Raw genomic sequence first — 72,089 nt, 5'->3', positions numbered from 1 at the left:
TGTCTTGTGATGTGGAATTACAATTTCATTCCTAATTTAATTCAAGGACAAAATTAAATCGGGATTTTCTTGTTGCATTTTGAACACTCCCTCTCAACAAGAAAGGGATTATAAGATACCCAATCCTACCTCTATGGAACTCAAATTTTCCTCTTGATAATGCCTTAGTCAAGATGTTTGCATCTTGTTCCTCTGTAGGAATGTACTATAGCAACATGATTCTCCTATGCACATAATCTCATAGAGGGTGATACCGGATGTTGATATGCTTCGACCGATCATGAAAAACTGGATTCTCAGATATTTTTATACAACTCTAATTGTCACAGTAAATCACTGTAGGATCCATTTGTTGACCAAATAACCCAATAAGGATCTTCCTCATCCAGATAGCCTCACAAGCTTCTTGACTAGAAGCCATGTACTCTGCTTCTACTGAACTGAGTGCAACTGATCTCTGCTTCCTGTTGTACCAAGAAATTGTTGTTGACCCAATACTGAAGATTCCCCCTGATGTGTTCTTCCTGTCAGATGGACTCCCTGCCCAATCTGCATCTGTGAAGCCTTGCAGCTTCACTCCCTCTATCCATTTGTACCAAAGACCAAATTGAGTGGTGCCTCTGAGGTATCTCAACACATGTTTAGCTGCCTTCCAATAGAGTTTGGTTGGCTTAACCATTGCTTGACTAAGTTGGTTAACTGTAAAACATATGTTCAGTCGTGTGTTCACCAAATACATAAGTGAACCCACAAGCTGCTTGTAAATAGTAGCCTCCACTACTTCACCTGAAGTAGCATCTTCCTTCCTCCAATTTCCTTCTAAAGGAACATCCATGGGTTTGTTGCTCTCCATGTGGAACTTCTTTAATATCTCGTTGGCATACTTTCCCTAAGATACAAACAGTTCCTCATCTCCTTTCCATACTTCCATACCAAAAAAATAATGCATGAGCCCAAGGTCCTTCATCTTAAATTCTCTTGCAAGATCCTCTTTGCAATATTTGACCAACTTCTCATCACCTATTAGAATTAAATCATCGAAATATAATACTATAATCAGTAATTTACCTTCAACCACAATATGGTAAATGTTTTCATCTGCTTCACTTTTGATGAAGCCCAACCTGGTGAAATAGATGTCAATCTTGGTGTCCCAAGCACGAGGTGCTTGTTTCAATTCATACAGTGCTCACTTGCGTCTGCGCACATGCGACTCTCTGCAGAAGGTCTCAAATCCTTCTGGCTACTTAATGTACACCTCTTACTCAATCTCTTCATTGAGGAATGTTATCTTCACATCCATCTGATGTATATTCCATCCCATCTGCGTTGAAAATACTAGAATAGATCTGATTTAAGAGTACCTTGCTACTGGAGCAAAGGTCTCCGCATAATCAATTCCCTCCACATAAGAGAACCCTCTAGCCACTCTCGACACTCCCATCTGTTGCTTGCTTTACCTTGTAAAGACATATGGAACTCATCACTGACTTGTCTGATGGTCTTGGGACCACTTCCCAAACTCTATTTTTGATAATGGAGTCATACTCCTCTACCATGGTATCAACCCATACTGGTTGTTGCACTGCTTCCTCGAATGAGGATGGCTCAATCTCTACACACTTTCTCATCAGAGCCATGTAGTCAGTGTACCGATCTGGTGACCTCCTCTACCTACGTTGTGATGTGGGTGCTCCCACATTCTCTCTCTCATTATGCATCAATCTGTCAGCTTCTTTGGTGTGCTTCCTTCCATCTCTGGAAGTCTCTACATGAGTGGGTATTTCCACTCTTTTCTCCTCTGCATGTGGCTACTCCACATCATCCTGAGGTTCTTCCTTTGGAGCTAAAATATCCTCCTATGCATGTAACTGAAGCTCCCTCTCAAGGGAACATCGCGTGGCCTTATCTTCATCGAACTTCACATCTCTACAAACAATTTTCATCCTGTGAGATGGAAGGTACACCCGATAGTTGTGAGGTATATCAGTGTAACAAACAAATATGCCCAACTCAGTAGTCAGTTCTAGATTTTTCCTTGCATCCTTGGTAACATGATAGTAAATTGATGAACCAAATATCCTGAAGTGTGCCACATATGGTTTCTTACCTGAAAAAAGTCTCTTCTGGTATACTCATCTTGAGAATCCAATGAGGAATCTTGTTCTACACATATACAATTGTGTTGCATGCTTCATTCCACAAGTAAAATGGTAAGTCCTGATCATGTAACATCACACATGCATCTCCCACAATAATTATGTTCTTCCTTTCATCCACCCCATTTTTTTGTGGGTTATGGGGTGCTATTAACTCCCATCGAATGTCTTCTGATGCACAAAATTTCTTGAATTCATTCAACACGTATTCTTCGTCATTATCACTCCTAAGAGCCTTCACTTTCTTGCCAGTGTGTTTCTAAATAAGTACTTTAAATTCACAAGATTTAGAGAATGTTTTATCTTTCTTCTACATGAAGAAAATCCAGCACTTACATGAGAAATCATCTACAAATATTACATAATACATGTGCTTGGTCGAAGGTTGTCGAGAACAATCCACACACATCTGAGTGAACTCTTTCAACAATCACTTGCACTCGACTGCCCTTATCATGAAAGGTAGCTTTGGTCTACTTACCTAATGTACACCCTTTGCTTATATCTCTCTGCTCTAGTGCACCCTTGGGAAGTCTTGAAGAAATCTATTGCATGATCTTCAAATCTCCATGGTGAAGATGGCCCAATATTCTATGCCATAATTCATCGATGTCTCAGCTCTACTCCTTCTCTGCTTTTGTGCTCAATGCTGCACAATCTTCTACCTCCATTTTGTAGAGTTTCTTCACCTGAACCTTGATCCGCTTCACTTATTGTGAGGCTATGTGATGAAGGAACGTATTTACTTTTCTAAATATCACATCGTAGCCATAGTCCTCCAACATAGAACCTAAAACTAAATTCTTCTTTAGGCCCGGAACATACATGACATCTTTTAATGTGAGAGGAGAACCATACTCCCTCTGAAAAGTAACAGTACTGATGTCGGTTGCGCTATACCTTCCATCATCTTCCATCTCGATGTGCATCTGGAGGTCCTTCTCCTCCAAGTCACTGAAATTTTTATGTTGTCGGTCATATGGAATGAGGCTCCACTATCCAGATACCACCCATCATCGATGTTATAATGTAATCAATAAGGGTGAAATCCAACTCGAATTGTGAAGAAAGAGCTTCACCTATCGTTCCTCCTAAGGGATTCTTTTCATCCTTCTTGTGCAGACACTTCATGGCATAGTGTCCCAACTCATGATAGTGAAAACATTTAATCTTCGACAAGTCCTTCTTATCGCCCTGACTGGAATCTCCTTTAGATTGGAATTTCTTTATGTTCCCTTTCTTTGTCTTTCCAGCTAAGGCACAGTTCTCCTCATCTTCATGCTTGGATGATTTTCCATCTTTGGTGCTCCACATTATCTCTTCTTGCACCAAGTCGAATCACAAATTCTCCCACTTTGGTAGATTCTCCCTCCCATTTACCGAATCCTGGTAGTTGTTCCAACTCTTGAGAAGGCCTAGAAGTGCCAAGTTAACCAGATAATCTTTAGAAATTGTAATATCCACTCCCAAGCTCATCCCAACATTGGGTGAATATGCCCAAGTATCATGGTATTGTGTCACCCTTCTCCATCTTGATCTTTCGAAGCTTGTCCTTCAGTGCCATCTTCCTGTGGTCACTGTTGTTCTAAAACAAGTCGATCAAGGCTTTCCACATTGCATATGGTGTATCATTCTCGTGGATATTCGAGACAAAATGATTTGAAACTCCTCCTAGAGTGATCCTTCTTGCCTTTGCAACACATTTCCTCCACTCTACCAGATCTTGAGAATTTGTTGTTGGAGGCTTAGGAATATTTGTGTCTGTGAATTCCTTCAGCGCGTTGTCTTCCAACACTGCCTCCATCCTGTCCTTCCAAGAAATATAGTTCGAACTACCCTCAAGGGCATATTCGAGTCTCAATCCGCAGCAATACTCGAAGGCTAATCAAATCCATTAGAAGAAATCATAGTATGGAATTTCTTTGGATTTTATTTATTTAAATTTAGCAGTTTCATGAGAGTTTATTTTTTTGATTTCTAATATACAATTTAATTTATTTATTTATTGGGTTTGATTGGTGTGTAGAAGGAGATCAGTTGGAGAAGTTCATATCTGAGGCATTTTTGGAGCAATGGAAAGAGACCAACAAAGATAAAAATGGGGAATTTGCAGCTCTAATTCAAGATCTAGAAAACTACTCTCAATAGCTCTCCATTTTGGAGATTCTTGTAATTATTAAATATCATATTTGAGAATGAGGGGGTTCCTCTTCTCTGCAACTAGATGCTATGAAATCACTATTGTATAGGAGATTAGAGTTGTAGGTGAGGGGAAAACATCAAATCTCAGGTGTTAAGGGAAAATTCTATGATTTTTCTTGTTGTGCATTTGCACTTTTGTAGTTTATTGTGAGTTGAATTACGAAGAGACAAAACATTTTGAGTTCTAAAAGAGAAGAATTTTTTGCACCATTGTAAGAAATTTCTTCAAGGAGTTGAAGCTTCTCATGGACTGCAAAATTGTAATGAAGTTACGGTATGCGTTTAATAAATTTTCATTCCAATGCACTCTTGTTTGGATGATAAGTTAATCTGCCATTGCCAAAATTTCTCTAATTGATTTTAATTTCTATTCTAAATAATGTATTACATTTTGGTTGAGCTCTATTGTCGTGTCTATTTGTTTTATACTACTGAAGTTAAGAGCTATCTTTGAGGAGCTGAATAGAATCAGAATTAATATGAATTCATTGAAATAGAAATATATTGAGAATTAACTATTTATTGTTTAAATACATTCATGTTTTGTTTTCTCTTTCATTAATTAAATGAAATTATTATTTTAATTGGTGAAAATTATATAATGAATTCAATCATACATATAGTCCTATTCCTCTGGTTAGTTAGTACAACTGCTCTCGAATTGAGAGAAGGTTATCCTTTTCCAATTCGAGATAGGATTAGCTTTTTGCTTGCATATTAGAGTAGATCTGCATTTAGATTTGAGTGTTCATTCTAGAAGTTCCCTTACTCAAGGGAATAATTTAGGTGTGCCTTAACTGAGCCTTAATTCGGCTTAAGGATTTGCTTCCTTGCATTGGCACAACAAGAAGGCAGATCTGATTTTTATTTTTCTATTGGTGAGTAATAGATAAACCACAAGCTAACAGGGAAAGCGAAGGGGCAACTTGACCCAATTGAACTAGTTGGAGCCATTATACAAATGGATAGGATTCTTAATTGGGACTCTGACTGGGTGGCCTTCCCTGAGAGATTTTGTGTTATAAATTTTTATCTTATTTCGATGGCTCCTTTTAAGTGACCACTTTGTAGTTACTTTATTGGACTTTTGCCTACTTCAACTCCAATTCAAGTAGTAAAACTCTTGTCAAATATGAATTTCAATGGTAAGAAAAATGTCTTTGCTTATGAACACATTCTTCAATTTATTTTAAATTGTAATAGTTTTGATAGTGATGAAGGTGTCATGTGCAGGATGTTTACTCTCACTTTGACAAGAATGGAAAAAAACTGGTGTAAATCTCTACCATTTGCCTCCATTCGCATGTGGGACGAGTTTGTAATAACTTTCCTACATGCTTTCTAGGATTACGACTGCAAAAAGATATGCGATCAGCTTGAAACTCTCTGCCAATTTGAAGGTGAGTCTTTCGATGAATTTCTCATTAGATTCAGATTAATTTCTTTTCAATTTCAGTCTAAATATTTGCTTCCTAAGTTTCAATTAACAGAATGGTTCAAAAAACTAGTTTCCTTCCCTTGCATTCTTAATCCGTATGAGACAATTTCAAGTTTTGATGAATCTTCTTAGACTTCTATTAACATGATTGAAAATTTTGATATGGATGTGCATCCCAATCATGATGAAGTTGCCTCGGCCATCTATGACAAATTCTTACGTTTAATGCATACTTCTTATACATTAATAATGATTTTGTGCCCTCCCACATGTTAATGAATCACAATCACAAAGCTTGGTAGATTTTGGTAATCAAGTGCGAGAAGATACCAACAACAACAAAGAAATAGTTGCCATAGAATCTAAAAATCAGCATGAAATGAAATCAAAAATTCAGCAAGTACAAGCAGAAATTGAAGATTCCAACAATATGCAATTTGCTATAGAAATATCTGAATTTTATCATGATCAAATACAAAATTCAGGGAGGCCAAACAATAGTCTTCAAGAAAGCATAATTAGCCAAGTGAATGACCAAGAGTCTAAAATTTGCAAAGGAAAAAACACATAAGAGTCTGCAAATAGACATATTTTCAGGTTCATTGCCTCTAACTCTCATTTCTCTCTTTATCCTTATATTTTTTTTCATAGCAATTCATCTTCATTCTGCATTAATGTTATTCCAAAAAGTAGAAAGACTGATATTAATGAATTTCCAATTAGTTTTTGTCAAGATAGAGAGCCATTCAACGATCGTTCTTTTAATATTGATGAAAATGTGCTCAACTCTCCTTCTTGAGAATGAAGAGAATTCTAGTGAATGTCATAAAGTCATTTTTTATTATTACTTTGACATTGAGGATGTTGATTTATCTTAATCCCCATTAAATCCTCATGATCAAAGTCAAATCATATTTGAAAATGAAAAAAACTCCAATTTAGAAAGTGTTTCAATTAATTTTCATTTTCAAACAATTAAATATCTTTGTGGTTTCAGCATTCAAGAATCCATCCCAATATTTTATGATTAAGTTCTAGGTCCTATTCATGGTCCATAATCTTTCCCTGTTTCACAAGTTGATGTCGATGACCATTCTAATTGTACTACATTGGCTATTTCCTATGAGAATAAAGTTGTTTCAAATCAGTCCCAATTGTGTTGTAACTTTAATTGTAACAATAGTATGAATAATAATTTTATTTTATTTTATTTTTTCTTTCATTTATTTTGGTTGATTTCAGATTTGTTTTCTATTTGCATTTTTCAGTTTTTAGATGTCATTTGTTGGCATATTGAGCAATTAGATATCCAATATTTGCAATGTTCATTACTTGAATGTGAAAATGAATCACAAACTTTAGATTATGACCATAAGAGCTTTTGATCTTCCAATTACATTTGATGGTCATATCTTATCAGCTTAGTAATCCTTCTAGAGTGCATTTTCAACATAAATCATTTCTTTTGAGTGCATTGATCCAATATTACCAACCTCTTAATTTAACCAATGATCTTATGATAAATTCATCAAGCTTCCATCCAAATTTTATTGATACATTTAAAAGCTGTTTGGAAGATTCAGTTCTACTAAAGATCCCTAATGACTTATTTAATGATTGTTCAACCTCTCCCCCATTTGATTTCCTCCTATCTCTAATGAATACTCATCCATATTTTTATGACCCCATATAAATTTGGTTGGAGGGAACTTTATAAGAGAGAATACTTGTAAATAAGCCGTTTTTTGTAAGTATGTTAGTATTAAGCGTACATATTGCATTCAGATTTATTTATGTTGATTTAATTATTATAGTTGCATTTTTGTTATTGATGTGTGACCTGAACATACATGCAAGAAATAAAATGTTTGAATAGTTACATTGGAAGTATGACTATACTTAGTCATGTTTCCTTTCATTGAATTAGGGGTAGTATTAGTTTAGTTAGTCTATTGTTTTCTGATTATTTCTTCTTTAATAATACAGGTATAAGAATAAAGTGAGCAGCTAAATTTTTCTTATTTATAAACATGTTTAGGGAAGTATTTGCTTTCTCATCAGAATTTGTTTACTTTGTATTGGTGCTTCTCTTCATATTTCCTTTCTTTGCAAATTTGTAAGATGAGCCAATAATCATATGCTACTTCTTGTTGACGTGACTTAAATGAAATGCTTGGCTCCTTATTCAAATTTTCCATGGGTCTAAAACTTCTATCTCTCTAAAGATAAAATTAAAGAAGGTACATAAGCAAAGGAAAATAGCACAAAAGATCTTGCAACAAGTAGTAAAAGTGCTCCTATCCATCTCTTCCCATTCTGAATCTTACATTTGTCGAGTTGAGTTGAACCATTGCATTGCACTCGTTCATCTTGCTTCCACTTAAGTCACATTTCTTCCTCCTAAAATGTTATAGAGCCTCTAACTGGTAAATTTTGGAATCCCAGTCTTTTGTTTTTCATTTAATTTTTAAGATAATAAACATTCCGAGATTTTTAACCCCGAGACTTTGAATTTTCATTCTTATCGGACTCTCAAGTTCGTCTTATATCCGAAGTATTTTAAAATATGCTCCGATATTTCCAACCCAAGATCCATGTGACCATTTTCTTGATCATCACGCCCAATTTCTTTGTTTGCTCAATAAAACGTTTAGTAAAGAAAATGGCCCTCACTTCACTGTCTTCATTTGGACCTCACTATTTTAGAGTCTCATAAGTAAATTTAAATGAAAAAATATCATCTAAAATTTCTGATACGAAATTTATTCCTCCTTATGCCTATTCATTGAATCTCAAAATCATTTTCTCGTAACTTTATTTTGAAAAAACTTACGAGATTTCTCTTTTGAGATTTCCATTTTCCTCTATATTGAGCTTGTTTAATCTCGAACTAGTGAGATATTAGAACTAATGTAATCTCTTTGACCTATGGTCAATTCATCTATTATCAGAGAGTTTTACCCATCATTATGCTCGCATGGAGTCCTCTTTGATTATTTCTATATATTTACGTTGACTTCCATGTTATCATTGTGTTCGAGATCTTGGATGAATTTTTATTTATAATTTGAATAAACTTCCTAGGATTTATCCCTCTGGATGACTAAGTGACTTTAGATATATACATTCATCATGGTGTGTGCACATGGATCTTATCGTTGTGCCTTCATTGGACATACATCTTCACATGTATAGTTGGGCCTCTTTTTACTCTTCACAACAATCTTCCTGGCTAACGAAAAGCTCATCACTTATGGCTTACTTGGATTTTTGTCTTTGTATCACTATTGGATGCTCATATCATCATCCCGATCATCTTTTAGTGTGCATCCTCATTTTCTTTTCAAGGAACTCTTGATCAACCACTATGGTAATGTAGCCAACTGGTAAGGAAATTCAGAACATGCAAAGGTAATGGATCATGCTCAATTTATGTTTGAATTCTCTTATGGTTTTCTTATTTTTGATATATCGCTCCATATTTAGCATACAAGATTTAAGTCCTCTCCATATACACATAAGTGTTACATAAGTTGGGACTTGGTCTTGATTTTTGAAATTTTATGTAAACCTTGGAATTGATATGAAATATGAAATACAAAGAGAACAATTGATCATGTGCTAAAAAAAATAGCTCAAAATTCAAAGCTTGGTTTGGAACCTCAACGACTGTGTAGTGCTCCTCATCCTGAATCTGGCACAACTCTTTTCGCATGAAACAGACACCATATGCTCCTAGAATTATGTTTTGATCGTTTTCTCAAACAGGTAATTTTTTGCAAAATGTGACAGCCCAGTCAGCAATCTGTACCATTGATGTTGCACTGACTATGCAGGTCTATATTGCAGGTTGACTGGTCAACATCCTCTGACGAATCACATTGTGCCAACTGGCACATTCTCATTGGGTGTAATTTGGCATATTTTTATTAGGTGGTTGGTGGCCAACCACGAGTTGACACATGGCCCAGCGAGAGGCCGCCACATGGTAGCAAGAGGGCCACCAAAATTTTGGGTCAAAGTTTGAGCAGCAGCAACGGTGGTCGAACCCGTGACCACCAAGGCACAAGTTAGATCTCCTACCAACACACCATCACATTAGAACTTAACCATTATAGTTCGCGAGTTTTATTTGAATATGATGAGCATGCCACTTAGGGAAAGGGCTAGCCCATGGGGGCCATCCCTTGGGCACACGCCAACCATGCGGCCACTACTAGAACAGAGCGGGGGCTCGGCCAGCTGGGGTGGGCCATCAGCCTTAGCCCCGGGCACGTGGCCCCCATGTGCCCAAATTTTTTAGATATAAATCGTTAGAGGACATTTAAAGCGTCTGATAATTTCACCCAAAAATCGACGAAATTGTCACTCTGTTAGTGCGTTTTGGGTAAAATTTGTAGGATGGTGCCGAATTTTGGAGAATTTGCGGTGTGATTAGTAAAAAAACTTGGAAAGGTCATAACTACTTCAGGTTTTTACCAAATCAGGAGCAGAAAGAGGCTACACAAGCATTTTTGGGCATTCTGGAGCCATTAGAACAGGTTTCAGAGATTTCTAAGCATTATAAACTGATGTATTCACACTTTTGAGCATGATAGAGAGGGTCAAGCAATTGGAAGCTGGACCAAGGAGATGTAGCCCGAGAGGGGTGAACTCCTTCATCATGTGTTGTTGTGATACTATTTATGGTGATGTTTATGTTTGTTATATGTTGTTGTTAAGTCATTTGTTTATGTTAATTTGCACATAAAATTTACATAAAGCACTCAAAAACTCATGTTTAAACTTGCAATTAACCTCATGAATCCTTAATCACATTTAACATAATCTGAAAAGGAATTGAGTATAGCAAACTAACTTTCCCAGTCCGATCAAGTTTTGTATCAGAGCTCTTGGATTTCTTTGTGCTAGAAGGATTCAACTGTTTGTAAGTGAATGTCATGCTTACAAGGTTGAAGCTCAAGAGAGGAGAAGGGAAGCAGGTTGAAAGCCCTGAAGTTGTGTTATAGACATTTTTGGGCCCTACAACCCGAAGCATGAAATGTCCATAAACCAAGGGCTCCTAAGTCCCTAAAAGTGTTGTTCTAACCCATAAAGGAACAAGGTCAACAGATTACAGCTTCTCCCAGAAGTTCTCCATGAGAAACTGCTCAGAATTGGTCAAAACAGGATCATTGCAGCTGCTCCACTGGCTAAGTGCATTGCATCTCACCCAAACACACTGTGAGGGTGCGTTGCATTTCAAAAGTCCCTTCTGTGGGGTGTGATGGGCGAGAAATGACAAATGGAAGTGTCATTCCGCGAGGTGGAGAGGCAATGGAAGCTTCCAGAATCTTCTCCTGTGACACTTGCCTCACTGAATTGGACCAAGGATGAGTAAGAGGCCATCAGTCTCCAAGTGGAAGCAACAACTATCAAAGAGAAGACACTAATCAAATCACAAGCTGACTCATCCCCCTTGCAGATATCTATATATGGATCCCTCATCCCAGAGATCCAGAGGCTGGAATTTTGCATATTGTAAGGAATTGTTGTGGGTTTCTTGAGACAAACATCAAATTGTTGGGTGATCTAAGCTTTGTTTGAGGTGAAGAGGGGCTTCTTTGCTGGGAGGTTGATGCTAGGTCAGAACAACTGGTTGTAACTCCTCTTGGCTCTTTTCTTGTTTATCAATAAAAGCTATTTGAGTTTTCCTCCACGCTTTTGTATCATTGATGCTTGTTACATTTGTATGGTCAATTTACATCTGATCCTAGATTGTTTATGGTTATAGATCCATGTCTTTGTATAGTGCTATGGTTCTGTGATCTTACAGGTACTTTGTGAAGCTGGGCGTGCAAGGGAGCAGGTAGCTGAGGACTATCAAAGAAGAGAGGGATCGAATCAATAGATTAGCGCAAGACAGAGGTTGGTCTTTCTGTTCCTCTCTATCTATAATTCATAAAGGAAAAACAAAAGTAACTTTTCTCTGTTTGTTTCTAAGGCAGCTGTCACACCTTAGTGGGATAGAGCAGTTCTATATAGACACTTTTCCCTGTAACAGGTTGGGTCAAGGAGAAGGAATGCAAGGTTGCCACAATCTCCACCACTAGTTCTTCCTCAAGTTGTAGTTGAGACTTCATTGAGAATGTATCATGAAGGAGAGCCTACAAACATGATAGAGAATGAGAAGGTCTTTAGGAAGGCTCTCTTTGATATGACAGAAATGATGAAGGTCCTCTATGAAGATAGGAATATCAGATTGCAAGGTGAAAGCTCCAAGCCTCCCAAAGGAGAAGATTCTTCAGGAGGAGGAGGTAATGGAAATGGAGGTAGACCTCCACCCTCTCCACCATCTTCTTCATCTTCTTCTTCACAGGAATCTTCACCCTCTTCCACTAATACAACCCTTACTCATACTCATCAACATACCTCAAAAGGAACTAGTAAATCACCCCTGTTAAAACTTGATGTTAAATTTGAACTGCCCATGTACAATGGTGAAGTGAATGCTGAGAAGCTTGATAATTGGGTTCGTCAGTTGCAGGTATATTTCAGAATTCAAAACCTTAAATAGGATGACATAATGTTTCAGTTAGATTCCTCGAGGCTGGAGGGTGCAGCACTAGTATGGAGGGAATCAAAGACACAAGAAGAGATAAAAAAACACGATAAGATCTCAATTTCTTTTTCTGATTTCATTGTTGCAATTAAAAGACAGTTTTGCCCTCTAGCATATATGCGGAAATCCATCATGAATTGGCAGAACTTTAGACAACTTAAAGGTCAAAATGTGCAAGATTACACCCAAGAATTTAGAAAAGGGTCTCTAATGTTAAGTGTATATTTGCAATCACAAGACACATTGTTGAAGTATATAGGGGGTGTAAACAATTACCTTAGGCATATTGTCCTTATGTTTAATCCCAATAATCTAGATGAGGTGTGTGCAAGCCACTCATCTTGAGACAAGAGGGAAAAATATTCCAGAATAGGGTAGTAAAAATCCATTAAATGGTAAAGAAAAAGAAAAGGGTTTCAAAGGAAAGAAAAGTACATCCATTAAAAAGGAAGGGGAGAAAACAATTGTTATGCAACCAGCTCACAAAATAGAAGAAAAGATAGATCAACGACTTCAGAATCAGCCTCTTCGAGGGGGAAACCTCCTTTTCATTACATAAATGAACAATTATTGGATGATTCAAATGACAATATCTCATTTCTATATATAGGGGTCTAAGGGGTCACAATATAATTAGAGTCGACATAAAAATAATAATGTAAGGACACAACAATAACAATATGGGGCACAATAATAACAATATGGGGACTACATGGGGCACAACAATACAATAAGGGGGTACACTAACAATAACAATGAGGGAATACACTAGTATTATAGGGACCTAACATGTCCCTCTCCTTCAAAAAGATGGTGTCCTCAACGTTTGAGTAGTTTTGGATGCTTCTGTATAAAATTCTCATCCTCCCGTGTGGAATCTTCAGCGGGTAAGTTCTTCCACTTGATGAGATACTCTGAAATTGATCGATTTCATAGATGTTGAGTTCTTGTTTCTATGACTGCTTCAAGTTCCAATATTATTTTTCCTTCCTCATCAAGTTAGCACAATATTGTTTGAATTGGAAGCTTATCACCTATAGCCTTCTTTAAGCATGAAACATGGAAAAATGGGTGCACTCAGGAAGATGTAGGAAGCTCCAATTTGTATGCCATAGTACCAATATTTTGCAACACCTTGTAAGGACCATAATACTTTGGTGATAATTTATCATCCTTCTTAGCTTGCTTGAGGGAAATTTGTTTATATGGTTTTAGCTGTAAAAATAACCAATTGCCTACATCAAAATTTCTTTCACTACGATGTTGATCTGCCTGTTGTTTCATTATATTTTGTGTCGAAGTGAGCTTATCCTTTAAGGTTTGGAGAACTTGTTGTTGATGCTTGATGTGATCTTCCACTGCTTGAACCTTAGAATTTTCTCTTAAACATGATGCGATAGATGGTGGATGATATCCATAAAGTGCCATAAATGGGATCTTTTTTGCTGCAGTATGGAAGGAAGTGTTATACCACCAATTCGCCAGAGGTAACCACTTGACCCATTGTGTCTATTTATCATATACAAAGCAACGAAGATATCCTTCCAAACATTTGTTCACAATATCAATTTTGCCATCAGATTGAGGATGATAAGATGAGATATGAGCTAATTGAGTACCCAAACAAGAAAATAATTTTGTCCAAAAATTTCCAGTGAAATTTGGATCTCTGTCGCTTACAATACTCTTTGGGTTTCCATGTAGCTTTTGAATTGTTTACATAAATGCAGTAGCAATTGTACTGGCTCTGAATGGATGTGATAATGCACAAAAGTGTGCATACTTGGTAAGTCTATCAACCACCACCATGATGATGTTCTTTCCTTCAGACTTGGGTAACCCGATGATAAAATCCATTGAAACATCCTCCCAACGTTGACTTGGAATGGATAAAGGTTGTAACAGAACTAGAGTCCTAATTGTCTCAACTTTATTTTGTTAGAAAACTAGACATTCTGCCACAAAATTTTGAATATCATATTTAAGGCCATCCCAAAAAAAAACTTTCTTAACCCTATGGTAAGTTTTTAAAATTCCTGAGTGCCCTCCTAAGGGAGAGGTGTGCAATTCCAAAAGAATATTTTGTCTGAGTTGGGAATTCTTATGGAGGTATAAGCGATCTTTGTACCATAATGAATCATTTTTCCAGCTAAATGTATCAGATGTATTGGGATCTTGCTGCAACTTTTGAATGATTTCCCACGCTTCTTCGTCATTCTTGCATTCGTCCCTTGCTTCAGTTATCCAATCTAGTTGGATAATAGAAATGGCACAAAGAAATGCTTCTACATCCTCATCCTTTCTTGAGAGTGCATCTGCAACAACATTTTCCTTCCCTTTTTTGTAGATGATTTCAAAGTCATAACCCAACATCTTTGTGACCCATTTTTGTTGTTGTTCAGAAGATAATATTTTTTCTAAAAATTTATTAAGACTATCATGATCTGTTTCTACCTTGAAGTGTCTTCCTATTAGGTAAGGTTTTCATTTCTTAAGTGCATGTAGTATTGCCAACATTTCCTTCTCATAAATAGCTTTGTGTAAATACTTTCCTTTAATTGGACTACTTTCAAAAGTAATGGATCTTCCTTCTTGCATTAAGACAACACCAATTCCATTTCCTGAGGCATCACACTCCATAATAAATGTTTTTGTGAAGTTTGGCGTAGCTAAGACTAGTGCTTGGCACATTTCCTCTTTAAGATGTTCAAAGGCCTTAGTTGCTTCTGGAGTCCAAGAAAATGCATCTTTCTTCAATAATGTTGTTAGAGGTGCAGCAATTCTCCCATAATTCTTAACAAACTTGCGATAATACCTTGTCAACCCGAGAAATCCTTAGAGATATTTTATGGATGTGGGGATTTTCCATTCTTTAATGGCTTTAATTTTGTTAGGATCTACCTTAACACCTTGATGAGATATAATATGACCCATATATTCCGCCTCCTATACTCCAAAGAAACATTTGGTTGTTTTTGCATATAATTGTTTCTCCTATAATAGTTTGAGCACCGTGTCAACATGTTGAACATGATCCTTCCAAGACTTGTTGTAGATTAGTATATCATCAAAAAATACTAACACAAATTTTCTAAGGAAGGGTTTGAAAATGGAATTCATCAAACCTTGTAATGTAGAAGGTGCATTGGTAAGGCCAAAAGGCATGACCAAAAATTCATAATGACCTTCATGAGTTCTAAATGATGTTTTCAGAATGTCTTCGGTCTTCATTCTTATTTGATGATATCCTAAACGAAGATCCAACTTGGTGAAGTAAATTGCTCCATGTAATTTATTTAATAATTCATTAATGACAGGAATGGGAAATTTATCTTTAATAGTAAGCTTGTTGAGCTCCCTATAATCCTGACACATGCGCCATGATTGATCCTTCTTATGCACCAATACTACTGGGGCAGAGAAAGAACTTTGACTAGGTTGAATTATACCAGCCTCTAGCATTTCTGCAACCATTTGTTCAATTTCACTCTTTTGGGCATAGGGATATTTGTAAGGCTTGATATTTGGAGGAACTCTTTCTGGAATCAAATGAATAGCATGATCATGATCATGAATAGGTGGGAGGCCTTTCAGAGTCTCAAACACCTTGGAATGATTGTCCAAAACTTTTTGGAGATCTAGAGAAATAGATGATTTCATTGTTTGAACCTCTAGTGAACATAATTGTGCAATTACGCCCCGTTTTTCTTTCTTTAGAAGCTTGGTCATGCTATTAGAGTTGATTATATTTCCTAGTTTCCCTGTGATACCTCTTAATTCAACATCCTTTCCTTCCAAAAAAAAAATCAAGAAAAGTTCTTGAAAATTAAAAGTTATTGTACCCAAAGATTGTAACCATTGGACTCCTAGTACAACATCAGCACCCCCCATTGGAATGGAAAGCATTGAACTATTCAATACGTATTCTCCCATGGATAGCTTGATATTATGGCACTTTCTAGAGAAATTTATGGTTCCTCCATTTGCAATCATCACTTGACACTCTGGTGCTGGATATAGGAAGCAATTCAATTCCTTGGCTATCTTACAATGAATAAAATTATGGGTACTACCTAAATCAATCAAAACTATGACCTTTTTCTTCTTGATATGCCCTTCTATCTTGAGAGTTTGAGTGGTAATTCTCGCCAATGCATTACAAGATATGGTCAGATTCATTTCTTCTTTCTCTAAGGTTGGTTCCTGTCGTATATCCTCCTCCTTTGATGTTTCTTGTTCCTTTTCTTCCTCCTCTTCACAATCTATGTAGAATAATTTCTTCTCAGCACACTTATGACCTTTAATGTATTTTTTATCACAATTGTAACAAAGCCCTTTTGCTCTTTTTTCCTCCAATTTTTTTGGTGTCAACCTTGTAGGTTTTGGAGGACTAGGACCAGCAACACTTCCATATTTATAGTTATGAGTGGTAGACTTCCTTTTTTCCATAATTTTTCTTTCAACTTTTCTTGCCACCATGAATGCCTTCTCAAATGAATCAAGTTCCCAAATGCGAACCTCATGTTGGATGTTATATTTTAAATTCCCTATGAATACATCAATCCTATGCTCCTCTAGAATATCAACTACCCTAATATTCAATTTTTGGAAGTCTTCAATGTGCTCCAACATTGAACCCTTTTGTTTAAGATTTATCAATTGGGTAAAGAAGGTGTTGCTCTTTGTATCTTCATAATGTGCTATCATTTCCTCCATAAAAATTGACTAGGTGACAAGTGATTTACAAGAAAAAATGCATCTATGCCATACAAATTGATTGGGTTCTAAATATAAAGATGCAATGCGTACCTTTTGTGAGGGTTGCACTTCATGTAGATCAAAATATTGCTTCATCTGTACAATCCAATTTACTGGATCCTTTCCATCAAACTCCCTCATATCTGTTTTTGCAATGTGGTGGTTCTTAAACCCCACATCAGATTCTCTAAAATAGTGATTGATATTTCTTTTTTCTTCATCATGATTTTCATGGATTGCCTTGTCACCAATCTTACGCCTTTCTTCTAGCAACTTTGCCAAACCTTCTTTCAATCCTTCTATCTTGACATTCATCATTGCTTCCATGTATGATTTTAAACCATCATTCAAAACTACCATGTCCCTTTTTATACCATCTATCTTAACATTCATCATGGCTTCCAATTCATTTTTTGTTACCTTTTTCGAGAGCGAAATTTGTTGCATTTGGTCTTGCAATTTTGATATATCATGTTGCATTTCTTCCTCTTCTTCATGTTTCATAGTGGAGCTTGCAGGTTTCTTACTAGGTGTTTCCATTTTCTTTCTTTGGGGCATCAATTAATGATAATTATGCTTCACTATGCCCTTTGAATCACTTCAAACTAATTTTTCAAACCAAACTTATGAAATTTTTTAAAAAGACTACACACTTTTTTGTTTTGCTTCGTAGGAGCTCAATATTGAATCCATTGTATATTTGTAATTTCAGATCTCCAAGGTATGAAATTTCTTCCTATGGTAGCCATATGAGTCCGCTTTCCAACCCCATAGGTCTGATTAAGATTGGAGTCTTCAAGAAAGAGTTAGGCCAAATGTCCCACAATGACCTAATTATAGACTGGTTCAGTAGAGCGAACTTGTACGAAGTTCCACGTGTTAATGTTTCAACCATAGGACTTGAAAATGATGCACAGAAAACTATTGTCCATCCTATTTCTATACCTTCTTACGAAATTTAAATCTGATACTCAGAGAGAAAGTTATGATTATTTTCCCAAGGTCACTTGTTTGGGATGTAATTTGGGATCCTGAAAAAAACCCTAACTTCCTTGGATCATATATTTGAAAATATAGCGATACAAGATCTGAAATTTAGATCCAAGGTTCATACATATTTAGGCTCAAATGGGTTTTTTTTTCCACTTCTGAAACTTTGTAGAACAAAAGTTATAGGGAAAATACCATGATGAGATGTTTGGAGCAGCAAAACCCTAGAATCCAAAGCTCTGATACCAAATGTTATGCAACCAGCTCACAAAATAGAAGAAAAGATAGATCAACGACTTCAGAATCAACCTCTTTGAGGGGGAAACCTTATTTTTTGTACATAAATGAAAAATTCTTGGATGATTCAAATGACAAGACCTCCTTTCTATATATAGGGGTCTAAGGGGTCACAATATTATCAAAGCCGACATAAAAATAATAATGTAAGGGCACACAAATAACAATATGGGGACTACATTGGACATAACAATACAATAATGGGGTACATTGACAATAACAATGAGGGAATACACTAGTATTATAAGGACCTAATAACAATATGTGAATTGTTCCAAATAAGGTCACGATGAAGCTCATTGTTGTAAGCTTCATCCCGAGGTGAAACCAAAGAAATTCAACAACAAAGAAAAAGAAAAGACAACTGCAATCGTTCAAGAGGATTTGGGATCCGATTCAGGTTATGAAACTAAAATTACAGATATGGGTATAAAAGGAAAATAATCCATTGCTAGCACTAGTATATCAAATTATCACACTAGCACTCCAAATGAAGAAACAAGGGTTGAATTATTCCATGTGAGGGTAATCTCAAAAAATACAAAATTCAACACACTATTTGATAGTCGGTCTCAAGCCAACTTGATATCTGATGACTTAGTGAAGAAACTTAATCTTGAAACCATTTTACATCCCATGCCATATCCATTGGGTTGGATATGCAAGGACACAAACTTATAGGTTACAAGAAAATGTATTCTCTGGTTGCAATCACAACAAACTTTATTGACGAAGTTGAATTAGATGTTGTACCGCTTGATATTTCAGGAATTGTTTTGGGTAGTCCTTACCTATATGATAGAAAATAAATCTTCTATCATAATGAAAACAAGTACCAGTGGTTCAAAGATGGTGTGGAGTATGTTATGAGAGCTCATTGCAAGAAACTAAATCTTTCATTAGTTAATGCAAGGAAAATGAAAAGAATAGTGAATTCAAGCAAGAATTTAGTGCTTCTTGTGATCAAACCCAATGTTGATGTTGATTATGAAGTGTTTGATGGTTGTAATTAAAAATTGAAAATTGATTTGGTTGATGTAGTTAACCATGATGATGAGGTGTTTCTGAAAGCAAATGGATTTCCTCCCAGGAGGAGAATCCAACATGAAATACCATTGCAGCAAAAGTGTCTTCTAACATTGACATGCATCGGATGTCAAGAAGGGAAAGTGCAGAAATAACAAAGCAAATCCAAGGGTTGTTGAACAAAAAGATCATTCGACCATCTCCTTCACCATGTGGTGCACCTATTGTTTTGGTTCCCAAGAAGAATGGAGAGCATTTCATTAAATGGGACTCAAGAAGTGGCTATCATCAAAGTAGAGTTGTTGAAGGAAACATATGGAAGATGACATTCAAACCAAGAAAGGTTTGTTTGAATGGATTGTTGTGTTTTTTGGTCTTTGCCATGCTCCTACTACTTTCATGCATATGAAGAAAGATGTATTGAAGCCATTTCTAGACATGATAGTCTACTTAGATGACATTTTCATTTTCATAAAATTTCATTATGAACATGTCATGTATGAGACAAAAGTACTTGATGTCATAAGTCAAAAACATTTGTTATTGAAGATGTCAAAGTATGAATTGAGTAAAACTTCTTTGATGTACTTGGGCCATAATATTGGAGATGGTGAGCTAAAATTAGACCTCTCCAAGATTGATGCCATTATGGATTGGTCGGTCAGTGCTCAAGATAGTCATGTGGATAAGAGGTTTTTTGGGAGCGGCACAATGTTGGAGGAAAAAAATTGTTAAATTTTCTTCTATTATAGCTCATTTGCATTCTTTGGCATTTGTGCAAAAGGTCTTCCAGTGGGGAGGCAAACAACAAAATGCCTTTGATGCATTGAAGGAAAAGATCAATTCAACTCCAATAATTGCACTCCCAGACTTGAGACAGTCATTTGAGATCCAAAATAATGCTAGTGACTACGCCATGGGTGCAGTCCTCATGCAACATGGTAAGCCTATCTGTTTTCATTTGGAAACTTTCAATGGTGCAGTGATTAATTATCCTACATATGACAAGGAATTGTATGCATTGGTGCAAAGTGTGAAAAAGTGGAAACACTACTTGATGGGTAAGGAAACAATCATTCACACTGATCATCAACCATTGAAATACTTGCAATCTCAATCTAGCTTGCAGCAATCAAGGCACTTTCGATGGATGGGTTTTCTTAAACAATTTTACTTGGTAATAAGGTATAAGAAAGGTATCTACAATAAAGTTGTTGATATGCTTTCTAAGCCTATTATTAGTGTAACTACTTTACTCAAGCATAATTTTGTTTTGCATGAAAGTTATATTGAGCAATATGCATTAGACAATGACTTTCAGGATGTTTATGAAATCTTGAGTCAAGGTAACCAAGTAGAGCAATTGGATTATCATTTGCATGATAACTTGTTGTACCATCTTGGTAAGCTTTGTATTCCATAGGGAGAAAGAGTCAACATCATAAGAGAGGCACATACTTATCTTATTGTTGGTCATTTCGGTGTAAGTAAGACGGTGGCACATCTACAGAGGTATTGTTATTGGCCTTGTATGCTTGAAAGCATGTCATGATTTATTAAAGGATGTTCATTATGTGCAGTCAGTAAGCCTAGCAATAGGAAGTTAGGATTGTACACACCACTTCTGGTTCCTTCACGACTGTGGGAGAGTGTTTCTATGGATTTTGTAGGAGGTCTTCCATTGTCAAAAAGAGGTCATGATTATTTGTATGTAGTTGTGGATAGGTTCAGAAAAATGTGTATTTTGATGCCATGTAAAAAGAAAATTACAACTGAAAAAACTGCTTAGTTATTCTTTCAGAATGTATGGGTGCATTTTGGATTGCCCACATCCATTATTAGTGATCGAGATTCTTGCTTTGTTGGGAATTTTTGGTCAAGCTTGTGGGGATTCATGGACACCAAATTGAAAAAGAGTACAACATTTCATCCACAAACAGATGGTCAAATAGAGGTGGTGTTAGCTCCGCTACCGTTTGCAGCATTTGAGGGATTAAATCAGAATTAAACAGTGATAGTCTGTGTTGCAGTGGGTCGGTAGTTGTTTATTTTTTCATTTCCTGCATGTGCCTTGTTCCCTTTACTCCGTTACTTTCGTTTCCTCATTCCTCGTAAATCTCCATTGTTTTCCTTAAACCCCTTTTACCCCTGTTTTGCATCAAAACCCTCATAATCCGTTTATAACCCTGCCTAAATCCCTTATTTTATTTACCCCGAGCATTTTTGCTTTTTAAACATTATTAAAACCCATAACCCTAAGTTTTAATAAGCCCGGGCCCGCCCCCGCCTGTCGCATCAAACTTCAAACAAGAGCGCTTAATCTCGACCATCTGATGATCCTACCCGTTGATCCAACGTTGTACGCAAATCCCACTCCGTCAACCTGCGCGTTATATAATCCCTGGGGAAGTGGTATTTCACCAGCCATGTGTCTTCAAGTTGTTGGATCGCATGTCCGTGTACGTAAACCGTCGTAGCCCAAAGGTGGTGCGGGAAAACTACTTCCCGCCATCGTACCCTCTCCCCGCCCATTAACCCACGGTCAACTTCATCTCCCGTCAGCCGTCGGATCTCCCCAATCATGATCTGATGGCCCACATTCACCCGTTCGCCCGATCTCCCTATGATCAAATCCCACAGTCCATTTTTTCTAAATCTAACGGCTCATATTCAAATTGTGTTTTGGTACCTTCCCGTTGCCCTCTGTCAGCATATCTTGATCATCCATGCAATCCATCCGACGGCCAGTGTTCCTCCTCGGCCTTTCATCCATGTTTGATGTATATTACTGTGTTTTTAGCCAATTTTGGGCGCGCGGAGAAGCAAGTTATGAGCCAGCTACCTGCATTTAATCATCAGCTACCATAGTCAAGGAACAGCATGGTCAAGGACAGAAAGGACACCCTCGAGCAGTTCAACCAAGCAGCAGTTATGGAAGTTTATCCAGTCAACATTCCACCTGTTCAAGGAGTACACCAAAGTACCAGTAAATGTCATTTGTCCATTAAAACATTCAGATTGAATCAGAAGACCCATATCAAATTGTAAATGTGGTTGGTGATCCATTAAGACACCTCCACGCATACCCTAGCAGAGGTTTTTTGTAAACTGATTCTATATATACCCAGAAAAACGATGTAATTAGTTTGATGAGTGTGAGGTGAGTGTTAGTGTGTTGTAAGCTTCAACTTCTGGAGACTGTAACTACTTTGAGACCTGCAGCTTCTGGTCTTCATTTCCAACTAATACAAGCTTCTTTTGCTGTCATTTGCTCACTTTTCACTTCTTCTATGTTCCAGGCTGTGCCTGTTTTGCATTAATTCATGAGCTGTGAATGTTTAGTATCAGAGGGGTTGTCATCCCACCTCTATGTTAGAACTTAGTTGTTCATTGAAATTGCTTGCAGGTTTCTGTTGTTTTAATGCATAGAGAGCTGTCATCATGTCTGTGTATTAGATAATAGTTTTACAAACCTCCTTTCTGGTTGCAGCTAGCCATCACAGGGTCCTGTGTATCTGCTGGTGCAGTCAGTCTTCTCCATCATCACATTTTGTTTAAACTGTGAGTAATTGGTGGTTAAAAGCCTTGTAGTCTGGGGGTGTTCACCCATGTCTAGGGTCAATCATAGTAGGAGTGGTTATCTGGCTTGAATATGCAGCATTTCTTTCATTCATCCACCATTTATCCAACATTTTGTTGAGTTTGTAATGTTCCTGAGCATCACTGATATACAACCTAGGTGAGTTTCTTGGGGTGATAACAGGTGGTGAACAGGACAACAATAAATCTTCTTCGTGGGTATTGCAGCAAGCATCCTAAGTTGTGGGATGAACATTTTCACTACATTCAGCATGCTTACAACCGGGCCAAGCACTTTTCAACTCAAACATCGTCATTTGAGGCATTTTTGGGATACTTGCCTAAGTCTCTTTTGTATTTCATATTTGGAAAGGATGTTGTTATTGATGGTCATAGTGACATAGACAAAGCAAGAAGGTTCATTGAACAAATCCAATTGGTACACCAAAGAGTTCAAGAACAGCTGGAAAAGAGTCATGGCAAGTACAAAGCAAGGCACGACAAACATCGTGTAGATCACAAGTTCCAAGTTGGTGATGAAATTTGGCTTCACATTGAAAAGAGAGGCTCCAAAGAGCAGGTAAAAAACTGAAACCAATTCGATATGGTACATTCAGCATTATGGAAAAGATTAGTAACAATGCCTTCAGGTTGGATTTTCCTTCATATATGCAAATTTATGATGTTGTCAATGTTGAGAACTTAAGGTTGTATGAGCCTCCTTTGATAGAAGATCAAGGAGAAAATGTCCAAATTCCTTCCACTGAGGATTTTTCTCCTGAATACCTTGATGAACTACAACAAGACACCATTCTTGATAGAAGAACAAGGTATTGAAAACGAGGGAGTGTAGACTACTTCGAGTGGGGCTCAAAGGAACAAATCCTTCAAAAGCCAAATGGATCAATATTGGTAAGGTGGGGGAACTGTAACCTCACCTATTGGACAAGTGAAACTGATCTTTTGGGGTCCAAAAGGCTTCCAGTGGGGAGGAATGATTAGGTGCTAAAAAAAATCAGCTCAAAATTCAAAGTTGTCGTATCAGTGTGGAACCTAAATGACCATGTAGTTCTCATCATCCTGAATCTGGCGCAACTCGTTTCGCGCCAAATAAACACCATATGCTCCCAGAATCATGTTTTGTTCATTTTCCCAAACATGTGATTTTTTACAAAATGTGACAGCCCAGTCAGTAGTTCGTACTACTGCCGTGGTGCTGACTGTGCAGGTTGAATGGTCAACATCCTTCGGCGAATCACATTGTGCCAAGTGGCACGTTCTCATTGGGTGTATTTTTATTGGGTGGTTTGTGGCCAACCACGGGCTAACACATGGCCCAGCCAGAGGCCGCCATGTGGCAGCTTGGGGGCCACCAAAATTTTGGGTCGAAGTTTGGAAAGAAGCAACCGGGGTCGAACTCGCGACCACCAAGGCAAAAGTCAGACCTCCTACAAACACACCACCACATTAGAACTTAACCATTATAGTTTGTGGTTTTATTTGAATATGATGAGCGCACCATTCAGGGAAAGGGCCAGCACTTGGGCACACACCAACCATGGGACCACTACCGGAGGGGAACGGGGGCCCGGTTGGCGGGGGCAGGCCATTAGCCTTAGCCCCAGGCACGTGACCATCATGCACCCAAATTTTTTGGATATAAGGCATTAGAGGACATTTAAAGCATCCGACAATTTCGCCCGAAAATTGGCGAAATTATCACTTTGTTAGCACGTTTTGGGAAAAATTTGTAGGATGGTACCAGATTTTGGGGAATTTGTGGTGCGATTAGCAAAAAACTTGGAAAGGCCATAAATTCGTCAGTTTTTTACCAAATCAGGAGCAAAAAGAGGCTACATAGGCATTTTTGCGCATTCTTGAGCCATTGGAACAGGTTTCAGAGCTTTCTGAGCATTGTAAACTAATATATTCACACTTTTGAGAATAATAGAGAAATCCAAGCCATTGGAAGCTGGACCAAAGAGACGTAGCCTAGGAGGGGTGAACTCCTTCATCATGTGTTGTTGTGATACTGTTTATGGTGATGTTTATTTATGTTATATATTGTTATTCAGTTATTTGTTTATGTTAATTCGCACATAGAATTTACATAAAAGCACTCAAAAACTCATGTTTAAACTTGAAATTAACCTCATGAATCCTTAAGCACATTTAACATAATCTGAAAAGGAATTTAGGATAGCAAACTAACTTTCCCAATCAGATCAACAATTGTCATTGCAATTCATAGAGAAACACGTTTTCATTTTCATTTTTTATGAATTTTATTTACTTTAGATTCCTTGAACATGAATTATTTCTTTTCTTAGCTTTATTGCTTTCTTTAGTTTAGATTTAATAAGTGATGAGTTTGGGCCAATGAAAACTTCAAAGAGTACAACTTCTTAATGCTTTTAATTCCAAATCAAAAGAAGAGGTTATCTTTTGTTGAATAAAATGGATGTCTTAAGGTAAAATTAAACTAAATTCTTCAATGGTAAGTTTCATATGCCCACTGTCATCCTTTTCCATTTCTTTACATTTTTGTTTCAGCTTTATTTTTAGTTTTGTTGATATAAACCTCTGTTTTGCAAGTCTCCAATAATCGTTTCACACCCATCAACTCAGATTTTAGCATTCATTCTCCTCTGTTTTGTTTGCTTGAGAGTTTTGGAAGAACATAAATGATGTTCATCAAATCAGCGAAATTCGGGACTTCTTGAACCTCTATTTTGTTTCACAAGCATTACTTTGATTAGAAAAGTTGTTAAGATGTTCTTATGAAACCAGAAAATTTGCAATTGGTAGAAGCTTCTCATTTGGCTTATTTTACCTCGTGACTGTTATTCACTTTACGGTTTGAGAGTCTAATTGTTTATAACTCTGCAAGATAAAATTCATTATAATCTCAACATAAGATGAACACACATGCTTGTCATTTTTTACTCTTTTGTTGAGACATTTTTATTGCTAGTCTTGTTGGGGTTGTCTTTTCAATGGCCTTTTCCTTCATTTTTTTCCTTTCCTTATTTGACATTTTTGGATTATGTTGATTTTTTCTTTCTATTTAGTTTGGATTTTTATTTCCTTTCGTTGTCGGTTATGGATTCATTTCGCTCTTATTACCAAGATTTATTTGGAAGGGTTTTTATATACCCAACATTGTGTTGAAAATGCAACAAAATGATGGAGCTTAGTGGAAAGGAGTCGCCTTCACTAAGTGGGCCCGCAGGCTATTTTTGGCGCAAAGTCTATTTTTAGACTATGTCTATTTTTAGACATATGGATCATGGTCTATGAGTTGCAGGATGTTGTTTATGGATGATTGGTCATGTTGGGAAAAATAGATGGACTTCTATTTTTGGTTCACGGCGGAGTGATCAGAGTCTATTTTTAGACTGCCAAGCTAAAAATAGAAACGGTCAAATATTATTAGCCCTTAGTAATATTTGGACTCTAAACATTATCTTATTCTCTTGGAGCACTTCAGTTCGAGCTACGGATGTGGCACATGCAGCTGACAAAAGGAATCACGTGGTTTCTTATGTGTTAGTTGAGCTATTGCATGGAGGACTTCAATTAGAACTCATGCATGTGGAGTTAATTGTGGAGTTGATGGAGTTGTGTTCAGTTTGACTTGGTTGAACTAGTTGTATTTTAGTCTAACTAAAGAATACACTAGTGATGAGTTGTGTGAATTAAATATTAATTAATTCACTAATTATTAACTCATAAAGAAACTAAAGAATACATCAGTTAACTCAGTGCATGGACAGTTCAACAGAGACAGGTGTTAGAGGTAAGTGAAAGGGTGAGTTGTGACTATCAGTTGTGCATGAGATTTTGCACATGCATGGGATTGAGTTATGCCAATGAGGACTGCGCAGTGTGGGCCAATATCAAGGCAATTGTAGCTTGTGCTCACGTGATTCTCTTGCAGGATTGTGCAGTGGAGGCAGGCAAAGCAACGGAGGAGATTTGAACCTGTGACTTGTTCAGATCTGAGCTAGTTTTGTGTGTAGCAGGTGGAGATAGTACTGAGTACTTGTGAGGAGTATTGTACTATGTATTGTTACATGTTCTCAATCATTATAATATACAAATAGTGTGGGGTTTTCAGCTATATGCTTTCCCCGGGTTATATACTGTGTTAATGTGTGCATGCGATTGATGTTTCATTGTTTTTTGATGCTGCTAAATTGATGATCAACATAGAGGAGGTTATGTATTATGCATGTATTCCGCAATAGTGTATAATCGGGATAATCTCTGTGAATAAGTGTTTATTATTCAAAATTTCTACATGGTATCAGAGGGGGATTGATCATCAGATCTATTATTCAGAAAGTGTTTACATTTTATCTCTTCAGGCAGAGTCTGTAATCGGGCCAGGTAGCTTCTGGATTCATCCTTCTTTTGGAAGGTGAAATATCCGATGAATGCCCATGCAGTCGATCTCTGTACAAGAAATACTTTGTTCTCACGAATTTTAGATCAGAAGCGATTGAGTTTTGAGCTGGTGGAATGGCGCTCAAGGATAAACTCAGAAACATCAAAGCTGAGAATGGAGATGCCACAGATTGTCCGCAGAAGAAGAAAAATAAGCAAGCTATTGGATCTGCAGCGGGAGAGGCCTTAGCCTCGCAGTTTGAGCTGGACTTTTTGCTGATCGCATGCTTGGTATCAAGTGTGATGGGATCGGTATGGTTCTTGGACAGTGGTGCGTCTTTTCACATGACTGGAGATTGAGATTTGTTTTCTGATCTGGAGGAGAAAGATCTTGGAGTGCACATCGAGATGGGCGATGATGGTAGATACAGTGCGACCAGTATCGGTACCATTTCCTTTGAGAGGGAGTCTGGTAAACCCTTCATATTGAAGGAAGTGATGCATGTTCCAGGATTGAAGAAGAATCTTATCTCTGTGGTGATGTTAGAAGACAAGGGATATGATGTTGTCTTCAGCGAGGGAAAGGCTTTCCTGCGCAGCAAGACAACTGGAGAAACCCGGAAGATAGGGGTTCGAGTCAGGAACCTTTATCAGTTGCATGTAGATGCATGCAAAGCCTTGAGCAGCAAGGCAACTGATGGAGACTTGGTGGTTGAGAGGGAGGTTATATTACCTGTCAACATGCAGAGCCAGAAGAAGTCTCAGACAATTGTGGAGGAGCCACGATTGGTGTAGCAGCTTCAGGAGGTTGTGGAGCAGCCACAACAAGGGAAGCTAAGAGGAGATCGAGTAGAGACGTCTACTCATGCAGAGACCTCCAGTAGGGGGAAACTTCGAGCCAGGTGGGCAGAGGGATCACATGCAGCCATACCTCCAGGTAGGAGGTGGGGTGATGTGGATTGATCGTCCCAAGGAGGAGGGGCAGGATCCTTGAGGTACCCAACCTCTTGGATGAGACCTTACTACGAGAGCCCCGATGTGGAGTAGCAGGAACTGACTGATTGGGTAGAGACAGATTCGGATGAAGCGGCAGAGAGAGTGATAGTGTAGGGAATCCCAGGACAGCGCATAGCTAGCAGGCTGCAGCAATGCGAGAGGCACAAGTGTTTTGCACAGTGCTAGGTGGCACAGAGAAGTGTGCAATGGTGCGAGATGCATGGAGATGTTGCAGTAGCGCAGATGTCAGAGAGGGAGCACTTGTCAGCAGCAAGTAGAGCTTCAGCATCAGAGTATGTTCCTAGCCCAACAGAGTGGTCAGTTGGGAGTGTTTTTGTTCCAAGTGTTGTTGGAGCAAGTGGACCAGGAAAATGTGTTGCATGCAGAACATTCTAGAGTTGCAGGATAGGGGTTGCAGATAATTTTTGTAAATTAATTAGTTTTAATTATAAATATTATTTTTATTAATTATTATTTTTTCACTAACTATTTTACAAAACCACCCAATACAAACACATTAGATATGTTTTAAAACTTTATAATAAAAATATATTAAACTATACATAACAATCTCGGATCAAAATTTTAATTCGTTACGAGATTTTGACTTCCCAATATTTTCCTTTCTTGTGGCTATAGATTTTGTGGTCATAACTTATTATAATAAGTAATTGTAATTTTTATAAAAAAAGAGAGTCCCACTCCACGTGGCCCCCCTCTCCTCCCCATTTCTCCCCATTTCGGGCTTCTTCAATCTCATAATTTTTTCTTAATATATGCCTAAAACCCTTATACCTCTGACTTCTCAAATCCTCATACTACACCTCAACTCTCCTGTCCTCTCGTAACTCCATTTTAATTCTTCCCCAAAATCCTTATTCGTCTAATGCTCGAACTCCTTATCCCTCCCACCTTATGCGTCCACCTTATCCCATATATAATATCGGGACTGTTAGAAGGAGCTCCCAAAAGCCACTTAAAAGTTAATTTGTAATTAAATTTTTAATATATTTTAATAATATTTATTTAATTAATTTAAAAAAAAATTTAAATAAATTTTAATTAAATAAATTTGTAAATGATTGATTTTAATTATATAGTTAATTAATAATTTAGTTTAGATTATAAATTTTAATTAAAATTGTTTAATTTTGACCTACTCATGCATTTTTCTAAAATTCTAGAAGTTTTGACATTTCAACTTTTGAAAGGTATATCTCAAGATTTATTTGACCAAATGAGGCCCAAAATGGCTCGTTAGAAAGCTAAGACGGAGGAGAATAATCTGGGAATGATACTTTTATCATATTTAATCATTTAATGACCCAAATTTTAATAGAAGATAAAGTGACAAATTTGCAACAACAATTGGTTTTTCCTATTTTGATTTGGCAAGTTTCATTGGTTTAGGAAAATTGTTATCCCTGATTAATTCCCCAACAATACTCAAAGGCTAATAAGATCCATTAGAAGCAATCGTAGCATATAATTTCTTTGGGTTTTATTTATTTATAGTTATCAATTTCATGAGAGTTTATTTTTCTAATTTTTAATATACAATCTAATTTATTTTTATATTTGGGTTTTGATTGGTGCGTAGCAGTAGATCAGTTGGAGAAGTTCATATCTGAGGCATTTTGGAGTAATGGAAAGAGACCAGCAAAGATAAAAATGGGGAATTTGCAACTCTAATTAAGGATCTAGAAAACTATTTTCAACAACTCTCCATTTCGGAGATTTTTGTAATTATTAAATATCATATTTGAGAATGAGGGGATTCCTCTTCTCTGCGACTAGATGCTTTGAAAGCATATTGTATAAGAGATTATAGTTGTAGGTGAGGGGAAAACTTCAGATCTAAGGTGTTAAGGGAAAATTTTGTGATTTTTCTTGCTGTGAATTTGCACTTTTGTAGTGTATTGTGAGTTGAATTATGGAGAGACATAGCAATTTGAGTTCTGAAATAGAAGATTGTTTTGCACTACTGTAAGCAATTTCTTCAAGGAGTTGAAGCTGCTCATGGAATGCAAAATTTGTAATGAAGTTTTGGTATAAGTTTAATAATTTTTTATTCCAATACACTCTTGTTTGGATGATAAGTTAATCTGTTATTGTCATAATTTCTCTATTTAATTTTAAAATCAATTCTAAATAGTGTATTACATTTTGATTCAGCACTATTGTTGTAACAATTTGTTTTATGCTATTGAAGTTCTTTAAGAGCTATGTTGGGTCCCTATAATACTAGTGATTACCCCATTACTATTGTAGTTATACCCCTTATTTATATTGTTGTGCCCCCATTGCCCCCATATTGTTATTAATGTGCCCATAGAATCCCTCTATTGTTATTTTTGTGGCTTTATATTATTATTGTTATGTCGGCTGGATTATATTGTGACTCCTTAGACTCCTATATATAGAAAGGAGGTTTTGTCATTTGAATCATCCAAGAATTGTTCATTTATGTAATGTAAAGGAGGTTTCCCCCTCGAAGAGGCTGAATTCTAAGGCGTTGATCTATCTTTTCTATCTTTTCTTGAGCTGGTTTCATAACATTTGGTATCAGAGCTTTGGATTCTAGGGTTTCGCTGCTCCAAACAGGTCATCGTGGCATTTTCGCTATAACTTTTTTTCTGTGACGTTTCAGAAGTCGCAAAAAAAACCCATTTGAGAAGAAATCGCGCTGAACCTTGGGTCCGAATTTCAGAGATTTTCGCATGATATTTTCGGAGATATGATCTGAGGAAGTTGGTCTTTTTGCAGACTCCTGAATTACACTCAAAACAGGTGACCTGGGGAAAATCGTCATAACTTTCTTTCTGAGCATCGGATTGAAATTTTGTAAGAAGGTACAGAAAGAGGACGGACTGTAGTTTTCTTTTATATATTTTTCAAGTCAAAGGTTGAAACAGTGAGACGTGGCACTTCATACAAGTTCGCTCTACTGAACTAGTCTATAATCAGGTCACTGTGGGAGATTGTGCATAACTCTTTCTTGGAGAATCCAATTTGGATCAGACTAGTGGCATTGGAAAGAGGACATAGAAGGCTACTACAGGTCACAATTTCAGAACTGGATGATTCGAAATTACAGAGATACATCAGATTCAATATCAGGCTTCTACAAAGTAAAAAAAGGTGTGTAGTTTTTTTTTTAATTTTTGCATAAGCTTGGTTTGAAGGAATTCAAAGGGCATAGTAAAGCATTATTATCGGTAACTGATGCCCCGAGGAAAGAAAATGCAAACACCTAGTAAGGAACCTGAAAGCTCTAGCATGACTCATGAAGAAGAGGAAGAAATGCTACATGATATATCAAAATTACAAGAACAAGTGCAACAAATGTCACGCTCACAAAAGCTAACAGATGCTAAGATAAATGGCGTGGAATCTAAGATAAAGGGCATGGAAGCTAAGATGGATGATCTGAAGGCAGATTTGAAGACAGATTTGAAGACAGACATGGCAAATTTGAAGACAGATTTGACAAATTTTCTACAAGAAATACTTACTAATGGTGAAAAGGTTGTAAAGGAAACTCATGATGTGAACAAAAGAAATGTTAATCATGATTCCATAGACTCTAATGTTGGATCGAAGACCCACCATATTCCAAAAATCGATATGAGGAAGTTTGATGGCAAGGATCCCGCCACATGGATATTACAGATGGAGCAATTCTTCGATCTCAATAATGTGCAAAACACACAAAAGGTACGTATGGAAACTTTATATTTGGAACCAAATCAGTTTGTATGGTATCAATGGCTTTGCTCTCGTAAACAATTTATCACTTGGGCAATTTTTACGGAAGAATTGATAGCACATTATGAGGATACAAAAAGCAACACTTTTTTTAGCCAATTGATAAGTCTCAAACAAAAGGGTTCAATAATGGAGCACATTGAGGAGTTCCAAAAATTGAACATAAGGGTAAAAAATATTCCAGAGGAGCATAGGATTGATGTGTTCATAGGGTCTTTAAAGGATAATATCCAACATGATGTTCGCCTTTGGGAACCTGATTCATTAGAGAAGGCATTCAGGTTAGCAAGAAAAATGGAAAGCAAAATTATGGCAACTAGGAAGCATACCACTCACAACTATAAAGACGGAAGTGTTGTTGTCCCTAGTCTTCCACAACCTATAAGGTTGACACCACAACAATTGGAAGAAAAAAGAGCAAAAGGGCTTTGTTACAGTTGTGATAGCAAATACACTAAAGGTCATAAGTGTGCTGAGAAGAAATTATTCTACATAGATTGTGAAGAGGAAGAAGAAAAGGAGCAAGAAAGGTCAAAAGAAGAGGATATACTCCAGGAACAAAGCCTAGATGAAGAACAAATAAATCCGACCATATCTTGTAATGCATTGGCGGGAATTACCACTCCTCAAACCATCAAGATAGAAGGACAAATCAAGAAGAAAAAGGTAATAGTGTTGATTGATTCAGGAAGCACCCACAATTTTATTCATTGTAGGGTAGCAAAAGAATTGAATTGCTTCCTATATCCAGCACCAGAGTGTCAAGTGATGATTGCAAATGGAGGAACAATAAATTGCTCTGGAAAGTGCCATAATATCAAGCTATCCATGGGAGAATATGTATTGACTAGCCCAATGCTTTCCATTCCAATGGGAGGTGCTGATGTTGTACTAGGAGTCCAATGGCTACAATCCTTGGGTACAATAGCTTTTAATTTTCAAGAACTTTTCATCAAATTTTCTACGGAAGGAAAGGAAGTTGAATTAAGGGGTATTGCAGGGAAACCAGGAAAGATAATCAGCTCTAATGGTATGACAAAGCTTCTAAAAAAGGAGCAAAGAGGTGTAATTGCACAATTATGTTCGCTAGATGTTTCCACATTGGAATCATCTATTTCTCCAGATCTCCAAAAAGTCCTGGACAATCATTCCAAGGTATTTGAGACTCCCAAAGGTCTCCCACCTATGCGTGATCATGATCATGCTATTCATCTGATTCCAGGAAGTGTTCCTCCAAACATCAGGCCGTACAGATATCCCTATGTCCAAAAAAGTGAAATTGAACGTATGGTTGCAGAAATGCTAGAGGCTGGTATAATTCAACCGAGTCAAAGTTCTTTCTCTGCTCCAGTAGTATTGGTGCACAAGAAGGATGGATCATGGCGCATGTGTCCGGATTATAGGGAGCTCAACAAGCTCACTATTAAAGATAAGTTCCCCATTCCTGTCATTGATGAATTACTGGATGAATTGCATGGATCAATTTACTTCACCAAGTTGGATCTTCGTTCAGGATATCATCAAATCAGAATGAAGATTGAAGACATTCCGAAAACAGCATTTAGAACTCATGAGGGTCATTATGAATTTTTGGTCATGCCTTTTGGCCTTACCAATGCACCTTCAACATTTCAAGGTTTGATGAATTCAATTTTCAAACCATTCCTTAGAAAATTTGTGTTAGTATTTTTTGATGATATACTAATCTACAGCAAGTCTTGGAAGGATCATGTTGAACATGTTGACAGGGTGCTACAACTATTGGAGGAGAAACAATTATATGCAAAAAGATCCAAATGTTTCTTTGGAGTCCAGGAGGTGGAATATTTGGGTCATATTGTATCTCATGAAGGAGTTAAGGTAGACCCTAGCAAAATTAAAGCCATTAAGGAATGGAAAATCCCCACATCCATAAAGCATCTGCGAGGATTTCTTGGGTTGACAGGGTATTATCGCAAGTTTGTTAAGAATTATGGGAGAATAGCAGCACCTCTAACAACATTATTGAAGAAAGATGCATTTTCATGGACTCCGGAAGCAACAAAGGCCTTTGAACATCTTAAAGAGGCAATGTGCCAAGCACCGGTCTTAGCTACACCGGACTTCACAAAAACCTTTATTGTGGAATGTGATGCTTCAGGAAATGGAATTGGTGCTGTTCTAATGCAAGATGAAAGACCCATTGCTTTTGAAAGTCGTCCAATCAAGGGAAAGTTTTTAAGCAAAGCTATTTATGAGAAGGAAATGTTGGCAATACTCCATGCACTTAAGAAATGGCGACCCTACCTAATGGGAAGACACTTCAAGGTAAAAACGGATCATGATAGCCTTAAATACTTTTTAGAACAAAGATTATCCTCTGAAGAGCAACAAAAGTGGGTCACAAAGATGTTGGGTTATGACTTTGAAATCATCTACAAAAAAGGGAAGCAAAATGTGGTGGCAGATGCACTCTCAAGAAAGGATGAGGATGTGGAAGCATTGTTGTGCGCCATTTCTATTATCCAACCAGATTGGATAAATGAAGCAAGGGAGGAATGGAAGAATGACGAAGAAGTGTGGGCACTTATTCGAAAGCTACAACAAGATTCCAGTACGTCTGATACATTTAGCTGGAAAAATGATTCGTTATGGTACAAAGATCGCTTATACCTCTGTAAGAATTCCCAGCTAAAACAAAAGATTCTTATGGAATTGCACACTTCTCCCTTAGGAGGGCACTCAGGATTTTTAAAAACTTACCACAGGGTTAAGAAGGAATTTTTTTGGGATGGCCTTAAATCAGATATTCAAAAGTTTGTGGCAGAATGTTTGGTTTGCCAACAAAATAAAGTTGAAACAATTAAGACACCGGGTCTATTACAACCTTTATCCATTCCAAGCCAACGTTGGGAGGAGGTTTCAATGGATTTTATCACAGGTTTACCCAAGTCTGAGGGAAAGAGTGTCATCATGGTGGTAGTTGACAGACTTACCAAGTATGCACACTTTTGTGCATTATCACATCCATTTAAAGCCAGTACAGTTTCTACTGCATTTATGGAAACAATTCAAAAGCTACATGGAAACCCAAAGATTATTGTAAGTGACAGAGATCCCATTTTCACTGGAAATTTTTGGACAGAATTATTTTCTTGTCTTGGTACTCAGTTAGCTCATAGCTCATCTTATCATCCTCAATCTGATGGGCAAACTGAGATAGTAAACAAATGTTTGGAAGGATATCTTCGTTGCTTTGTATCTGATAAACAGACACAATGGGTCAAATGGTTGCCTCTGGCTGAATGGTGGTATAACACTTCCTTTCATACAGCAACAAAAATGACCCCATTTATGGCACTTTATGGGTATCAACCACCATCCATCACATCATATTTAAGAGAAAATTCTAAGGTTCAGGCAGTGGAACATCACATCGAACATCAACAACAAGTCCTCCAACTCTTAAAGGATAACCTCGTGTTGGCACAGAATAGAATGAAACAACAGGCAGATCAACATCGCAGTGAAAGAAGTTTTGATGTAGGTGATTGGGTATTCCTACGGCTACAACCATATAAGCAAATGTCCCTAAAGCAAGCTAAGAAGGATAATAAATTATCACCAAAGTATTATGGTCCGTACAAGGTGTTGCAAAAGATTGGTACTATGGCATACAAATTGGAGCTTCCTGCAGCTTCTCGATTGCACCCAGTTTTCCATGTTTCATGTTTAAAGAAGGTTATAGGCGACAAGCTCCCAGTTCAAACAATATTGCCAGAACTTGACGAGGAAGGAAAAATTATATTGGAACCGGAAGCAGTCACAGAAACAAGAACTCGACAGCTACGAAATCGATCAATTTCAGAGTATCTTATCAAGTGGAAGAACTTATCCGCTGAAGATTCCACATGGGAGGATGAGAATTTTATGCAGAAGTATCCAGAACTACTCAAGCGTTGAGGACAACACTTTTTTGAAGGAGAGGGGCATGTTGGGTCCCTATAATACTAGTGATTACCCCATTACTATTGTAGTTATACCCCTTATTTATATTGTTGTGCCCCCATTGCCCCCATATTGTTATTAATGTGCCCATAGAATCCCTCTATTGTTATTTTTGTGGCTTTATATTATTATTGTTAGGTCGGCTGGATTATATTGTGACTCCTTAGACTCCTATATATAGAAAGGAGGTTTTGTCATTTGAATCATCCAAGAATTGTTCATTTATGTAATGTAAAGGAGGTTGCCCCCTCGAAGAGGCTGAATTCTAAGGCGTTGATCTATCTTTTCTATCTTTTCTTGAGCTGGTTTCATAACAAGCTACCTCTAAGGAGCGTAACAGAAGTAGAATTAATATGAATTCATTGAAATAGACATTTACTCAACAGTAACTATTTATTTTTTAAATACATTCCTGTTTTGCTTTATCTTTCATTAATTATATGAACTTCTTCTTTTAATTGACGAAAATTATATAATGAATTCAATCATACAAATAGTGTTCTTCCCCTATTTAGTTAGTTCATATGCTCTCGAATTGAGAGAAGGTTATCATTTTCCAATTCGAGATAGGATTAGCTTTTTGTTTGCATATTAGAGTAGATCTACATTTGGATTTGAGTATGTATTCTAGAAGTCCCCTTCCTCGGGGGCATAATTTAGGTGTGGATTAGTTGAGCCCTTAATTCAACTTAAGGATTTGCTTGCTTGCATGTGCACAACAAGAGGGAAGATTTGATTGCTCTTTTTCTATTGGTGAATAATAGATAAACCACAAGATAACAAGGAAAGAAAAGGGGTAATTGGACCCAATTGAACCAGTTGGGGCCATTATACAAATAGATAGGAGTCTAATTTGGGACTATGACCGGGTAGCCTTCCCTCATGTTGATTAGGTCATTTTTTACCATCAACGGAGTGTAGACAACTTTTTTTCCTTAAAATACACTTGGGCACGCGCTTTGCTCTTCATCTCTCCCTACTAAATTCGAGCGAATTGGCCCAAAGAATTTGAATAATTGTTGATTCAGTTCGATTTCTGTGTTAATACATGAAGTTCAATACGATATGGATTTTTATTTACCACAAATTATATATTTAAAAATTTATCAAAAGAATTTGAATAATTGTCGATTTAGTTTGATTTGTGTCGATTTGTGTGTTAATATGTGAAGTTCAATACGATATGGATTTTTATTTATCACAAATTATATATTTAAAAATTTGTCAAAAATATAAACTTCGAGATTTATCTTAATTACGGATCTACCAAGAGAGGGATCAAACTTTTTGATATGCAAAATTTATTTTAAAGTGCAAAACTTGAAAAGGGTTTGCGCCTCACGAGATTTAATTATTCTAGAAATTTGATAAATCTGTTTGTAATTCCAATAAATCTTTAATAGATTTTAGACAAAATTAACCTAAAATTGATCCAAAATGTAAAATAGTGAGACTATTGAAATGTTTTAAAATGTTTATTATTAAATTTTGCTTTACATGTTTTTTAATTCTGCGGTATTAATAAATATTGATGCAGTTTGTCACTCATTATTTTTGGACCATCCTAAATAGGAGGGGTATGTAACATCTTAGTAAAAAGAAGTCAATGTTAGAGATAATTAAACATGTTTATTCTTGTGAAAATAGATTTAATGACTTTCCTTTGAGGATTTCAATATAACAATTCTTCCTTTCAATTTTTTAAAATTTTAAAACAATAAAGATTTTTTAAATGTGTACTCTCGAACTCGAATTTGCTATGGTTCACAGACACCATGTGTATCTTTTTCCAAGTCAATTTTAATTGAAAACCTATCCATTGAATATATATGTTTTTGAATGGGAAGATTTTATTTTTTTTGGCTAAGTTATGTGAGTCCTGAGATGATTGCTTGCTTAACCTTTATTTTGATAAATCGGGGCCCGGGGCATCTAAGGCGCCAAAATCACCTAAGGATCGCACCTGACCTAGGCACACCAGCCCTTAACATGGCTAGATTTTTTTCCATGAAGTTTTGAATCGGTGACCTTCACATCAAAGAGTGTCTTAATAGTACACTTCATCATCATCTATTCTACCCTCCATGGGAATATAGTAAAAAAAATTATTATAATTAAGTTGTTAGTTATTAATGAGGATAATTACTAGTGATGATTACCAATTTGTTTTTGTTATTCAAAAAAATCATGTTATTTGAAATAATATGTTAGTATTGTATTTAAAGGTAAACTTTTTCTTTGGCTTCTTTCAAGAAAAAAAACTCTTAACCACACATACGCATTTTTAGATTATATTTTAGGACCACATTGAATTAATGTGTTACAAATATGTAAATTTTAAATTTGATTATAATTATAAATTTAGATTATTTTAACTTTAAATTTATCAAAGTTGAAGAGAGATATCAAGTATTTAAGATTATAACATAATTGAAAATTCAAAAACCCATAAGTTATAAAAATATAACTGTAAGAAATTTAAAATTTAATTATTGAAGAAATATATATTATTTTATACAATACCATTTCTCTATGTAAATTTGATATCTCAACTTATTAAATTTTATATCTCTTATTTTTTCCCCAGGAAAAATCATAATTTCTATTATAAGTGAAAATTACATGTATGATTGTGCCAAAAAACATACAAACTACTTTTTAATGTTTTGTCTATCATAAAGAACATGATTGTGTCTATGGATGATCTACTAGTTGTTGAAAATCGTTTTAAACAATTTTGAGATAATTACAAAGCAATAATAATAAGCATAGAACCAAAGTCTAACTATAACTGAAAACAAAAACAACAAAAACTTGTGAGCTCTGAAGTATAAAGATTGAATTGAAGATCATGATTATGTTACCTCAACCTGAATGCCTTCTATGAAAGGTCGATGATAGTAAGAATAGTGAACGTCATCTATATGCTCTTAAATGTGCCAAATGCCCCTAGCCTGTTGCGCTGCTTCCTTGGAAAGTGCATCAAAAATTGTGTTCTGCTCTCTGTAAATGTGATGGCAAGAAATGACGTCAAAATTCATTTTTAGCAATAAGATTTCTTCTAACAAAGGTTGCAGTGTGTGCATGTGACAAATAGCTTGTTGGTTAACCAATTTATTACCACACGGGAGTCACTGAAAACTTGCAGCTGATGACACCCTTTCTTTATGGCAAAAACAAGAAGAAGCTTCAAAATGAAGAGTTCTGCATAATTATTAGTACCACGACCTAGACCAAACTTGTGGTTGAAGAAATGATTTTCAAATAGATAGAGAATTGCCCCTCCTCCACAAATTCCTTCGCGAGAAGATCCATCAAAGTATACCCATGGACTCGATTTGCCAATTTGTTCTTCCATTATTTATCGATTCCTTGACTTAGGAATTTCAGTTGGAATGAGTTCATAAATTGCTAGACACTGTGTTGCAATAAGATCAGAGTTGATAGCCTTATCACTAAAAACAACATTATTTGTCCCCAACCAAATACCCTAACTAATTATAGGAGGGAGATTCCTCAGATTTGAAGGATTTACCGAGTTCCACAAGTCATACCATGCCTCTGCGAAGGATTCCCCCTGCCACTGACGATCTACTAATAATTAATTTTGAATAGAATTCCACACATCACAAGACACGGGGCAGAAAAGAAAGAGATGTTCAACAAATTCTTAAGTTGCCTTACATAAAGGGCACTAGTTAGGGCCAACGTAACTTCTTTTCCTGATATTTTGCCCAATAAGGATCTTATTTTCCAAAAGACTCCGTAAGAAAAGATGAAATTTTGTAGGACATTTTAGCTTCCACATAGCCCCCCACCATCATTTTATTTCCCTAGGCTCGTTTTCTACATTGATATACAGGTATCCCTCCTTGGGTGTATATTCCCCAAAAGGGGAGAAAATCCTTTTGAATTCATCCTCCCTTTCATGTATTCTGGCATGCCCTTCCTTTAATGACACAATGTGTTCCCTCCGAGGCTCATGTCATTCTTCAGGAATATCAAAGAGCCTGGGGAGATAACCAAACTTGTGCCAAAATAGAAGTACCCTCCGGATCCACTATATGATTTAAAGTCATCCTTCCCTAAACCGTTAGGAAGTCAATCAATTCTTGAGAGAGCTGGAATCTATCACTAAATACGATCCAAGGATCTTTTCCTATCCTCACTCGATCCCCTGACCCCACCTTCCATGCAAGCCCTTCCTTGATGAATTTGAACGACTCTAGCACTGCTTTCCATACTGTAGAAATATTGGATCTACTTTTGACAAGGCGCGTGATCCAATCTTCCAAAGAACTGTGGCTTATATACTTCTTTATCACCATTGATGTCCACAAGCTTGAGGAAGAAATCAGCCTCCAACCCACTTTAGCCACCAAGGCTTTGGAGAAAAAACCAAGTTTTTAAGGCCCCATCATCCCCATTTCTTATGAAGTGTGATTTTGTCCCATTTTACCCAAGAAAAAACCTTACCATATTTAGCTCCCATCCATAGAAATCGAATACAATTTTTTTGGATCAAGTTGAAAAATCTGCAGTCGATTCCTATGGATGGGAGCTAAAGATGGTAAGCTTTTTATATCTCCTATTTTTACATAGTAGTGTCTATATATAAATTTTATGTCTCCTAAATGTCGAATAATTAGATACATATTATTGTTGTTTATATTTATATTTAATCAATATTTAAAATTTTTATCATCAGTTGATATAAGTATTATAATTTTGTTTTCAAGTTTAGAATATAGTACCCTGAGCATCACACAATACCTCTTTCATTGTGCATTTGTCGCTTGATAGTGTTTGGAATTGTTATAAAATCCATGAGTTATTTGGATTGTTTTGCATTCATATAAATGTGTTTGATCCACATTGACCACCTCTCAAAAAAATTATGTACTTGTGATTACTTTGTTGATTGGTATTCTTGCAGTTCTTGTTCCATCATGCTCCCCTTTTATGTGCCTAGTCACGCAATAGCTCCAAATATGTGGTATCTAGCTTTTTTTATGCAACATAAACAATCATTTTATTTATTTACTATTATTATCTTATCTTTATTATTTATTTACTATTATTATCTTCTCACTTTTATTTTTTATTATTTCATTTATTTATTTATTATTATTATTATCATTATCATCATCATAATTATTATTTATTGATTTATTAATGGGAATTGGGAATTGAGGGAGGAGAGATCTCAACGGATGGGGAACCCTAGTAGTCGTTTCCCTCTATTTCATGTTGACACTCCCATCTTCCATTATCATGAGGCGAAGTCCGATTACTTTTTCCTTGTTGTTGTGGCTCTCACTGTCATGCCTACATGTCTCATTTTGGGGGGTTTTGTGGTGTCTTACCATCGTTAATTCTTATTTTGGGCTCTCATTCTCGGTTGCTTTGCTTGTGAGGCCATTTCCAGTGCGCCTTCGCCTTTTCCGCCTTCTACTTGTTGGTGTAGTTCTCGTCTACATATGTGGGTCATCTGGGTGTTTTTGGTGGAGTTTTATTTTGCTACAGTTTTTGATGCCTCATATTTTTCGAGGATTTCTCTGGTTGTCTTGGTGTCAACATTGTCTATTTGTCATCGTTGATGTCTTTTGTGTTGTTGTGCGCAGTACCTGAGGGTTTTCTCTGAAAGCATTTTTTGTGGTTGTTTGCCTTATTTTTGTTTGGTGATTGTCATTAGGTGTTGTGGTGTTTCGATTTGCATCACCTTGATTTCCTATTTGAAGCTAGTTGTTTAGGCTCCAAGGTTTTGTTTGCAGGTTTTTTTCCTTTTTTGTGCGAACCCCTAGGGTCATATGTAAAGATGTATGTTTTATGTTGGGAGAACTGGTTATTTTGTAGCACCTACACGGATCTAGGTAGATCTTGCTTGAATACACACTTCGTTTGTGTATTTACAAAATGTAATTTTGTTTATTTCTATAAATAAAGTTACAATTTTTTCCTCTAGAATATATATATATATATGTAATGCAGCATAGTAATAAATCAATATATATATATATATATATATATATATATATATATATATATATATATATATATATATATATATATATATATATATATATATATTGATTTATTAATATGGTGCATTACATACTCCCCCTCTTCAAGAAATACCATCCTAAAGTTAAGTTTAATCATTCAACTTATAAGTTATTTATTTATTTCTTCTCTCATATCCAACACCCTCTACTGAACTAGTATAAGGCCACACAAGTGACCACAACATGCATATAAATTTACATCACAGCACTGAGGAAATCATGTGTACTCTCAAACCCTCTTTCCCAACTTTTGGAGCTAGGATTAAAGCCCAGTCAGTCTATACCAGAAACCTAAGTCTCAAAACTCATATTCCCTAAGACAAGCATCTAGTCTAGTACTCATGTGACCCAGGCATCTCGAAAGGTTGACCCAACTCCCTCCACAACTCCTACTAGGTACAACCCTAAGAATTGAAGTCCAACACCCACCTCTGGACTTCAGCATCCCAACTCCAATATCAGGCACTCGACCCCCTCAAGAGGGCCATAACCCATTAAGAGATATAAAAGGAAAAAGTCACATTAGCATAAGTATTTTATTGAGTTTCTGCCCAACCCATAAGGTGTTACATATTCTCCCTCATAAGTATGGGCTCCCGTGATATCATCAAATAAATTGGCCCTCTCGACCCATTGGTGGATTTCCTGTCAGTCACCACCTATCAACATGCAACCAATGCATTAGTTATAACATCATAATATCATAGAAAATTATCCACATGCTAACTCTTTTCTTCCATCATGAGAATACAACTCATCATTAAAATTGCATGTAATTATCACATGCCATAAAATCATGAAATTCCATCATAGCATTATAACATTAACATATCTTTATAAAAGATATAGCATTACATCAACAACATTAATAAAACCACAAGTTAACATAACAACATGGTTTAACATCATAAATATTATAATCATCTCAACACATATCACATGGAGAGTAAAAAACCATTCTTATCATGATTCATCAATCACATTCATTAGTGTGCATTAATCATTAATACGATCTATTTCATTTTAATGCAACAATATCATTACATATCTATCTAGGATATATTTGGCTAAGTTAGTTAGCTTGGTTTTGGTCCTCAATACTATGAGTGCCATGTTCATCAAAATACAAATTACTTTTCAATAATCATTTCCACTTCTTTCGTCATTAAGATAATATTGAACTTAAATCATCAATATTGAAATTAAAATTCCACGATCATTATGCATATTTTTCTTATCAAATTCTAGTACCATTCTACTCAATGGCACACAAATACTAGGTCATCATTGTTTAAGTCTTTTGTCATGCTTAATCCACTTGCACAAAGGGATAATTAATCACAAGTGATTTATCCATCACCTACTAATTATCATTGTTCACTTTCGTAAATATTGGCTCATCTCATGATGTTCTCAACTTAGTACCACTTGATCTCTTTTATTGAAGATGCAATGTTCTTCAAGTACTAGGGATTCTTCCCCTTCCCTTATGGTTCATTAGATTTATCTTTAGTTAATAATTTAAAGCACGAAACCACTACAACCATTATCATCCACCAAAAAGGTTATATATGTTTGGTGTGCTTTCAATAACTTCTTTCAATACTAATGGCACAAACTTGTCAGATAAGTTGTTGATATGAAGTCTTAGTATATCATCAATCCACTCATGAAACAATTAGTTGAAACAAGTAAATTACACCCTCTACTATTTGATTCTCACTTTTGTTGTCAATCCATGGATAATTCTTCTCAAGGTCTCATTATAAAATTTCCGATGAAATTTATTCTTGCACTTCAAGCTAGGATTTTTTTTTCCTCATTAAGCTTAATAGTCTATTTCCTTTGCCAAAAGGTATACAATTGTTATCCTTGATCAACTAAACCCTTATACATTTTTCCCAAACTATCCTTAGCTAGTTTTGAGTGTTTACAGTTCTTGATCCCTTATCTTGACACCTTAGAATTATATGGATCATCATTATGACTCTTACTAATCATTCCTAATCATCATTCATGTTTTTCAATCCACCTAGTCTATATCCTTAAGAGAGATATGCATTCAATAAAGTGATCCATTTAATTTGTGTTACATGAAGTTTCCCTAATTTAACTTCATTCCATAGTGTTGTTACTCAATTTGGCCACCTCACTTAACTATCATGAATCCTTCTTGGGCTAGAATATTGTCAGTATGCTAAGGTGTTTCACACTTTCTATTATTTTTTTCTTCTTTGTTCCTATCCTACATGTACTCATGGGTTTACCACCTCTTTAATATAATGTCACCATACTTTGTACTTTGTTATTATCATGACTTCATTAATTGATTGAAAATGTTTTCTTCCCGGTATACATCCTCCTTATTTAGACTTGATAGTGATCCTTATCGTGTTCTACTATGATTCCACAACCATTTTCCATATCATTATTCATTCTTGAGATACCTCAAGTGTGCTATTATTTAATCCTCATTATTCTTAAGTCTAAAATACACCATGTTTTAAGATAGATCACTACTCTTTATTGATTTCTTACACTCGTTTGTGAAACTTCCACCGATTCATCTTAAGTATCTATCTAGTACTCCTTTCTATTTATCTCATTATTCCAAGTTGGTCATGGTTACAAGGACCACCACTCATTATCATTAATAAGAAATTTGTAAGTTCCTCCTTTGTCATTCCTTCCTATATAACTTCATCAAATATATACCACTAACATTAGGGATCAATCTTAGAAATTGTATTTCGTAGGACCCTTATCTCTTATGCTTATTTTTCCAAAAAACAATTGTCGATTTCACTTTCATATCCAGAACACTAAATTGAATCTCAACCCAACATATCATCCTATACTAATGGTTACTTTAGAGATATCAACAAGTTGAAATCATATTTGAGGTTACTTACTTCAAAATGACAATCATAATGGATGTAGTAGGTATCCCTAGCAAAATGGTGGTACGATACAACTTATCATGGTGCCACTTGAATGAATCCCTTTGAGGTTGTCTATGGAAAAAATTCCTAATCAGTACTATCCTACTTGAAGCCTATAAGGTTGTAGATAAAACATTCACAACTCAAGCTAACCTTTTACACACTCTCAAGGATAATCTAGTGATTGTTAATTAGATGAAGTAGCAAGCTAATCAACATCATTCTTAATGTAATTTCAAAGAAGAGGACTAGGTTTTCCTTCATCTGCAACCTTATAAGCATATCCCCCTCAAAGATAACTACCCTAAGAAGCTTGTTCTAAACATGGGATCTTCACTCAGTGAACCTATGTCATAACACATGTAGTCATTAGATATTAAAACATACTCTTAATTTCACTAGAATTGATAAATACCTCCCAAAATCTTTCTATTAAAACCACCTCCAAATACATTTTTCTAATAAGGAAAAACCATATTTTTACTAGATACCCCTTTTTATACCCCCCAATATCTATAAACCTCCTAATACAATCCCTCCTTGCCCCCAGTATCTATAATATATTGACTTCAATTTTCACAATTTCAAACTCTTCTTTATGAATGAATGTGATAAGATATTGGTAAACAAGATGAAAACCCTATGGTTCCAATGTTTTATGACCCCTATAAGATCCTCAAAAATATTGGGCTAGTGGCATACAAATTGGAACTGCTCAGCCACTCTAATATTCATCCAATATTTCATGTATGATGCTTAAAGAAAGTGTTCAAATCAAATTATCACATTTAAACTAGCCTTCTTGTATTAGATGAAAAGGTTATATGTAGTTGCAACCTAAGGCCATCCAGGACAAAAAAAGAAGAAGAGCATTTTATATTCCAACACACTATATAGGAAGTCTTGATACAGTGGAATTCTACATCATCTAATGAGGTCACATTGAAACTAATAGAGATCCTTCTTCGCTAACCTTGAGAATAATGTTTTTTTTAATGGGCAGTGCATGGTAGTATCCTGTCCTAACCCCCTAAGTATATAGATATTTTATTATGTATGGAGGCCATCTCCAATAAATAAGGCCCATGTAGTAATGTGAAAGCAATAATTATGAGAAGAGTAGAACATTTTCTGGTATTTTGGTTCTAAAATAGAACATTTTATTGTATTTTGATTCTTTATTTGGTTGTTGTGTTTGCAATCTATCATTTATGAGATAAATTTAAATAAATTTTATTATTTCTCCTTCACATAGATTTGAATTTATTAAAATGAGAACCACAATCTACACGAGAGTGATGGGACACAAAGAGGTTCTACGACTTGTCAGTTTTGTCAGTTGTCACAGCAGGATCAGGCATGGTGTTGAGGTATTTGCCTCATAGATATTTCGGCCAGTTTATTTTGTTGATTGGATTGCGAGTTGGGCATCCATAAATTGTACTCATAATTTCATTGTTGCTTAATAATGTAAAGCCCTCAGTTGTTGCACAGGTTTTCCCAACTTGGGTTTTTCCAGGGACTTTAGTCCAAAAATAAGTGTGTCAATTTTTGTGTGTGTGCTAGAATATTTTTCAGTTTCCAGCGCTATTATTTTTTGTAATTTTATTTCTAAAGGTTGTTGTGTGATTTATTCGATATTTGTTGTAGAAAATAAATTGTTAAATTAATTAAGAATTATAAAAAATTATTGCAGTTGCTACAATAGGATTTCAGACTTGAAATTTTCACAAATTTACCATCATTCTCCACCACTGATGCTTTTATATGTCTACATTGTTCATTTGAATCATGTTGTGATCATCATTCTTGTGTTTTTATATGTATATATTGTTTGTTTTAATAGCGTAGGATCATCATTCCATTGCTTTTATATGTCTATATTTTTTGTTTGAATTGTGCTTGGGTAGAGCAAAGGTAGCCATAGTTATAACCGATCCTACAAAACCAATAACAATACTAATAGTCTACCTAGTAGTAGCACCAACATCAACATCGAAACCAATAAGAGCAACAAACCCTACATCAAAATATTCAATTTATTGGTGGAGGTGATCCAAATAGGAATCCAGTGGGAGCAACATACCTTACATCAACATATCCAACAGATTGGTTGAGGAGGTCCAACTAGTTCATTAGATGCTCCACTAAGTTATGGCCTAAAGGAATTGTTTGTTGCCCGCCCATTAATTGTTCGCATAAATGAATTATTTGCTAGTGGATATATAGGTTCTGCTAGGACCTTTTAGCAACCTTCCTCCTTCTATAGTTCTTGGTAAACTTCCTCTACCTGTCTCCACTAAGATATTGTTCAATGTCCTCCTCGACCACAATATGTATGCCTCTTAAGGTGATTCTATAGAATTCAAATGGCTAATACTTTCACAAATATCTTTTGGTTCTTCCCATTAACAAATTCTATATTATAGAATCCTAGCCAAGGAAATTTTAAGAATGGAAAACTTTAGAAACCTTGGTGAATCTTACTAGTCTTTAATATGAAAAATGTAAATTGCTTGTAATTATTTTGGAAAAATGTTCATATTCCTAATAATTTTGTATGGTCTCTATAATTTTTTTTATGATTTTTAAGGTAAAATAACTTTATACCATAAAATTTAGAAAAAATGGCCCATCACATCCCAATCTAGCAAGTGTGTCGTCCCTCAAGACCGTAGAAAATGGTGGAATAATACAATGATGTGTGGTTTGATGGCTAGGTTCGTTGGGGGAAACCCACAAGGCCACTGTTCAAATCTCATTCAGTATATTGCCCTGCTATGGTGTGCGACTCAAGGAGTAGACTCCCCTCCCCGCGAGAGTCTCGGCTCTTGCCAAAATCATAAGAATTTAGTATATCTAGCTTGCAGGTTGTTGGATGTACTCTTGGTGTTATAGTGGCAGCTACGAGGATTGATCCTGGGTCTCCCTTAGATTAGACTTGGCAGTCACTGATTCACCACATTGTTTAGAAAAAAATATCATCTCCAAAAATTGAATTTCTTAAATTAAACCTGATAGTCACCGATTCACCACATTGTTTAAAAAATATCATCTCCAAAAACTGAATTTCTATATGACCGTGAAATCATTCTTGACCACCGCAAATTCATTTTTTCGATACAACTTTGAATGTTAATTCCACTAACTGAAAATTCTCACTCCTAAAAAGTGAGATTTAGTTTCTGGTTTGGCCCTATCGAGGGCCCCTAAATTTTTCCTTTTACCTTAACAAAAACATACGTCGTGGGACTTGAGAAATTTCCTCTAACATCTCTGTTTTTGTGACATTGCTAAGTCTCTGAATTTACCCTAGAAGTTGGTTGTGTTGTATCATATTGATTAGAAAATAAACCCTCCTAATGCTTACTACTTTGAAATGTAAATGGTGGGGGGAAATGCTAGGAATGTCTCGTGCAAGGCCGGGGAGAGGCATGACGCAGATACCTTGGCGGAGGGTAGTCATGGTTATGGAGCAATCAAGCAATATCATATTTACGCCGTAAGGCGTTCCTCTGGGAAGAACTCCCCTCCTGCGCCACTCTGTACCTTCCTGCGCCATTGATTTCGTTGTTAGACGATGGAATTAATATTCACCGTTTGATTCGAAGTGTTCGATTCATTATCCCTCGCCGTTCTTTGTGGGCCTAAAGTTGTAGACACATTGCGGTCCATTTCCAAGATGCCTCCTCGATGGGGTTTGTGATGTTGCCGGGAGGGGAAGTGCAAAGGAGAACCATGGAAGCCCTGCCGATGTTTATAGTGCGGTATAGCATCATTCTGGATTCCTCTGAGGTATGTGGGGTTTATGAGTTCAATTGGTCACCCATGGCGTTTGTAATTGCCGTTGCGAACAAATTTGGTTGGTGGTGTGGGCCTGTGGAGATTTCGCGTGGAGATTTCTGCACTGCAAAGCTTCTGTGTTTTCCAGATAAAATAGTAGGCGAGCATCCCTGTTTTTGAAATTTGCAGTGAGAGTCAACTTTTTTATGGACTTTTTTTTGCTAATGCGCTCGCTGTTTTTTCTTTCTGCATTTTTGTTGAAGTTTGTGGAAAACATAAATAACAGGAAACATTAGGAAACTGTCGTAAGAGACTGAAAAAATAGATTATATGAGCGCCAGCCGTAGGAAACTGAAACTGTAGTAGGTTAGTGCCAGAACAGAATTTCCGGCAGGGGCCACCCGCTCGACGCAGTCCCCAGCGGATGCGGTTTGTCAACGCAAATGTATTTGCACCGCGGCACATGAAAGCACACCATCATGTTGCAAGGCGTACCAAATATATTTCCACAGTATTTCACAGGCTACTATCCACAGGCTCAATGGATTCGATTCAAACTTCAGTGGAGAACTGTAGCCCACACTCCATGATGACTATAAGCTTCATCAACCCAGTGATTCGACACCCTCAGAGAAATTTCAATTTCTAGCGCCTACGGAATGGTAGACTCTGAATGGCCCTCTTAATCGCCACTCCAGTGATTAACCTCCATAGATTCTGTCTTCTTCAGTCAACAGAAATTCGGTCCCTCTGTTTGTAATTGAACTCGACTTTTCAACATAATTAATTGGATTCATTAGAATGAGAAACACGTCCATTCGAACAAATTGTACCCTCGACCTTCATAAGAGGAGTGGTCCCTTTCGAAATCAAAACTTGGCTTTTGATAAACTTTGGCTCTCATGATATAATACGAACTTCACAAAGAGTCAGCCCCTTTAAGAAAAGAAAATTCCACGCCCGCTTCAGAATATTTTACAGCCTCACAAATGATCTGATCCGTCTGTAGTCACGGGATGATGGCCATACCATTCTCTGTGGTGACTAAGCTCTAAAACTTATCCTGATTACCACTCAGATTATAATGAGAAATCAAAACTCGACAGACTTGTAATTTCCACCGGGAAGGAAAATAACATCATGCTCAAAAGATTTAATTCAAGTTATGCCCCACTTTAATAAGATTTTCCATTAGATAAATCAATTGGGCCTCGGTTAGCATAACTCTGGAATAAATAAAAAAACTAGCACTTCCAAAAAGAATTCGATTAGTCCACGGCTCTTCAAATTAATACTCATGCGACCTTTGAAATTTGATTTACATGGACATTATAAAATATGAGTGTGCTCGTACAGATCCATGCAGTTTAATTTAAAACTTTTCCCTAATGATGGTTGTGGCAATACAATCTTTTCCTTCAGCGAAAAATACCTTCACAACACAAGCTCCCCAAACTCGATCTTTCTTGCCAAATATTGGCTCCGGCAATAGAATTTGGCATATTCAAAGTAAACCTTCGACTTGGCATTTCAAGATAACCTATGGCTGTTCCAAAATCAAAGCTCTGGTACCACTATAATGTTTTAAATTGAGAAAATTTGGAACAAATCCTTCGCATAAAATTATCATTCACTTAACAGAAGATTGCCATGTAAAATCCAAACACTGGAAATTTGATTGAAACAATAAACCCATACCAAATATATTTCCACAGTGTAAACTATCTTCTAAATTTTCCCATCTACATAACCCACTCTTCCTCTATGTTTATTCAGGTTAATTTAATTTTTGCAAGTGGATATTGCATCTTCAGTAGCCATTTTGTGAAATTATCTCAAATGTACCTTCAACATTATTATTTGGGTTGGAAATTTCTGGTAATTTCAAACACAAATTAACTGAACACAGAGCAATGCTCTGTTTCTGCCACAGGATCTTTTGCACAGGGAAGCCAAATAAAATTTCTGAGCAAAGCAGAGTTTTTCTTCACCCAAAAAAAAAATTCATTCATCAATATGACTGCCTGTTACAACAAAAAGGGTCTTCCTCTTAACAGAGGGATTACAAAACTGCTGTTACAAAAGAATCTTCCTCACATAGAGGGATTCACCAACACTGCTTCAAATGCAGTTTCATAAACAACAAAAGAGTCTTCCTCACACAGAGGGATTCACTAAAATATGTTCCTCACACAGATGGATTCTCCAAGAGATTATGTTGAAGAGCATCTTCACCAGTCTATGCTGAAAAGCATCTTCCTCTTGACAGAGGGATTCACCAAAGATAACAGATCTTCCTCTTAGCAGAGGGATTCACCGGAGACTGTGCTGAGAAGCACCTTCCCTTTTAATAGAGGGATTCACCAAAAAATTTCACAAAAATTACTCTGCCTCTTTTACAAATAATTTTACACTGCTGTGTAAAATTTTCATTCACTACTATGTGAAAAACTTTTACATTTACTGCTGTAAAATAAAAATTTTCTTACACAATCTGATTACATTCGCACTGCATTTCAAACTCCCAACAAAACAAAATTTACATAGCTCTTTTCACTGCTGTGTGAAAAAGAAAACTTACTTTTACTGCTGTAGAATACATTCCAATAACAAAACAAAAAAAAACTTGATTCACCCTTTTCGCGCTTCTCAAGCATTACACATCCACCAATAAAATTTTATATGCATTGTCTGCACTTTTCAAAATTGCCTTCTCTAGAAAAATTAACCCTAGCTCTAGTTTCATTTTCTTCGCACTGCTGTGCTCCCCTGTTTTTCTTCTTCGCTGTTGGGCCACACCATACATTTCATTTCTATGCATTTCAATGCATATGCTCCACAAAAATCTTTATTCCCACTGTTGTGCGTTTCTAGTTTTTCATTTGCTGCCGCGAACCCTCCTTTTCATCCCTGCTCTAGTTTCATTTCATTCGTTGTGCAATGAACCCTCGCTCTGGTTTCATTTTATTTTATTTTTTTTTTGCACTTCATTACACAAGATCGCACTGCTGTGCATCTCATGGTTTTTATTCGCTGTTGCGAACATTATCTTTCATCCGGTGTTACAAAAAACTCATATGCAAATGAGCACACACAAAACATATACCAAAAACGAGGAGGGTTTTAATTATCCGTTGACTTGCCCATACCAATCTTTAATTCGCCATACATCCGTGCAAACAAAAATTAAAACACTTACCAACTTTTTCTTACAATTTACGAAACTCCATTAATTACATTAACTCCTTCACGTGCGCGGTCAGGCAATAAAGTTCAGGCAGGTTGACAAAGATCCATGTCCGTTGACTTGATCGGACACATTTCGGATCCTACAGCCACACAACCCAAACGAACTTTAATGCCCGGGAGATTGGTGGTTTAAGGTTCGTACAGTGGACGCGTGGCTGGAGCTGATTGTGATCTAGGTGGATATTGGTGGCCACCTGCCAAGTCCACCTGGACCCCCACCATTGTCTTTCTCAGCATTGTCAGTTTCCTTAATTGTAGCACAACTTACTATTTTTAGCAGTTTTTCGGGTCCTGAACTTCCGGAGCCGTTTTGAGGCCCTAAACGACGTTTTTTGGGGAATCCAGGGGCAACATGGGTCCATGGAATGGACCGATGTGGCCTGTTCCAACAATGATAGTGCTCGGATAGATCTTTCTAATGAGCTATTGTACGCGTCAAACGGAGATCATATGCCAAAGTTACGACCCCGGGAAGTTGATGTACCAATTTACCCCCAAACGGGGCCCACAGTTTGGCGTTTCATCTCCTAGGGTTAGGTTTTGGAATGTTAAGGGTTTTCCATTGTTTCTCAACAATAAATAGGCCTTCGAGCCTCATTGTAACACAGTTGAGAGGCATGTAGCCATCACATCTCTTCTCAGAGATAAGCTACCATCGCCCTAGCTGGTTTATTTCCATTTCTGGTTGTAAGCATATTTCAGTATTTTCCATTAATGAAATGAAGTATTATTTCCGCTGCATCTTTGTGTATATGGTTATCTCTGTGATTTGTTGCGTTCTTGTTTAAATCCGGATCAGTGGTATCAGAGCGGTCTGCTTTTTCTCGGTTTTTCTTTGCATGTCCCCAACAAGGTCGGGATATAAGGAGTTAGGGCTTGAACTGGTTGAACCTTTGCAAGACCAGCCTCGCAAATCCCAACGGCCTCCCATGGCGGACGAGAAGAAAGACGAGGGGGCAGGAGATCCCATCAAAATCTTGCTCGAAGAAGCCCTCGAGCGACAACGGAACGCGATGATGGACAACTTTTCCCAGATCCTTCAGCGGCTACCCAGAAGCAACGCATCGGCTTCCAGCAGCTACTCTGGAAACGCCACACCCTTTAAGGTACAAGTTAATTTTGAAATCCCCATATTCGAGGGTCAGATAGACGCAGATGCCGTAGATAAATGGTTAAATCTGCTAGAGGGTTATTTTTCTGTTCATGAATTTTCGAGTCAAGAAAAGATTGTTTTTGCTCTTCTCAAAGCAGCCCCCCACGTCAAGGACTGGTGGGAAACCTACTGCGAGCAGAAGGATGAAAGTACTGGCTCACTATTTTCAGCCGCACCCACCTGGGATTCGTTCCGGGATGCCATCAAGGAGCAGTACTACCCTGTCGGAAGCTATGAGGATGAATACATAAAGTGGACCACGCTGCGGCAGGGAAGGGACCAAGACGTGCCAGAGTTCACCAATATTTTCCATACCCTTCGCACAAAGTTGGGTATCAAGGATTCGGAGCAACATTTGATACTCAAATACTGTGGCTGCTTGCACAAGTACATCCAGGAAGAAATACAATTCCTAAACATCCCCTCGCTCGGCTAATGGATGACATCTTGCGGCCATTCACCAACTCCTTTGTAGTAGTATACTTGGATGACATTCTGATCTTCAGCCAGAGTTGGGAAGAGCACCTCCACCACATCCGACAGGTTCTCCAAACACTGCGGCAACACAAGCTATGTGCCAATTTGGAGAAATGCACTTTTGGCATGACCCAGGTTCAGTATCTGGGATACATCATTGATGAACAGGGGGTGCATGTCGATCTGGCCAAGATCCAAGTCATTCGGGATTGGCCCTCTCCAACCACTCTAACAGAGCTCCGCAGCTTTCTAGGTCTTGCCAACTTCTACCGCAGGTTTGTGTTGGGGTTTTCTCATATTTCTTGGCCCTTGAGTCAAGTCACCAAGGGCGGGGCGAAAGCAAAATTCTTTTGGTCTGAATCTCAACAGAAGGCATTCAGGGAATTGAAGGATCGCCTCTGCACGGCACCAGTGCTCGCGTTACCAGATTTACAACAACCATTTGAGGTCGAGACAGATGCCTCTGACTATGCTATTGGGGCAGTCCTTACTCAACATGGACATCCAATGGCATATCATAGTGAAACACTTTCAAACACAGTCTGGAAGTACCCCACTTATGATAAAGAGATGTATTCCATTGTACAGGCCTGCCGACAATGGAAGCATTACATTTTGGGGAAGGAAACGGTCATCCACACAGACCACCAACCTCTGTAGTTCATACAGACCCAAGGGAAATTGCAGAATGATCGCCATCAGAAGTGGTCTACATACCTGCAACAGTTTCACTTGAATATCAAGTATAAAAAGGGCAGCACCAATAATGTTGCAGATTGCCTCAGTCGGCCACCGATCATGGCACTAACCACCGTGCTCAACTCTTGTGGGCACGAGACTGCTGATTGGCCACTTCTCTACAAAAGCGACCCAGAATTCGGCCACACATACCAGACACTCTTGGAGGGTCGACATGTTGCAAATTTTCACCTCCAGGACGCCCTATTATGCCACCTCGGTCACCTTTGTGTTCCTTCAAGCGAGCGTGCCAAGATGATTTGGGAAGCACACTACAGTCGGGCTGCTGGGCATTTCGGGGTCGAGAAAACAGTGGCAGTACTGCAAAATTATTTCTATTGGCCGAATCTTCGACAGGATGTTGGGAAGTACATCCGATCATGTACTGCCTGTGCCATTGCCAAACCGACCATTAAGAAGCACGGCCTCTATACCCCGTTGCCTACCCCTAGTCGACCTTGGGAATCCATCTCCATGGATTACATGTCAGGCCTTCCTTCCACTAAGCATGGAAATGACTGTGTTTTTGTGGTCGTCGACAGGTTCTCGAAGATGGCCATTATGATGGCCTGCAAGAAGAATATCACAGCAGAAGCCACTGCTAAACTCTTCTTTGAACGAGTGTGGGTGCACTTTGGGATCCCACAGTCTATCATCTCAGATCGGGACAGTCGGTTTCTCAGCACATTTTGGTCCAGTCTCTGGTCAATGCTGGACACCAAACTCACGAAGTCCACAGCCTTCCATCCTCAAACTGATGGCCAGACAGAGGTTGTCAATAGGATGATTGTGCACATTCTGCGCATGTATAACTCAAAGCATCCACGCACATGGGACGAGAGCCTCCCCTATGTTCAGCACAGCTACAACCGAGCTCTTCACAGCTCCACTGGCCATAGCCCTTTTCAGGTGGGTTTGGGATTCCAGCCACTATGCCCCATTGATGTGGCCATGCCCCTTGCAGCTACTCACATGAATTCAGCTCATGTCCAGTCCGAAACAGATAAGGCCACCAGCTTCATTGAACGCATCCAACATATTCGCCAGCAGGTCCATGACATTCTTGAGAAATCAAATGCCAAGTACAAGCAGCGACATGATCAACACCGGGTGCCACACAAGTTTCAGGTGGGCGACAAAGTCTAGTTGCATTTGCAAAAGGAACGCCTTACTGGAGCCTATCGGAAATTGAGACCACTCCGATATGGTCCTTACACCATTACTAAGGCTATGGGAGACAATGCATTTGAGCTCAGCATTCCCCCATTCCTTGGCCTGCACCCAGTGTTCAATGTGGACCGCCTTCGGCCATACTTTCCACCATTGCTAGACACATCCGACATTGCAGAACAGCTCAAACCCACAGAATTAAATCCAGATTGCATGGAACAAGCTGCAACTGATCGGATCATGGACACATAGATCAAGAACACTCGCCAACAAAATATCCAACTGTATCGAGTTGTCAAAGCAGGCCAACTCCTTCAGCAGGGCAAGTGGCTCACCAGGGAACAAGTTCAGCAGAAGTTTCCTCATCTCATGGAGGAGCTCAACGCAATGGGGACCATTGCTTCCTAAGGGGGGAGGAATGATCCAGGTGGATATTGGTGGCCACCTGCCAAGTCCACCTGGACCCCCACCGTTGTCTTTCTCAGCATTGTCAGTTTCCTTAATTGTAGCACAACTTACTATTTTTAGCAGTTTTTCGGGTCCTGAACTTCCGGAGCCGTTTTGAGGCCCTAAACGACGTTTTTTGGGGAATCCAGGGGCAACATGGGTCCATCCGTTCCAACAATGATAGTGCTCGGATAGATCTTTCTAATGAGCTATTGTACGCGTCAAATGGAGATCATATGCCAAAGTTACGACCCTGGGAAGTTGATGTACCAATTTACCCCAAACGGGGCCCACAGTTTGGCGTTTCATCTCCTAGGGTTAGGTTTTGGAATGTTAAGGGTTTTCCATTGTTTCTCAACAATAAATAGGCCTTCGAGCCTCATTGTAACACAGTTGAGAGGCATGTAGCCATCACATCTCTTCTCAGAGATAAGCTACCATCGCCCTAGCTGGTTTATTTCCATTTCTGGTTGTAAGCATATTTCAGTATTTTCCATTAATGAAATGAAGTATTATTTCCGCTGCATCTTTGTGTATATGGTTATCTCTGTGATTTGTTGCGTTCTTGTTTAAATCTGGATCAGTGGTATCAGAGCGGTCTGCTTTTTCTCTGTTTTTCTTTGCATGTCCCCAACAAGGTCGGGATATAAGGAGTTAGGACTTGAACTGGTTGAACCTTTGCAAGACCAGCCTCGCAAATCCCGATGGCCTCCCATGGCAGACGAGAAGAAAGACGAGGGGGCAGGAGATCCCATCAAAATCTTGCTCGAAGAAGCCCTCGAGCGACAACGGAACGCGATGATGGACAACTTTACCCAGATCCTTCAGCGGCTACCCAGAAGCAACGCATCGGCTTCCAGCAGCTACTCTGGAAACGCCACACCCTTTAAGGTACAAGTTAATTTTGAAATCCCCATATTCGAGGGTCAGATAGACGCAGATGCCGTAGATAAATGGTTAAATCTGCTAGAGGGTTATTTTTCTGTTCATGAATTTTCGAGTCAGGAAAAGATTGTTTTTGCTCTTCTCAAAGCAGCCCCCCACGTCAAGGACTGGTGGGAAACCTACTGCGAGCAGAAGGATGAAAGTACTGGCTCACTATTTTCAGCCGCACCCACCTGGGATTCGTTCCGGGATGCCATCAAGGAGCAGTACTACCCTGTCAGAAGCTATGAGGATGAATACATAAAGTGGACCACGCTGCGGCAGGGAAGGGACCAAGACGTGCCGGAGTTCACCAATATTTTCCATACCCTTCGCACAAAGTTGGGTATCAAGGATTCGGAGCAACATTTGATACTCAAATACCGTGGCTGCTTGCACAAGTACATCTAGGAAGAAATACAATTCCTAAACATCCCTCGCTCGGCGCAGCATACCGATATGTCGTCAAGGTCGAGCAGAAGTTTAAACAAAAGAAGCGAGACTTTGGATCTGCGAATCCAAAGCAGGGGAAAGGTGCCCCTAAACCACAGAACAAAGGACAAAGCCAAGGCGGGACAGCCCAAGACAACCAGCCGAAGCCGCAAGCAAAGAACAGCGCCGCGAAGCCGAGAAAGGACACTGGAAAATGGTGCGAGTTCCATAAGAGCTCCACTCACAACACAAGTGAGTGTCGGGCCAAGCAGTCACTGGTGGCTGAGCTAAAGGTTTCAGAATCAGATGCATGTTCCGACTCTGAGTCAGAACCCGATAAGGGGTATGAAAAAGGGAAGCAGATCATTGATGCGGATCCCAGCGCCACTGTTGCTACCGCAAAGATCCAGAAAAATGAACCCGAAGATCCAGAGGAGGAGGAGCGTCTCTTCCACTCCCAGATGTGGGTAAAGGGCTCCCCGATACAGTTCATTGTTGATAGCGGGAGTCAAAAGAACCTCATTTCGGCAGAGGTCGTGAAGCGGTTGGGCTTACCGACCACAGCACATCCACAACCATACACCATTGGGTGGCTTCACCAAGGACGAGATCTTCGCGTGAGCCAGCAGTGTCGCCTTCCATACAACATCAAGCCCTTCACGGATGAGGTATTGTGTGACATTTCTCCCCTTGAAGTTTGTGATGTATTACTAGGACAACCATACTTGTGGAAGCGACATGCTGTGTATGAATCAAGGCCCCGTGCTGTTATTATTACATTGGGAAATAAGCTGTTCAGGATACCAGAGGTAGCACCACCTGCCGCCATCTCTTTGATTACTGCAAAACAATGCAGTAAGATCATTTCCAAAACCAGGAAATTTGTTTTCCTGATGATACGCCCTCAAGGAAAGAAGAAGACAGTGGCCGCGGCCTCCAAACGGGGTCCCTCTGCACGACAACTACAGATGGACAAGGTTGTGGAGTAGTACGAGGACATCTTCACCTCCCCGGCAGGGGTTCCTCTGCACTGTCAGGTCAAGCACTCCATCGATCTGACCCCAGGTGCGCCGCTACCCAATGGACCAATTTATCGGCGCTCTGTTCTGGAGAACAATGAAATCAAGAGGCAGATTCAGGAGCTCCTACAGAAAGGTCACATCCGTCCGAGTTCATCGCCCTGTGGGAGCCCGATCGTGTTGGTACAGAAGAAGGATGGGACGTGGAGACTCTATATTGACTATCGGGCGCTGAACAAGATCACTGTCCGTAATAGGTACCCGATCCCGCGGATTGATGACCTCCTAGACCAACTAAAGGGGGCAAAATATTTCAGCAAGATCGATCTGAAGTCAGGATATCACCAGGTACCAATCGAACCCTCCGATGTGTGGAAGACTGCCTTCAAATCCAAGGAGGGCCTCTTCGAATGGTTGGTCATGCCTTTCGGATTGACGAATGCTCCTGCAACCTTTATGAGGCTAATGGATGACATCTTGCGGCCATTCACCAACTCCTTTGTAGTAGTATACTTGGATGACATTCTGATCTTCAGCCAGAGTTGGGAAGAGCACCTCCACCACATCCGACAGGTTCTCCAAACACTGCGGCAACACAAGCTATGTGCCAATTTGGAGAAATGCACTTTTGGCATGACCCAGGTTCAGTATCTGGGATACATCATTGATGAACAGGGGGTGCATGTCGATCCGGCCAAGATCCAAGTCATTCGGGATTGGCCCTCTCCAACCACTCTAACAGAGCTCCGCAGCTTTCTAGGTCTTGCCAACTTCTACCGCAGGTTTGTGTTGGGGTTTTCTCATATTTCTTGGCCCTTGAGTCAAGTCACCAAGGGCGGGGCGAAAGCAAAATTCTTTTGGTCTGAATCTCAACAGAAGGCATTCAGGGAATTGAAGGATCACCTCTGCACGGCACCAGTGCTCGCGTTACCAGATTTACAACAACCATTTGAGGTCGAGACAGATGCCTCTGACTATGTTATTGGGGCAGTCCTTACTCAACATGGACATCCAATGGCATATCACAGTGAAACACTTTCAGATACAGTCCGGAAGTACCCCACTTATGATAAAGAGATGTATTCCATTGTACAGGCCTGCCGACAATGGAAGCATTACATTTTGGGGAAGGAAACGGTCATCCACACAGACCACCGACCTCTGCAGTTCATACAGACCCAAGGGAAATTGCAGAATGATCGCCATCAGAAGTGGTCTACATACCTGCAACAGTTTCACTTGAACATCAAGTATAAAAAGGGCAGCACCAATAATGTTGCAGATTGCCTCAGTCGGCCACCGATCATGGCACTAACCACCGTGCTCAACTCTTGTGGGCACGAGACTGCTGATTGGCCACTTCTCTACAAAAGCGACCCAGAATTCGGCCACACATACCAGACACTCTTGGAGGGTCGGCATGTTACAGATTTTCACCTCCAGGACGCCCTATTATGCCACCTCGGTCACCTTTGTTTTCCTTCAAGCGAGCGTGCCAAGCTGATTTGGGAAGCACACTACAGTCGGGCTGCTGGGCATTTCGGGGTCGAGAAAACAATGGCAGTACTGCAAAATTATTTCTATTGGCCGAATCTTCGACAGGATGTTGGGAAGTACATCCGATCATGTACTGCCTGTGCCATTGCCAAACCGACCATTAAGAAGCACGGCCTCTATACCCCGTTGCCTACCCCTAGTCGACCTTGGGAATCCATCTCCATGGATTACATGTCAGGCCTTCCTTCCACTAAGCATGGAAATGACTGTGTTTTTGTGGTCGTCGACAGGTTCTCGAAGATGGCCATTATGATGGCCTGCAAGAAGAATATCACAGCAGAAGCCACTGCTAAACTCTTCTTTGAACGAGTGTGGGTGCACTTTGGGATCCCACAGTCTATCATCTTAGATCGGGACAGTCGGTTTCTCAGCACATTTTGGTCCAGTCTCTGGTCAATACTGGACACCAAACTCACGAAGTCCACAGCCTTCCATCCTCAAACTGATGGCCAAACAGAGGTTGTCAACAGGATGATTGTGCACATTTTGCGCATGTATAACTCAAAGCATCCACGCACATGGGACGAGAGCCTCCCCTATGTTCAACACAGCTACAACCGAGCTCTTCACAGCTCCACTGGCCATAGCCCTTTTCAGGTGGGTTTGGGATTCCAGCCACTATGCCCCATTGATGTGGCCATGCCCCTTGCAGCTACTCACATGAATTCAGCTCATGTCCAGTCCGAAACAGATAAGGCCACCAGCTTCATTGAACGCATCCAACATATTCGCCAGCAGGTCCATGACATTCTTGAGAAATCAAATGCCAAGTACAAGCAGCGACATGATCAACACCGGGTGCCACACAAGTTTCAGGTGGGCGACAAAGTCTGGTTGCATTTGCAAAAGGAACGCCTTACTGGAGCCTATCGGAAATTGAGACCACTCCGATATGGTCCTTACACCATTACTAAGGCTATGGGAGACAATGCATTTGAGCTCAGCATTCCCCCATTCCTTGGCCTGCACCCAGTGTTCAATGTGGACCGCCTTCGGCCATACTTTCCACCATTGCTAGACACATCCGACATTGCAGAACAGCTCAAACCCACAGAAGTAAATCCAGATTGCATGGAACAAGCTGCAACTGATCGGATCATGGACACATAGATCAAGAACACTCGCCAACAGAATATCCAACTGTATCGAGTTGTCAAAGCAGGCCAACTCCTTCAGCAGGGCAAGTGGCTCACCAGGGAATAAGTTCAGCAGAAGTTTCCTCATCTCATGGAGGAGCTCAACACAATGGGGACCATTGCTTCCTAAGGGGGGAGGAATGATCCAGGTGGATATTGGTGGCCACCTGCCAAGTCCACCTGGACCCCCACCATTGTCTTTCTCAGCATTGTCAGTTTCCTTAATTGTAGCACAACTTACTATTTGTAGCAGTTTTTTGGGTCCTGAACTTCCGGAGCCATTTTGAGGCCCTAAACGACGTTTTTTGGGGAATCCAAGGGCAACATGGGTCCATGGAATTGACCGATGTTGCTCGTTCCAACAATGATAGTGCTCGGATAGATCTTTCTAATGAGCTATTGTACGCGTCAAACGGAGATCATATGCCAAAGTTATGACCCTGAGAAGTTGATGTACCAATTTACCCCCAAACGGGGCCCACAGTTTGGCGTTTCATCTCCTAGGGTTAGGTTTTGGAATGTTAAGGGTTTTCCATTGTTTCTCAACAATAAATAGGCCTTCGAGCCTCATTGTAACACAGTTGAGAGGCATGTAGCCATCACATCTCTTCTCAGAGATAAGCTACCATCGCCCTAGCTGGTTTATTTCCATTTCTGGTTGTAAGCATATTTCAGTATTTTCCATTAATGAAATGAAGTATTATTTCCGCTGCATCTTTGTGTATATGGTTATCTCTGTGATTTGTTGCGTTCTTGTTTAAATCCGGATCAGATTGTGTCGGAGGCTTCCAGGGAAAAACAGCCTTTGGCAAAAGGCGGTGCGATATGAGGCAGTGGTTTTACAGAGCTGTTTTCCTGCTGCACGGGCAACTGACTGGCTGTCGTAGCTGTCCACATCCGCGTCCACGCTGCCTGCAGTTGGAATTAATATTCCAACACTCCCCCTTAATTTCAACTGCTGGGCATTTAAACATACCCAAACACTTCATAAAATTTCAAAGCTTTTCTGCCTACTCATATCAGCTTTCCCTCCATTGCTTTCACTGCTGTGTTTAGGCACTCCAATCATGTAATCTCCTCTTTCTCTGCTTCAGGCAAGATTTCCAATCTTTGCATTTCCAAGCTATCCTGCAACCTTTTCTTCTCTGCTCTTATGGCAGATTTAATTTCATATCTCTCCCCTATAAGAAAATCTTCATCAAAGAATATAGTTCAGCAATAATGATTAAAAAATACAGGCTGCCCCTTGGATTTCATATGCGTTCTCAAAACAAAATACTCGAGCTACTGCACATTTCACATTTTTCTTCAACAACAAAAACCACCTCACGCTGCTGCGTGGATTCCCATTTCTTCAAAGGACTACACTGTTGTGTATATTCACTCACGCTTCCCTTTTTGTTTTCTCAACACAATAACTCCTTCGCAGTACATGCTCCCCCTAACTGTATGCATCATCTTCTTTCGGAAAAGTCTTCTCAAAAGAAACTTAGATCAGTTGGAGAGCTCAAGGGACTTTCGCACTGTATTTCCTTCCTTCTCCATACTTGTGTAACTTTCTTCTTTTGCATGGGTCTAGCTTGCGTAGGATCCCATGTTAAGTTACAATCACGTGCCATATGCCCAATGTTATGACACTTGAAACATTCTACATTGTTCATGAATAAGATTTTATGATTTCTTCCTTCTAAATTGTTTCTTGGAGGTTGTCGGGGACCATAACATCTATCTCTATGAAATGCTCTACAGTCTTTTGCCATATGACCAAAGTTTGAGCAAGAATAACAATAACCAAAAAATGAACTTTGGTACCTGGGAGATGGAGGTTTCCTTGATGTACTTCTGAAGCCTTGCTGCCTTGAGATCTTTTGATGATAACCATTTCCTCTTACCTCTTTGACATCAGCTACATTTCTTCTTGGAGCTGGTTTTCTACTTGGAGTAGGATTTCTTCTATTGTAGCCTTGATCTTTCTCCTTGCCTTTGCTGGAACTAGGAGCATCACAATTTCTTTCTGGCTTCTTCACATCTCCTTTGCTTAAAGCATTTTCATTCTTGTTTGAGGGTTCACCTACATACCCGAGTCCTGATTTATCAGATGGAGATCTGTGATAGCTGAGCATGTCATCCAAGGCTTGAGAGCTCTTCATGATTTTGTTCATTCCTTCAACCTTTTTTCTGAGAAGGACAATCTCTTCTTCCAATATTTCACACTCATTTTTCTTCTTTGCAAGTTGTTCCTCAGTTTCTTCCTTGCTACGAGTAGCTTCAGCTGCTACTATTTTAAGGGAGATAATATCTGACTTCATTTTGGAGATTTCTGCTTGACTGCTCTCCATTTTCTTCTTAGCTTCTTGTGCCTGCTTCCTAGCTTCTTGTAGTTCAGACTCAAGGGAGGAGACCTCTATCTTGTACTGTCTGATCTCTTCTACAAGTTTGTTCACTCTCTTGTGCCTTTGTTCAAGTTGTCTTGACAAGGCATCTTCTTGCTTCTTTGCTTTATTCAACTGATTTGTCATTGATATGACTTCTTCATGATGCTTCCTTTTGCTTTGATCAAGTTCCTTCTTAAGCTTGGCGAGCTCTTCATCCTTTTCTTTTACTTGAAGCTTGATGAGGTCAACCTTCTCATTTTCAGCTTCTATGATGGGTTCATAATTTCCTTCTTGACTGATGGTCATGGTCAGTGCTCCCTTTGCATGAAGGTCATGAAGTCTGTCCCATATATCCTTTGCTGATGAATATTTTCCTAGATTCTTCTTTATAGAATCAAGCAGTCCATCCAAGATAGTCTTTGCTGCTTTTGCATTGTACTCCTTGGATTCTCTATCCATCTTGCTATCATCAATCACTGATTCCCAAATTTCAATCCCTTCAGACTGTAAGAAAGTCCTCATTTTTATTTCCCATATATCAAAGTTCCCATCGAACCTTGGAGCCTCAAATAGAATGCTTTCAAATAGATTGTCTTCTATTTTAGTAAAGGAGGGAGACACAACCTTAGGAGGATTGGAGGCTTTCTTCCTTGACCTTGCCATTCTTAACTATGCTTCAAATACCTGACTATGTATTTAAAATCACTGGCTGTTTCTTCAACAGCAACACAGAAAAACTTGAGAAATACCTTGATCCTTTTGTTGAGTCTTCACGCTGCTGGAGAAGCTGCTGCAGCAAAGAAACCTTCCTTCAGCTTCTTTGACGCCTTCAAAGAGCCTGGACTAGCTCTGATACCAGGTTGGAAATTTCTGGTAATTTCAAACACAAATTAATTGAACACAGAGCAATGCTCTGTTTTTGCCACAGGATCTTTTGCACAGGGAAGCCAAATAAAATTTCTGAGCAAAGCAGAGTTTTTCTTCAGCCAAAAAAAATTTCATTCATCAATATGACTGCCTGTTACAACAAAAAGGGTCTTCCTCTTAACAGAGGGATTACAAAACTGCTGTTACAAAAGAATCTTCCTCACGTAGAGGGATTCACCAACACTGCTTCAAATGCAGTTTCATAAACAACAAAAGAGTCTTCCTCACATAGAGGGATTCACTAAAATATGTTCCTCACACAGAAGGATTCTCCAAGAGATTATGCTGAAGAGCATCTTCCTCTTCACCAAAGGGATTCACCAGTCTATGCTGAAAAGCATCTTCCTCTTGACAGAGGGATTCACCAAAGATAATAGATCTTCCTCTTAGCAGAGGGATTCACCGGAGACTGTGCTGAGAAGCACCTTCCCTTTTAATAGAGGGATTCACCAAAAACTTTCACAAAAATTACTCTGCCTCTTTTACAAATAATTTTACACTACTGTGTAAAATTTTCATTCACTGCTATGTGAAAAACTTTACATTTACTCCAGTAAAATAAAAATTTTCTTACACAATTTGATTAAACTCCCAACAAAACAAAATTTACATAGCTCTTTTCACTGCTGTGTGAAAAAGAAAACTTACTTTTACTGTTGTAGAATACATTCCAATAACAAAACAAAAAAAACTTGATTCACCCTTTTCGCGCTTCTCAAGCATTACACATCCACCAATAAAATTTGATATGCACTGTCTGCACTTTTCAAAATTGCCTTCTCTGGAAAAATTAACCCTAGCTCTGGTTTCATTTTCTTCGTGCTGCTGTGCTCCCCTGTTTTTCTTCTTCGCTGCTGGGCCACACCATACATTTCATTTCTATGCATTTCAATGCATATGCTCCACAAAAATATTTATTCCCACTGTTGTGCGTTTCTGGTTTTTCATTTGCTGCCGCGAACCCTCCTTTTCATCCCTGCTCTAGTTTCATTTCATTCGTTGTGCAATGAACCCTCGCTCTGGTTTCATTTTATTTTATTTTTTTTTGCACTTCATTACACAAGATCGCACTGCTGTGCATCTCATGGTTTTTATTCGCTGTTGCGAACATTATCTTTCATCCGGTGTTACAAAAGACTCATATGCAAATGAGCACACACAATACATATACCAAAAACGAGGAGGGTTTTAATTATCCGTTGACTTACCCATACCAATCTTTAATTCGCCATACATCCGTGCAAACAAAAATTAAAACACTTACCAACTTTTTCTTACAATTTACGAAACTCCATTAATTACATTAGCTCCTTCACGTGTGCGGTCAGGCAATAAAGTTCAGGCAGGTTGACAAAGATCCATGTCCGTTGACTTGATCGGACGCATTTCGGATCCTACAGCCACACAACCCAAACGAACTTTAATGCCCGGGGGTTTGGTGGTTTAAGGTTCGTACAGTGGATGCGTGGCTGGAGTTGATTGTGTCGGAGGTTTCCAGGGAAAAACAGCCTTTGGCAAAAGGCGGTGCGATATGAGGCAGTGGTTTTACGGAGCTGTTTTCTTGCTGCACGAGCAACTGACTGGCTGCCGTCGCTGTCCACATCCGCGTCCATGCTGCCTGCAGTTGGAATTAATATTCCAACAATTTGTGTCCTCATAGGGTGATCAAAAGCCTATTTTCCAGGCCTTTATATTGTTATTTTTCGTGGTAATAAATGTTGACTAAATGATCTTGAACATTGTAAATATATCATTTTGAAACATTATAATGTTGTGCAGAGATTGCATTGATTTTACAAGACACTTCAAGCTACTAGTTCATTTTCTATTGGCTTGCCTTACGGCGCTTTCTTTGCAACATCAGGTGCAAATGCTAGTTTTAGTTTTTTTATCTTTAAATCTACTCATTAAAGACCAAATTTCTATGTAAATACAATATAACTATGGTTGGGGATTCAAGGCTATATGTCATGGTTTTCAACGCAGTTTCTGGGGAGTGTCACTGACTACTATGCACATCATGTTAGACGTATTGTGATTGTTATGTCATTGCCTTTCAGGAATGACATAATGGCATATTAATCCACATATAGTATCACCTCTTTCCTATTAATCCAGTGGACCTGTGAGAAATGATAAGACACTCTAATAAAAAAGATAAGGAACAATAATGACTGGAATATCGAATAATTAAGAAATAAAAGAGAGGATAAGGCATTATATAATTATAATGACGTAATTATGTTCTTTGTGGTTGGCCTAATGGTTGGAATATTTTGCAAGTTATTTCAAAATTGTTTATAATTTTTTTTTAATTATGTAAATTTAGTGAGTGATTAAAAATTAAAATAAATTTTGGTAATAAATTTTTTATTATAAATTGTTCAAAAAGTTAAGGTTTTATGTGAAAAAAGTCAAATAACGAAGTTTAGATGGTTCATTATTTTTGTATCTTAGGTTTTTTATGAGATTATAGCATCTTTTTGTAAATATAGTGAGAGTTATGCTGCGCCAAAGATATTTAGTGGTTGGATAAGTAAGTCCACGCGTGACATCCAGCATGAGAGTCCTGGGCATCCATCCAAAGATCCCCTAGCCTGGTCCTAGTTTGTTCGTCGTTGTGGGACCCCAGATCTAATAAAAAAGAGTCTCATTTTACCTTTTTCTAGAGTCAAAAAATCTTTTAGAGCTGGATCCGATGACTCATCATTCTCATCGGGGCATCATAAAATGAGATTCTTATTAAGTAATAATGCAATTTCTTGAGCTTTATCCTATCATCAAGATGGTATTTTTGATCCAAGAAAAGACAGATGTGACTATCATCATTTCAATTAAAGAAATATACAGTATTCTAGATCCAAGAAAAGACAGATGTGACTATCATCATTTCAATTAAAAAGATATATTGGATAGGTATGCTAGATAATAATAAGACAAATACAAACGCAATTATCATCATTTTAATTAAAAAAACACAAAATTCATATATACAAAAAAGCAATGACATGCCACTTAATGACTCTTGTTACAAATATAATTAAGTAGTGATTAAGAAAGCCAATGAGTAATTGTAAAGCAATTTGTATATCTTGTTGTGTTGTAATTTTTTTAATTCCTTTATTTTGTTTTATTTGCCATGGAAGAAAACTCTTGTATATCAAGATGTAAGTTGATATTGTTTTATCTTAATATGTGTTGTTCATAGATTAAAAAAATAGTGAATCTTTAGTCTTTTGGTATGTAAAGGTGAAAATTGATTTTGTTTGATCTTAAATGTGTAGTTCATAAGTGAAAGAATATTTAGTAAAACTCTAATCTTTTGAGTTGTGTATTAAGAACTTTCTTCATAAGATTTGTAATAATGTACTATTTTGCTTTTCCATATATGTTTAAAGTTTTTTTTTTTTTTTTTATTACTTTTGTTGAAATGATTTTTTAAAATTTTCATTAAGTTTTTGAGCATTAGGTACTTGTACAATATAGTTCTAAAGTAATTAAATTGTGTATAAAAAAAAAATTAATGTTTTTAATCCTAAGCGAAAAGATATGCGTAGGCTCTTTTGTATTTTTTTTCCAACAAATTTAAAACAATCAAATTACACATTTATTAAAATCTGAAATAGTTGTTATTTTTATGGAAGCCAATTAATGTTTATCGGTGACTAAACTTTCTTTTGTGGTGACTATAGTTAAAGAATAATAAATTAATTTGGCGCAAGTTTTATACAACTAGTCTTATATAGTCATTCTCTCAAAGGGAAGGATTACTTGTATAATAACTTACCCTTGTTAATTTAGTATCATTCTTGAATGTTACCTTTTGCTAGTTTAAGTTTAGACACAACCTAATTCTCTCTTTATTAGCATTTTTTTTAGACATTGGTTTTATGGTTGAGGGGTTTTTCAAGTTCAAGATATTTAATTTTTGTCAACTCTTCATCCCCTTGAGGGGTCTTTTATAACAATATTAAAGGATTTTTTTTAGTGAGATCAAATTAATGTATATGTCACCTATCTTAGATGGATTAAGAGGATGAGAATTTTATACAGGAGTATCCAGAACTACTCAAGTATTGAGGACAACACTTTTTTGAAGGAGAGGAGCATGTTAGGTCCCTATAATACTAGTGTATTCCCTCATTGTTATTGTCAGTGTAGACCCCTTATTGTTATTGTTGTGCCCATGTAGTCCCCATATTGTTATTATTGTGCCTCGTAAAAGCCCACTATTGTTATTGTTGCGCCCTTACTTTACTATTGTTATGTCGATTCTAATTATATTGTGACCCCTTAGACTCCTATATATAGAAAGAAGATTTTGTCATTTGAATCATCCAAGAATTGTTCATTTGTGTAATGTAAAGGAGGTTGCCCCCTCAAAGAGGCTAATCTTGAAGTCGTTGATCTATCTCTTCTTCTATTTTGTGAATTGGTTGCATAATAAATTTAATTATTATAAATGATTAGGATACTTGTTTATTTTAAATTTTGTCATATACCATGTAAATGTGGATATATCTTACACATTTTTTTAAATTTTTTTAGATTGTATTAGTGTAATAACTATTGGAGCATAGTAGCAGGATAGAGAAGTGGTTCGAGGGGATAATGTATATTAGGAATTAAAACTTTTGTTGCACATAGTAACATGAAATTATGGATGTACTCTTTGTGTGCTTCTATATAATTTTGCTAATATAAATTTAACGTATTATTGTTAAAAAAAAGATTCATCGGTAATTTATCCTGAGATGAAATGTAGCACATAATACAACTATTATGGCTAGATTTGGCATACATGAATTGTAACTTGGGTTTTTTCACAAGCCAATCCTTTTTTTTCTAGGTAGTATATGCCAAGGAAAACCCCTAAGTTCTTCCCCCCCATTATGAGAATGATACCCAGATAAACCCTAGATTCTTTAGGGCACAAGGTTATATCAACAACAAGGCTCAAATACATTAGGTGTTCAACATGACATTTATAGGAATTGAACCTGTGTGGGTGGATAATGCTCCTCCTCTCAACCATCTAGGATGGACACAAGTGACAAATTCTTCCTGGGTGAATCTATGAATGTGCATGCATAATTTTTCTTCTTATTGTTATTATTTGTTGTTCTATAGTTGGTATTCTTACAAGTAGTGCCATTTATTAATCCGATGCTTTTGACATTGACATATTAAAATGCCTTATGCATAAAAAGATTAAGACTAATTGTGGAAAATATGTAGCTTGTAGGAGGGGAAAACCAAAATCATATAGATATTTTAAGTCACTAGGTTGTGTTTATTGCTCGATAGATCATAACATGATGGATTTGCTTTATTGGGTTATGGCATGGTTACATGCATTCGATAATGCCACTTAATGACAACTAAAGTTCCCATAGACACTTTAGTGACTCTATTTATTCCTTCTAATCAAGCAATCTATGCTTTATTCAATTTAAGTTTTGTACAATCATCAATACTTATATTTATTAGCATTAATCATATATATCGACATTAACTTCTACACTACTTGCATTGCTCCCTTATGGAACTCATAGCCAAACTTTCCTATATTTTCCCTACAAGCATTCCTCGTGGTACCAATAAGCTCAAAACATGATAGACTTTCTTTGCGAGGATTTTATTGTGAATTGAAATAACATATTGCAAATGTATCTACAAGTTGCATCTCTACTCAATCCACATATATGAGAATATTAATGAATATTATTCTCTATTGATAGGTATAGGCCCTTGTGCTTTGGGCATTGAAGGGTTTTTTTGTGAAGTAGGTACGTAAGAAACAACCCATTTATCACAAAATTTTGTGTGGGTCTATATTGTGGTAGTGTGAGTTAACCTTCCAATTCCCATTTTTTTTGGAATGAAAGCATGGGGAACCCTGAAGTACTTTCCCACATTTCATGGATGGTAAACCGTCGGCCTTGATAATGGGGCCTCACCCCAAGGGAATTTAAGAGATTCGAACCCATGATCAACAACAACTAGCAACAATATCAAATAACTTCACATCTGGCTCTATGCCACTTGAGTTAACCCTTGGGCTAGCCTTACTAGTCCTATTACCAAAGCTAAAATTATATTAATGACTTTGATGAGTTATCTATTTGTTTAAATGTCCAATTGATGGTATTATTATTTTAATTCCCACAACTTTCTACATTTTAAATTTAAAGTGCCTTTTCAAATGCATCTTGAGATGGGAAAACATTATATGGAATGTCAAATTCTAAGTTTGATATCTACAACTAAAATGTTCTAAATTTCATTTCCACTCCATGCCTTATACATTTATACATCTTTGTTTTTAGAAATAAAGTTGAATGGTGTGGGTACCTTATCAAAAATCTCGGCTTGGGATTTTGGTTAAGGGACTATATCCATAGGTAAAAGATGCTAGCTTTTCGGGTTACTCTAAAAGTGTTTTCACCTAACTAGGAGAGCATTAAGTCTCCTAATCCTCTAATGATTCTTCATTGGCATATGGATGTCTTATTTTGAGTGGACTTTTGGCATTATATACCATGTTAACATAGTGCACTTACATAGGAGGTGGTTATCCTAATTGGTGTAATAATTATCCACTAGGTGCACATAATGAGGGAGTTAGTTGCTTGAAAAGGAGAGGTACATACCTAGGAGGTAGAGTGCTAGGCACTGAACCTCTTCAACATGGGACCATATGACATACATCATGTAGGTTGGACACCTAACTTGAGGATGCTTGGATTGAGGAGCATCAAGGAGGTGTTGATCAAGTTCACTTAATTGATCAAGGAGGTGTTGATCAAGTTCACTTAATCAATGCTTTAGGTGATATGGTGTTATTTTATTTTTCCACAATGTTCAATACTTATCCATTTTTTGAGTTTGGTCCCATGCTAGTATCTTTCAATATTATCCATACTAAGTCATTTTTCCTACTTGCAAAGTCTACTCTTGTGGACACTCCAAAGACATCCTCTACAAGTCCACAACCCCACAAGTTCTTTGTCTACAAATTTCACCTGCATTTCCACGTCAATACAAAATGTACCTTTTCTTACACACCTTGTTTTCTTGAATCCCACTTACCTTCCATACTTGGCCACATTCTAACAATATGGGTTGTAGAAGACCTTTATCTTACCCATTTCTTCCACAAGTCCATAACATACATTCAGGCATACAAAGACACTTTCAACACTTAGTCACTCTTCCATCTTCTTTGCAGACATATCATCCACATGCCATCCACATCATTAATGACACATGCCATCCATGCTATCCACATCATCACTAGCACACATCATCCATGTTATCCACTTCATCATTGAAACACGTCATCCACACTATCCACATCATCACTAACACACGTCATCCACATCACCTCATATTCAAACCTTTTGAAATGCTTATATATAAAGTTTTTTTTTCATTATATCACATCACACTCTCATAAATATACCATTATTAATCCACCATATTTCTTGTAATCTCTTCTTATA

The sequence above is a fragment of the Pinus tabuliformis genome, chromosome 2_2 (assembly GCF_031772625.1).
Source record: "Pinus tabuliformis cultivar Carrire ecotype Pingquan chromosome 2_2, CPIR1, whole genome shotgun sequence".
NCBI classification, from domain to species: Eukaryota; Viridiplantae; Streptophyta; class Pinopsida; order Pinales; family Pinaceae; genus Pinus; species Pinus tabuliformis.
The sequence above is the reverse complement of the archived record's forward strand: the minus strand, read 5'-3'. Positions refer to the sequence as shown.